This window comes from Bos taurus, chromosome 22, assembly GCF_002263795.3.
Source record: "Bos taurus isolate L1 Dominette 01449 registration number 42190680 breed Hereford chromosome 22, ARS-UCD2.0, whole genome shotgun sequence".
Classification (NCBI taxonomy): domain Eukaryota; kingdom Metazoa; phylum Chordata; class Mammalia; order Artiodactyla; family Bovidae; genus Bos; species Bos taurus.
This window is the reverse complement of record NC_037349.1, coordinates 13,215,245-13,276,192: the sequence shown is the minus strand read 5'-3', so window position 1 is coordinate 13,276,192 and position 60,948 is coordinate 13,215,245. Positions and strand designations below refer to the sequence as shown.

Genomic DNA, 60,948 nt, shown 5'->3' with positions numbered 1-60,948 from the left:
TTCTGTTTTTTCCAATTCACTTTTTCCTATTGATTTGTTTTGTTCTTTACCCTTATATTCCAGCTAATAGATGTCAGTTGGCAGGATATTAGATATATAAATCTGGAGTGAAGGAAAGAGGTCAGAGAATATGAAGTTTGTCTACCTTATTGTGACTATGTGACTATGAAATGATATAATGATATAATTTGTTTAGCACAAAGCCGGGAATATAATTAGAATTCAAATGTTAGATGTTACTTTTACTATTTAGTGATTGCATGCAGCACATGGGTGAACATAATTAATTTAACCATTCTTTTATTGTTATGAAGAACTAAAGTGTCTCTTCAGTTCAGTTCAGTTCAGTCACTCAGTCATGTCCAACCTTTGTGACCCCATGAATCGCAGCACGCCAGGCCTCCCTGTCCATCACCAGCTCCCGGAGTTCACCCAAACTCATGTCCATCGAGTCAGTGATGCCATCTAGCCATCTCATCCTCTGTCGTCCCCTTCTTCTCCTGCCCCCAATCCTTCCCAGCATCAGGGTCTTTTCCAATGAGTCAACTCTTTGCATGAGGTGGCCAAAGTACTGGAGTTTCAGCTTCAACATCAGTCCTTCCAATGAACACCCAGGACTGATCTCCTTCAGAATGGACTGGTTGGATCTCCTTGCAGTCCAAGGGACTCTCAAGAGTCTTCTCCAACACCACTGTTCAAAAGCATCAATTCTTCGGCGCTCAGCCTTCTTCACAGTCCAACTCTCAGATCCATACATGACCACTGGAAAAACCATAGCCTTGACTAGACGGACCTTTGTTGGCAAAGTAATGTCTCTGCTTTTTAATATGCTGTCTAGGTTGGTCATAACTTTCCTTCCAAGGAGTAAGTGTTTTTTAATTTCATGGCTACAGTCACCATCTGCAGTGATTTTGGAGCCCCCCCAAAATAAAGTCTGACACTGTTTCCAAAGTGTCTCTTAGTGAAAGTGAAAAAGGAGAGTGAAAAAGTTGGCTTAAAACTCAACATTCATAAAACTAAGATCATGGCATCCAGTCCCATCACTTCATGGCAAATAGATGGGGAAACAATGGAAACAGTGACAGACTTCATTTTCTTGGGCTCCAAAATCACTGCAGATGGTGACTGCAGCCATGAAATTAAAAGATGCTTACTCTTTGGAAGAAAAGTTATGACAAACCTAGATAGCATATTACTTTGCCAACAAAAGTCTGTCTAGTCAAAGCTTTGGTTTTTCCAGTAGTCATGTATGGATGTGAGAGTTAGACTGTAAAGAAAGCTGAGAGCTGAAGAATTGATGGTTTTGAACTGTGATGTTGGAGAAGACTCTTGAGAGTTCCTTGGGCAGCAAGGAGATCCAACCAGTCCATCCTAAAGGAAATCAGTCCCAAATATTCATTGGACAGACTGATGCTGAAGCTGAAACTCCAATACTTTGGCCACCTGATGTGAAGAACTGACTCATTTGAAAAGACCCTGATGCTGGGCAAGATTGAAGTCAGGAGGATAAGGGGATGACAGAGAATGAGATTGTTGGATGGCATTCCCGACTCAATGGACATGAGTCTGAGCAAGCTCTGGGAGATGGTGAAGGACAGGGAAGCCTGGCGTGCTTCAGTCCATGGGGTCACAAAGAGTCGGACACGACTGAGTGACTGAACTGATCTTACTGTTATAAGTACTGGACAATTTTTCTCACTTTTTACTATTGTATAAACAGGAATGAACACCTTCTTGAAAACAGCTTTATTCATATATTTAAAATATTTTTTAATGGAAAATTACAAAAGTAGAGAATGTGATATAATGAATTCCTATGTACCCATCAGATAAGATCAGATCAGTCGCTCAGTCGTGTCCGACTCTTTGCCACCCCATGAATCACAGCACGCCAGGCCTCCCTGTCCGTCACCAACTCCTGGAGTTCACTGAGACTCACGTCTATCGAGTCAGTGATGCCATCCAGCCATCTCATCCTCGGTCGTCCCCTTCTTCTCCTGCCCCCAATCCCTCCCAGCATCAGAGTCTTTTCCAGTGAGTCAACTCTTCGCACGAGGTGGCCAAAGTACTGGAGTTTCAGCTTTAGCATCATTCCTTCCAAATAAATCCCAGGGCTGATCTCCTTCAGAATGGACTGGTTGGATCTCCTTGCAGTCCAAGGGACTCTCAAGAGTCTTCTCCAACACCACAGCTCAAAAGCATCAATTCTTCGGCGCTCAGCCTTCTTCACAGTCCAACTCTCACATCCATACATGACCACAGGAAAAACCATAGCCTTGACTAGACGGACCTTTGTTGGCAAAGTAATGTCTCTGCTTTTTAATATGCTGTCTAGGTTGATCATAACTTTCCTTCCAAGGAGTAAGCATCTTTTAATTTCATGGCTGCAGTCACCATCTGTAGTAATTTTGGAGCCCAGAAAAATAAAGTCTGACACTGTTTCCACTGTTTCCCCGTCTATTTCCCATGAAGTGGTGGGACCGGATGCCATGATCTTTGTTTTCTGAATGTTGAGCTTTAAGCCAACTTTTTCACTCTCCACTTTCACTTTCATCAAGAGGCTTTTGAGTTCCTCTTCACTTTCTGCCATAAGGGTGGTGTCATCTGCATATCTGAGGTTATTGATATTTCTCCCGGCAATCTTGATTCCAGCTTGTGTTTCTTTCAGTCCAGCGTTTCTCATGATGTACTCTGCATAGAAGTTAAATAAACAGGGTGACAATATACAGCCTTGACGAACTCCTTTTCCTATTTGGAACCAGTCTGTTGTTCCATGTCCAGTTCTAACTGTTGCTTCCTGACCTGCATACAAATTTCTCAAGAGGCAGATCAGGTGGTCTGGTATTCCCATCTCTTGAAGAATTTTCCACAGTTTATTGTGATCCACACAGTCAAAGGCTTTGGCATAGTCAATAAAGCAGAAATAGATGTTTTTCTGGAACTCTCTTGCTTTTTCCATGATCCAGCAGATGTTGGCAATTTGATCTCTGGTTCCTCTGCCTTTTCTAAAACCAGCTTGAACATCAGGAAGTTCACGGTTCACATATTGCTGAAGCCTGGCTTGGAGAATTTTGAGCATTACTTTACTAGCGTGTTTTAATAATTACCCATTTATGGTCAATCATTCAAACATATTTATGTTTAATGCAAAATTTTGTTTTATTAATAGGAATACAGTCATCCCTTGGTATCCATGGAGGATTGGTTCCAGGATCTACATAGATACCAAAATCTGCAAAGGCTCAATACCTTATATAAAACGACTTACTGTTTACATGTAACCTACACACATCTTCCTGTATGTATACTTTAAGTTATCCCTAGATTACTCATAATACATAATACAATATAAAAGCTATATAAATAGTTATAAATACAGTTGACCTGGGTTTGAACTGCAAGCATCCATTTATATTCAGATTTTTTTAATAGTAAATACTGCAATACTACATGATCCATAGTTGGTTGAATCTATAACTGGTGACCTTGAATATAGAAGACTCATGGATATGGAGGGCCAGCTCTTTCTGTTTTTGCTGTTCAGAGAGTTGGGATCCCTAACCGTAGTGTTGTTGAAGGGCCAACTGGGTCAACTGCTCTAAATAGTTTATAGCATATGGCAAATTCAAGTTTTTTCCTTTTGGAACTTTCTAGAATTTTGTTTTCCCTGGATATTTTTGATCTGAGATTGGTTGAATCCGAAGAATGTGAAGCCTGCAGATATGTCGGACTGATGGTATATAGACTCTATACCAGTGCTGTCCAATAGAAACATAATGTAAACCACAAGTACTAATACAAGCCACCTTTATAATTAAAAATGTTACTTAAATGTGATTTAAACTTTTCTAGTCATCCATGTCACAAAGAGAAAAGAAATAGGTGAAATTAATTTTAATGATACATTTTCTTTTTTTCAATATATCCAAAATATTATTTTAATAGATGTCCCATATGCAAGTTATAATGACATATTTCACTTTTTCTTTTTGACATTAAGTCTTCAAAATCCAGTGTGTATTATACATTTACAGCACACTATAATGGGACTATGTACATAGTGGCTTTCATATGAGAAAATATAAATATACCCACTAAATATGATTATTCTGAAGCAAGTTTTAGACATTGTATCAGTATATTCATAAGCAGTTCAGTTTGTATTACTACTAATAGTATTCACATTAAAATTTTTCCTTAGTATAAATTTCTAGAAATTAGATTGTTGGATTGCTCATTTAAAATCTTGCAGCCTATTACCAATAATTTTCCAGAAAGTTGACACCAATTTACACACCATCAGGAGTGCTTGATGGGGCCCACATCACTCCATACAGTGTATTTTTATTCCTGACTAGGTTTCTGAAATCCAGAGAAAGGCAATGAGACTTTCATCCTGAAGAAAGGTCAAGTTCTAAGATGATTCGGAGGTGAGTTTTAGGCAGATAAGAACAAAGCAACAAAACCAGGGGCCTCTTGGAATATTACTTTGTTTTTCTTTTCTTTTTTTAAGGAAAGAATGGGGCAAAGGAAAAAAGATAGTGGGGAGGTAGAAATAAAACAGACAGACTCTGGGTAAAGATGTCTGATAGAACACCAACATCTAATTGTGTTCCTTCCTCACACTCCAGTAAAAGTACAATGAGGCTCTGCCTAGATACTTGGCAGTCCTTGTTTATCATCTCATTTTTGAGCGTGGGTGTTGGTGAATAGGATGAAAAGCTGATGTAAGTTCTAAGTTCTTGACTCAAGTTTCACTACAGAGTGATCTGACTGGGGAACTCCAAATGTCAGCACATTTTGTCCTTTTTCCTGGGCTGTTTGGGTTTCCCATAATGGAAAACTTTTCCAAAGTCCTGTCTAGAGGGAGAGTTACACAGAACCCGAGGGATGGACTTGAGATCTAAACAGTGTGTGTGCTCTGTCTGGTTCTCTAAATCCTGCTGTTCTGGGTATGATACCTCCAACTTCAGCTGTGACTTGTGCTGTCCAGTCCTCTGCCTGTGTTGGGGAGAGATAATCATTCTTTAGCAGAGTAGGAGAAGGGATTAGGGAGCTACATTCTTAAACAGCTTTAAACTGTTTTAATCTTGTAACCATCTTTATTTTATATCCACGAACTCAGCTTCCAGCTGTACATGATACCATGAACCCCTGAACTTTTTAAAGATGCTACTGTTTAAACAGGTTGATTCTCAATTTCCTCATTGAGTTAGGATTAGGCTTTCTTGGATAGCTAAGCCATTAACCCTGGTCCATCAGCTTTTCAGGTGCCAAAGCTGTTGTTGCCATTTTCTTTCCTCCTCTTTTCCATACTTGTGGATTTGTGCTGGTGCAATGTAGAGTTAACTCTCTCTGATGCATTCACTGCTCAGTTAATGGCAACTCCATATTTCTAGTTCCTTAGGCTAAAATTTTAGAATAATAATAATCCTAGACTCCTCCTCTCTCTCACCCCGCATATTAATAAATGCAACAGCAAATCTTGGTGCTCTGACTATTGCTCAGCGTCTCTAGCACTACCAGCCTGGTCCTCGCCACTAGCATTTTTTGTCTGTAGGTTTCTAACTGACTACCAGTTGATTTTCCTGTTTCTGCCCTTGCCCCTTTTGCTTTATTTTTATCACTGCAGCTAGAGAGCAAACCCTCTAAACCAGAAGCCAGATGCCCCTCCTTTGTTTAAAACCACCTAATGACTCTGTCTTGCACAGTCTGTTTCCTGTTAACTCTCTGACCCCATTTCCCACGTCTTCTAGTTATTTGTTCTCCTCCAATCACTCTAGCTTCTTTCTGGACCTTGAATGCCTCCTACTTGCATATGCTATTTCCTTTGCTTAGTGTGCTCTTCTACCAAATACTTTCAAATGGCTGACTCCTTCACTTCCTTCAAGTCTTTGTTCAAATGTCATCAGACAAGACTTTGCTGACTTGTGTGAAGTAGCAATCCCTGCACTCCCTATCCCGTTACTATGTCTCATTTTTCTCTGGATTAGTTGTAATCCCCTGAGCAATATGCACTTAATGTCTGTTTCCTCCAGTAATGTCAGTTCCATGAGAGCAGAGACTTTGTCTTTTTTTTTAATTGGTGTAGCCACAGCATCAAGAACAGGATCTGGTTCAAAACAACAAAATTCTATAAAGCAATTATCTTTCAATAAAAAAAAAAAAAAAAAGAACAGGATCTGGTTCAGAGGATACTCACAGTATTAGCTGAATGAATGGATGACTATATTAAAAGAAACTGAGGTATAGAGAGCACCTAAGAAGTGTAGACCAGGGTCACTCAGCAGCGAATAGAAGAACCGGGATTCAAACCAGGTTTGTGTGATGTCAGTGCCTGAATTATTAATCCTTTTGTTTGATATTTGGGAAGAATTTTTAATGAGGTATGAAAGTGCTAATGAAATAAGTAATGAAATGCTATAAAAGAAGTAGATATAAAGTTGTAACTCCAGTATGATCTTAACTATGTGAAAAAATGTAGAGAAAAATATCCAGAAATAAAAATACCAAATATAAAGCAGTGGGTTTCTGAGTGATTTAAAGTATATTTTAAAACTCTCTTATTGTAGAAAATTGTGAGATACACAAAGCAGACAGAACTATAGCAAACCTCCATGTACCCATCACCCAGCCTCAAGGACAATCAAACCACAGGCCAGTCCTATTCCGTCTGCATTCTCCCTTCTGTGTTGTTTTGAATCAGTTCACAAATGTGATGGTCAGTTTTACGTGTCACCGTGGCTAGGTTACAGTCCTGTGTTATTTATTAATCTAAAGTGACTAAAACCATAATCAGTTGTTTTTAAGTATGGGAAATTATCCTAGGTAATCTAGCTGAGGCTGTCCTGTGGGTTTCTGACTCTCCTCGATAACCCCTACAGTCACATCAGTTACTAACAAAAGCAATTTCTCGTGAAATTGAAATTGTATGTATCAGTGTATCTCCTACTTGTTCTATTTCATGGGTTAAATCCTAACTGCTATAATAGACGTATCAGTTCATCTTAAATGGTTTAAAAAGTTTCTAAATGGTGATTCTTTTTTCTTTCACTTTTTATTGGAATATAGCTGTTTTACAATGTTGTATTAGTTTCTGCTGTACACCAAAGTAAATCAGTTATATGTATACATATATTCTCTCTTTTTAAGATTTCCTTCCCATTTAGGTCACCACAGATTATTGAGTAGAGTTCCCTGTGCTATGGAGGTTCTCACTGGTTATCTATCGTGTACGTAGAAATGTATATATGTCAATCCCAATCTCCCAATTCCTCCAACTCCTCTTTCCCCTTGATAACTATAAGTTTGTTCTCTACATTGTGACTCTCTTTCTGCTTTGCAAATAAGTTTATCTGTATCATTTTTCTATATTCCACATATAAGTGATATTATAGGATATTTGTTTTTCTTTTTCCAACTTACTTCACTCTTTTTGACAATCTCTGTGTGCGTGCTAAGTCGTTTCAGTCATGTCTGATTCTGTGTGACCCTGTGGACTGTAGTTTGCCAAGCTCCTCTGTGGAGCTTGGGGATTGTCCAGGCAAGATTGTCCAGGAATGGGTTGCCATGCCCTCCTCCAGGGGATCTTCCCCACTTAGGGATCGAATCTGAGTCTCATGTCTCCTACATTGGCAGGCAGGAGCTAGCTTCACTAGCGCCACCTGCGAAGTCCATGACAATCTCTAGGTCCTTCCATATCTCTGCAAATGGCACTATTTCCTTCCTTTTTATGGCAGAGTAATATTCTATTCTATATGTGTACTGCGTCTTTATCCATTTGCCTCTGTCAGTGGACATTTAGGTTGCTTGACATGAGTCCTTGCTATTGTAAATCGTGCTGCAATGAACACTGGAGTACATGTGTCTCTTGAATTACAGTTTTCCCTGGGTATAGCCCAGGAGTGTGATTGCTGGGTCATATTTTTAATTGTTTAAGGAACCTCCATACTCTTTTCCATAGTGGCTTTATTAGTTTACCTTCCCATCAGTGTAAGAGGGTTCCCTTTTCTTCACACCCTCTCCAGCATTTATTGTTTGTAGATTTTTTCGATGATGGCCATTCTGACTGGTGTGAGGTGATACTTCACTGCAGTTTCTTTTTTCATTGTAGTTTTGATTTGCATTTTGGTAATAATTAATGATGTTGAGTCGGAGAAAGCAATGGCACCCCACTCCAGTACTCTTGCCTGGAAAATCCCATGGACGGAGGAGCCTGGTAGACCGCAGTCCATGGGGTCGCTAGGAGTTGGACATGACTGTGTAACTTTTAAGTAGACACCCTGAGCGACTTCACTTTCACTTTTCACTTTCATGCATTGGAAAAGGAAATGGCAAGCCACTCCAGTGTTCTTGCCTGGAGAATCCCAGGGACAGGGGAGCCTGGTGGGCTGCTGTCTCTGGGGTCGCACAGAGTCGGACACGACTGAAGCGACTTAGCAGCAGCAGCAGCAGCAGTGATGTTGAGTATCTTTTCATGTGTTTGTTGGCCATCTATATATCTTATTTGGTGAAATGTCTATTTAAGTCTTTTGCCCATTTTTTAATTGTGTTGTTTTTTTGATATTGAGCTGTCTGAGCTGTTTGTATATAAATCTGTTGTCAATTGTTTCATTAGCAAATATTTTATCCAATTCTTAGGGTTGTCTTTTCATTTGTTTATGGTTTCCTTTGCTGTGCAAAAGATTTTGAGTTTGATTAGGTCCCGTTTGTTTATTTTTATTTTCATAAGCGGTAGGCAAACAGTAAGGATTATTCTTGAAAAAGAAATCCACAATACCATTATTTCACCTAAACAAAAATTAACAGAAATTCCTTGATATTACCAAATGTTTAAATTTCCAATTATCTCATTATGTTATAAAATTAAAAATATTTTTAAACTCTAATTTTTTTTTTTCAGCATCTTTAATTAGGGAGGAAAAAAGTGCATAACCAGAAAGAGTTTTCTCCATAGCTCCAGTAGGGGGTGTTAGTGTCTCACATGTTTCAAGAGGAAAGTTGATTCTTTTCTCTTCCAACCTTAGTCTTCCAGCCCAGTGAGAGATTTAGCACCTGATAGACTTTTGGAAAATGTTAGTGCATTCGTGCTTAGTCATATCTGACTTTTTGCGACCCACTGGACTGTAGCCTGTCAGGCTTCTCTATCTGTGGGATTCTCCAGGCAAGAATACTGGAGTAAGTTGCCATTTTCTTCTCCAGGGGATTTTTCCGACCCACGTATCAAACTGATGTCTTCTGAGTCTCCTGCATCTCCTGCATTGGCAGGTGGATTCTTTTACCACTGAGTCACCTGGGAAGCCCTTGGTAAATGTATGATGAGTGAATAAATAAATGGGTGAAAGAAATACTTTTTTATACTTTTATTCATTGGCTATACTCTGTGCCAGGTACTAGCTGAGTGCTACATTTTCTCTTTTTAAAATTTGTAACAGGAGGCAGATATTATCTCCATCTTATACATGAGAAAATCTAATGGTCAAAGAGATTGAAAGACTGTATGAACATCATGGAGGTAGCAAATCCTGAGTTAGCCCAGATCTATAATTTTATTTTTCAGTCACGTAGGACATACAGTAAGTGTATGAATGGTTGAAAAAGGGAATACCTGTAACTACTACCCATTTGTAGAACCTCACTGTCAAACATGGAACAACAGACTGCTTCCAAATTGGGAAAGGAGTATGTCAAGGCTGCATATTGTCACCCTGCTTATTTAACTTATATGCAGAGTACATCATGTGAAATGCTGGCTTGGATGAAGCACAAGCTGGAATCAAGATTGCTGGGATAAATATCAATAACCTCAGATATGAAGATGACACCACCCTTATGGTAGAAAGCAAAGAAGAACTAAAGAGCCTCTTGATGAAAGTGAAAGAGGAGAGTGAAAAACCTGGCTTAAAACTCAACGTTCAGAAAACTAAGATCATGGCATCCGGTCCCATCACTTCATGGCAAATAGATGGGGAAACAATGGAAACAGTGAGAGACTTTAATTTTTAGGGCTCCAAAATCACTGTAGATGGTAACTGCAGCCATGAAATTAAAAGACGCTTGCTCCTTGGAAGAAAAGCTATGATCAACCTAGACAGCATATTAAAAAGCAGAGACGTTATTGTGCCAACAAAGGTCCGTCTGGTCAAGGCTATGGTTTTTCCAGTAGTCATGTATGGATGTGAGAGTTGGACTATAAAGAAAGCTGAGTGCCGAAGAACTGATGCTTTTGAACTGTGGTGTTGGAGAAGACTCTTGAGAGTCCCTTAGACTGCAAGGAGATCCAACCAGTTCATCCTAAAGGAAATCAGTCTTGAATATTCATTGGAAAGACTGATATTGAAGCTGAAATTCCAATTCTTTGGCCACAGGATGCGAAGAACTGACTCATTTGAAAAGATCCTGATGCTGAGCAAGATTGAAGGCAGGAGGAGAAGGGGATGACAGAGGCTGAGATGGTTGGGTAGCATCACTGACTCGACGGACATGAGTTTGAGCAGATGCTGGGAGTCGCTGATGGACAGGGAAGCCTGGCATGCTGCAGTCCATGGGGTCACAAAGAGTCAGACATGACTGAGTGACTGAACTGAACTGAACTGTCACTCCATAAGTCCTGTTTTTACGGACTGTCTGCTTGTGTGCCCCCAATAGTCATATGTAGAAACCATCATCCCCAGTGTGGTGGTGTTTGGGTATGGGACCTTTGGGAGGTAATTAAGGTTAGATGAGGTTATGAGGGGGGTTCACTAATCATAATGAGATGATTATAAAAAGAGAGAGCTCACCTTTTCTGCATAAGCACAGAGGAAAGGTCAGTGAAAGGGTAGCCATCTACAAAGCAGAGAGCTCTCACCACAGGCACTGAACTGACCAGCACCTTAATCTCAGACTTCTTAGCTTCCAGAAGAGTGAGAAAATAAACTTCTATTGTTTAAGCCACCCAGTCTGTGGTATTTTATTATGGCAGCCCTGCTACTGCTGCTGCTAAGTCACTTCAGTCATGTCTGACTCTGTGCGACCCCAAAGAGGGCAGCCCACCAGGCTCCACCGTCCCTGAGATTCTCCAGGCAAGAACACTGGAGTGAGTTGCCATTTCCTTCTCCAATGCATGAAAGTGAAAAGTGAAAGTGAAGTCGCTCAGTTGTGTCTGACTCTTCATGACCCCATGGACTGCAGCCTACCAGGCTCCTCCATCCATGGGGTTTTCCAGGAAGAGTACTGGAGTGGGATGCCATTGCTTTCTCCAGTGGCAGCCCTAGCAGACTGAAATACCTGTTTATCTCTTTCCATACAAAAGGTATCAATTTTACCTTCTTTGTTTAGTTTTACCTGTTTTTGAGCTTTATTTTAATGGAATTATTCTACCTACCTACTTAATGACTTGTTTTTTAACCTCAACATTATGTTTCTAAGATCCATCCATACTGAGTATATATGTGTAGTTCTTTTGTTTTAATGCTGTATGGTATTTTCTAGTACCAACATGTTACTATTTATTCTTCCATTTTATGAGATGGGAGTCTTGGTTGCTGGTAAGAACATTCCTAAACATGTATCCTGATATACATTAGAACACATATCTCAAAGATAAATACCTTGGCCTGGAATTTCCCGGCCATCTGGTATGCATGTCTTCAGCATTATTAGATAATAGCACAGGTTCTCAGAGTGGTTGCACTAACTTTCATTCCCACCATCAGTAAATGAGAATTCCATTTTTCTATACTTTCATTAACACTTGGTATTGTCAGACTTTTAAATCTGCCAGAATAATGGGTATATTGTGCTATCTTATAGTATTAATTTGTATTGCCCTGACCTGTTTAATGAAATTGAGCACCTTTTTATATTTATTGGACATTTAAATTTCTTCTTTTGTAAAACGTCTTTTCAAACCTTTTGCCCACTGAGAAAAACTGGGTCATCTGCCTTCTCACTGATTTGTGGTTCTTCATACAATTAATCAGCTATATACTTTGCAGATACCTCTTCCCATGCTATGGCTTATTTTTTCATTCTTAATGCTGTTTTTTGACCAGTAGATTAATCACATTAATCTAATGTGATCCATCATATCCAGTATTCTTTTATGGTTAATGCTTTTTGTGTAGTGTTTAAGAAACCCTTTCCTTATTTAAGATCTTTCATTTTCCACCCTACATTCTATTCTAAAACCTTTGTAGGTTTATCTTTCACACTTACTACCTGGGGATGATATTTTTAAATCCTTGTTTGTTTATTTGGCTGCATCAGGTCTTAGTTTGGCACACAGGATCTTCGTTGTATCATGCAGGATCTTTTGTTGAGGTTCACAGACTCACTGGTTGTGGGGCGTCAGTTACTTGCTGTGCAGCACGTGGCATCTCAGTTCCCCAACCAGGGATTGAACCCATGTTCCCTGCATTGCAAGGCGGAGTCTTACCCCCTGGACCACGAGGAAAGTCCCTGGGAATGATTTTTGAAAATGTGAGAGGAAGGGTTGAATTTCCTTTATTTCTCCATGTGGAAATCCAATTGTCCCACTTTTTTCACTACCGCTCTGATGAGATACCTCTGTCATAAATCACACAACTATATGAATGGGTATGTTGGACTACAAAATTCTAAAGTCAGATGCCCAACTGTCATGATGTTGACTTTGTGAAGGGAAATATGATGGACATAATGTGGTTTCCTTGTAGTCAAAGTGTGGAGTCCTAACCAATGGGAATCCAGGGAATTCCCCAATTTTTAAAAAAAAATTTGTTTTTTCCAAATGTATTTTAGACTTAACCAGACTCTCAACTCACAATCTCCATCTCCAAAAATGCTTACTAGCTGGTAATGCTGGTGTGTTATTTTACCTTTGAGCCCATGTTTTTCTTGCATGGTTATTAAAAGGAGTAGGCATAATTTGTGACACCTAATCATAGTTAGTGATTTATCATCAGTACATATTTCACATGTAAGCACTTGCCCTGTTTGGAGCTTAGGAGCTTGGAGTTCTGTAGTTGTGTTAATTTTTTATGGCTGTGTAACAAGTGGCCACAAACTCAGTGCCCTATTACAGCACCCATTTCTGACCTCACAATTCTGGAGGTCAGAAGTCTGGGTGGGTTCTCTGCTTAGAGACTCACAAGGCTGAAATGACTGGAGGCTCTGAGGAGATCTGCCTTCAAGTTCACTTAGGTTGGTGGCTGAGTTCAACTCCTTGCAGTTGTAGGACTGAGATCCTTCTTCCATGCTGGCTGTCAGCTAGGGGTTACTCTTAGTTCCTAGGGGCTGCCCTAGGGCCCTTTCTGCCCTAAGGAGGATATCTACACAAATCCTCCTAATGCTTTGAATATGACTTTCTTTCTTGGAGAAAATGAAAATGAAAGTGAAAGTCACTCACTTGTGTCCAACTCTTTGTGACCTTATAGACTATGCAGTCCATGGAATTCTCCAGGCTAGAATACTGGAGTGGGTAGCCTTTCCCTTCTCCAGGGGATCTTCCCAATCCAAGGATTGAACCCAGATCTCCTGCATTGCAGGAGGATTCTTTACCATTAGAGTCACCAGGAAAGCCCAGGAATAGTGGAGTGGGTAGCCTATCCCTTCTCCAGTGGATCTTCCCGACCCAGGAATTGAAGTGGGGTCTCCTGCATTGCAGGTGGATTTTTCATTAACTAAACTATCAGGGAAGCCTGGAGAGAACACTCTGCCTTTAAAGAAGTCATGGAAATTGTGAGTTGAGATTAGATTAGAATTTTGTAGTCCAGTTGCATGACTAGCAACAATATGAGAATTTGTGTAGTTTTTAAAAAGTAATCAAAAAAAAAAAAAAAAAGTAATCCAAGAGAGAGATCATGATGTGTGTGTGCACGCGTGCATGAGTGTGTGCAAGGAATGCTTTGTGAAAGAAGTAGAGCTGGGATTGAACCTTGAGAAATATGGTGGTTTGGATGAGTGGGAGGATGACCCACAGTCTAGGTAGGGAAAACTGTGAACAGTGGTGCACTTTGGGATGGGAGCAGCCATTCTGGTTGGGAATCAAGATGTGAGTGGCAGGTTGTAGCCTCACAGAAGCTTTGCAATGTCAGATAAGGTAAGGAAATGTTGGACTCAGTTATCTCAAGGAACTGAAGGTTTATTAAAGTGAAACACTTTGAGCTCTTTGGAATAAAGGTGATATTGATGTGTGACTTTCTTAATACACTAGGAAAGTTTGCTCAAACTTTTTTAGTTGTTTAGCTTCTTTTCATAGATGCCACCTTGGGTCCTGAAGAGAAAGAGTACTGTTTGCATGGTAACAAACACACACTGCAAGTCACAATAAAATAAGTCTCCTTTATTCTGTACTCAGTGAACAAGCTATAATCTGAGAGAATGTTGATTTTTACTTTGCAGCCATTGGACTTGCTAGAGTCCCTTCCCACTTTGGAGTTAAATATCCCTGCAGCTTCCTTTCTGCCCTCAAAGTCAGGAACTATGGCTACTGTGTGCAAAGGCCTACCATCTAGGAAAGTGATTGGTAAGCAAATCAGAGAAGAGGATGTCCTGTGACAGCATCAGGTGGCCCTGTGGGAATGGTGGGTGAAATATACACAGGGTGCTAATGATGGAAAGACAACCCTAAGCAAAAGCCTAGCAAAGACAAAATGATCTGGAGCATGATAGCCTTGCTAGGAATAGACAGTTCACAAGGGCACAGAGCAGTGGGAAGGGGAGGCAACGAGGATGATAACACACGCAGGTGGCGATCTAATGACCAGAGCCCTGAGAGGGAACCCTACTTCAGGAATGGCCTGTAGTGTTCTGGTGGATGTCCTGTGTGGCTCTGCCCTTCAGGTTCTGCCTGCATGACAGAAGCTTGGCTGTGGCCACTGTCCTTGGGGGTGAAGGAGGATTTTCCCCTAGACACAATATTCTGCCAAGCTGAGGGAGCTCAATGTTATTAATGGTTGTCAAGGAAATTCTTAGTTAAGGACCAATGAGAGGAAGCCATAAAATGAGATATTTGATTGGACCAGATGCTTACTAGACACCTGCCAATTTCCAATCCTACTGGGAGGACTATGGCATTTTTGAAGGAGGGAAAATGCAAACTGAGCCCTGAGGTCAACTCGTCCACATTTCATCTGTCATCTTCTCAACTTACTCTTCCTGTGGGACACTTGGAATAAGGAGGCTGACCTTGATGGCCTGTCTCTCCTCTGTTCCCCAATAGGTCAGCTAGTGGGTGGCGGGGTCTCTGGCAGAGGAATGTGCACAGAACAGTTGAGGGACTTCCCAAGAGGTGTTTTGACATAAATCAGTATCTGAGAGGCACAGGACCTAGGCATTGGACTTTAGCTGTGTTTCCCGAAGATGGACATTTTGCTTGCATTGTCTGGTGCCCCCCAAGCTGGTTATGGGCAGCTCTCAGGCTCTAGGAACCACTCTGTGAGGCTCACTCAGAGTCCACCATGTTGTCCAAGGCATGCTGGGAGCGCCTCTGATTCCTGGACAACACACACAAGTATACGAGATATGTCAGACACAGCAAGGCCACTGCTGCAAAGAAGGCGAGGGTGCCCACGAAGGCAGATGGCTTGATAGGCAGGCGGATGAGGGGGCTTTCGGCTGGGATCTGGTTGGTCAGGCTGAGCATGTAGCCAAGAGACCAGGCTATGCTGCTGTTCCCCACCTGTGGAGTAGAGGAGATGGCTCAGTTCTCAGGACTGGGCTTGAGGCACAGATTATATCCCCAGGACACACCACGGTCACCCTCCTGAGACACCCCCAGGAACTGTGGCCTAAGGAGGTCAACAGACTTGCCTAAGTTCAGAAACTGCAGAGACTGGTCTAGAACTCTGGTCATCATGACCACAAAGGCTTGAGTGCCAAACCTCCCACACTGCAGAGAACTAATCCTCACAGCCTCATCACAGCCGGCGTGAAGAGGGCACAGTTAACAGCAGTGGAAATTTTTCGATCACTGGGTACATTAGAGTCTACAGCTAAAGAAAGAGGTGATGCATGTTTTACCAAACCCAGGACCAGTTTCTAGGAAAAGAAGGTCAGTCTAAGTGGGAAGCAGACTGTGTCAGTTCCATCTGGTTGTTCCATCAATTTTTGCTTGCATGGTTTTAGGTCATTTTTGAGATGTATAAACGTTTCACATTTGTAATCTTCCATCCGCTCTCTCTCACTGCGGTGTCTTCTCTTGTTGCAGAGCACAGACTCGAAGGTGCACAGGCTCAGTAGTTGTGGTGCGTGGATTTAGTTGCTCCCTGGCATGTGGAATCTTCCCAGACCAGGGATTGAACCCATGTCCCCTGCAGTGGCAGGTGGATTCTCATCTACTGAGCCACCGAGGAAATCCCCCACATATTTGGGATATAAATCTTTGTTTGGCAAATCTCCTGAAGTCTTTTTATATCCTCACATTTGAATACTGATTTGACTGATATTAAATTCTTTATAAATAAAAGAAAGGAACTTGAAACCTAGAATTATGTATCCCCCCAAATTGGTATTTAATGGAAAATCATAATGTGCTTTTCTGGTAATTAGATTAATTAGAAACAAAGCTTGGAGAGTACATGCCACCAGCAGTCCTTATCTGTCTCCAGACATCCTTATTTTTTATGGCTGACTCAATTTTATCTATGTAAAACAGTCACAAGCCTAATACTGGATGTTGCTTGCTTTAATCTAATTACTGCTGAAGCTCATATTGTACAGACTGACTCCAGACATACTTCAGGCTTTACATCTGCTATTCCTGAAATGAGAAAACCCTCCAAGAACCTGGGGAACAGAGTGCTGGATCAACACAACAGCAAGGCTGAGTCCTGAAAGCAAAGTACAGAGGCGCCTCACCAGTTGGCTGTCATTCCAGAGTCAGACCATTCTGGACACTTGAAAGTGAATACAGTGACCTCAGACTCATTCCAAGATCAAATCCTTACTTAACGGCTGCTAACTTAATCCCTGTGCTCTAAAGAATAGATCTCCCTCTGACATCTGTGTAAAGTGGAGATCAGTTAGTTACTATCCTCTTAACAAAATTGTATTTGAAGCTTCTTGTCAGGATAAAAAGTTTCAGTTCCTTAACATATTTATGGATTCACGCAACAATATTTACCAAGAGCCTTCTATGTTCTCAGCCGTGTGTGAGTGCTAGGAATGTGAGGATGATCAAGCAAGTCCTGTCCCCACAGAGCTCAGAGTCCACAGTTCTTGACTTCCTCAGCTCACATAGAAGGTTTCTTCTATGTGAAAGCTACCCCCACAGAGCTCAGAGTCCACAGTTCTTGGCTTCCTCAGCTCACATAGAAGGTTTCACATAGAAGGAAGACCACTTCCTCTAAATTCTCCATTATCTCTTCTCATAAGCTCACCAGGGATCAAGCCTCATTGGCTCCCATTCAGCAAGTTTAAATCCCCAATTCCCACTTATCTCCTACATTTCTTTCACACACGTACAACCAAACATCTATTTTTGGGAGGAAGAAGAGGAAAACAATTTGTGCTTTGACTTACTTCCTTTTTAAAATGTATTTGGGGCCAGCTCTCCTCGGTGAATTTGTATCCACTTACAAGCAAATGGTAGATATAGTGGGCCGAGAAGCAGTAGGAGCGTGCATACTGCTCATCAAACTGAGGCAGCAGCAGTGGGAGCTGAAGGCAAGTTCAAAACAGGGAGGAGGCAGGTTTTAAAATGCGCATTTCAGAACAGCTTAGGTCACAGTTATATTTTAAAGAATCTTATCAGAGAATTTAATCATTAAAATTACTATAAAATAATACAATGACAAAAAATCTGTTTATTTGTTTCATTTTTTAGATTCCACATATACGTGATAAAGTACAGTATCTGTCTTCCTCCATCTGACTTATTTCACTAAGCATAATACCCTCCAGGTCCACTCATGTTGCTAAAAATGGCACAATTTCATTCTTCTTAATGGCTGAGTGATATTCCATTGTATATATACACCACATCTCCTATATTAAAAAAAAAATCCCTTTACAACATAACCGAGTGGTAAAGAATGCGCCTGCCAATGCAGGAGACATAACAGATGCAGGTTTGATCCCTGGGTTGGGAAGATCCCCTGGAGAAGGAAATGGCAACCCACTCCAGTATTCTTGCCTGGAGAATCCCATGGCTAGAGGAGCCTGGACAGTTCATAGGGTCACAAAGAGTTGGACTGAAGCGACTTAGCACGCATACAATATCATGGAACAGCAATCGTAAGTTTATAGAGTGCTTGTTACATGCCAGACACTGTTACAAACATTGTGCCCATGTACAGAACATTTAATCTAATTACTGCTGTAATCTAATCACAACACAGCTGTGAGCTGGGGTTCCTTATTAATCTTACAGATGTGGTGAAGGAGAACAGCATAAAAGTCAGATTCAGAACATACATACACACACGTACACACACACAGAGGCACAAATGAAATCTGCTCTGCTATACTGTTTTGTACCAATATGGGTCCTTTTTCTTTAAATACTGACCTGATTCCAATTCTTTGAGCAGAAATTCCAGGTGCTCAAGTTGAAGGCGTGCAGAGAAAAGCTACCTGAAAGGTTGAAAGCATTGGCTGTATAGTAGAATCCTGCAAAAGCCTGTAAGGAAGTTGTACAGAAGGAAATCATTTCTCAGAATGCGATATAATGAAGGTTTCAGGGCAGGGAATAAGAAAGCGGGAAACACCTCAGCAGAGGAAAGACAGGAAGGTGAGAAATAATCAGTAGGGGGAAAAGGAATCTCTGTTGTTTTGCTCTTACCACAAATGACCCTTTAACTCTTGGCTGATACACCCCATCAAAGGAACAAGCTTCGTGATCATGGCAAGCGCTGAAGTTGAATAGGGAAGCCACCTTTTCCCTACACAGTGATGGGTCCCCGGTTCCTTCAAAAGTGATGGTGTTGTTGGGATTATATCTTTCAGGTCTCAGGTCCTCTGTACACAGGCTGCCAAACACCTGTGCCTCAGTGAAGGTGGTGATGTAATTCTGAGGGTAACAAGGGTTGGTGAGCGTGGTTTCAGTGGTATAATCCTGTAGGTAAAGAGTAAGATGTTAGAAATCACTCTTGTGGAGGTCCAAGTACTTTCCTTTTGCAAGTCCTCACTGTTGTTCCCCTCCAGTGCCAAGAGAGAAATGGAAAAAAGGCCATTATACGTGCGGTGGAAGGGGAGTCCCAGGTTGCCTAAATAACTCTACTTGGGGAGGGGGGATTATCACCCTGCACCAGGCACAATACCAGGCTGTGCTCCAGCACTTAGCACAGCTGCATGAAGCAGGGTTTATGAACTACATTTGGATGAGAAAGCAAGATATGTTTAGGTTAATCGACCATTTTGAAGAGCATGTTATCTATCCATCTAAAAATAACAATTAAAAAGGTACAAATAAACGTATTGTGAAAATTAAGGCTCATTCCCACCCACTTTATCCACCCAGCTTCCCTCCCTGGAAGTAACCACTGTTGCCAGTTATAGTGCATTCTGACAGAGGTTCTGTGTATACTTCTTCTATGCATGTGTGATTACATTTTCTTTTCCCCTCGTTTTCTTTCTTTAAATTTTAAATCATAAATGGCAGTGCTCTATACACACTGTTCTGTCCCTTGCATTTCTTACTTAAGAATATATCTTTGATATTTTCCTTTCATTGTCCATGTACGAGTGACCTCTTCTTTTTACACTAGCTTCTTTCATGCTAGCTACCTAGAACTCCACTGTACAAATAAACTGTACTTTATTTAGGGAATCCCATCTAGAGGAAAATTTAGCTGGTTTCCAATCACGTGCCATTATAAAACAATGATGTAATAAATACCCTGTTACATAGAAATCTTCCATCTGTTTGTAATTTATTTGGTGTTAAGATTGTGGTAGGGATTTGATTTTACTTTCTCCAGATGATTATCTAGTCTTCTATCTATAGCGAAAAATGTTCCCTTTATTTAATGCTAAATTCCAAAATGTGTTTGGTTCAATTTATGGGCTCTCTTTTCCAAGGAATTGGATTTGAACTCTGTGTAATTTCAAAGCTACTAAAATGTATTTTAATCCTCTACAGTATAATCTTGGCTCAGAAAACACTTAGCTCAGCTCTCTTATTTTACTGCTGAGGAACCTGAGGTACACATCAAAATAATGTAATCATTTAATGAAAGGCAGTCGTAGGATTCTATGCAGAATCCTACAAAAGTCCAACACTCATCTGATATGAGTGTCCTACAGAAAGATCTTAATATGACGGTGGAGGCAGCAAATGGGCCCCTTCTGCTTCAGTGGTGTGAAAAAGTCTATGGTGTTCAAAAGTTGTTATGTCTCATTTGTAACATATCACGTCATGGTCACCCTATGGCTGAAATAATCATTGAAAGAAAAAAAAATAAAACCAACAACTAATCATTTAGTTTCCCCCTCCAAATCTGACTTATACTTTTTTAATAATTAAAATAAGTCATTTCTGGCCTGGCTTGGAGAAGAAGCAAAATAATGTAAATTATTTTTGGCTAGAAGAAGCTTGCTGCTGCTGCTGCTAAGTCGCTTCAGTCGTGTCTGACTCTGTGTGACCCCATAGACAGTGGCCCACCAGGCTCCCCCGTCCCTGGGATTCTCCAGGCAAGAACACTGGAGTGGGTTGCCATTTCCTTCTCCAATGCATGAAAGGGAAAAGTGAAAGTGAAGTCGCTCAGTCGTGTCCGACTCTTCACGACCCCATGGTCTGCAGCCTACCAGGCTCCTCCGTCCATGGGATTTTCCAGGCAAGAGTACTGGAGTGGGGTGCCATTGCCTTTTCCAAGAAGAAGCTTAGTAAAGATTAATTCAGTTCTCTTTTTGGATCATGAATTATTTGTTAGAGCATTCCTGAAATGTAACTTGCCAATGTGCCAAGTTACTTAGTCCCTCAACATTTAATAAATCTTCCCTGAATTTAGTCTTTGCAGGGCATTATCATGAAAGGGTCATGTACTTCCTTTGTAACTACACGACCAACATAGTTTTTCTTTTTAAATAATGTGTTTGGAATACTGCCTGTGCTTGTGCTCAGTTGCTCAGTCATGTTCGACCCTTTGCAACCCCCATGGACTGTAGCTGGCCTGGCTCCTCCATCCATGGGATTTTCCAGGCAAGAATACTGGAGTGGGTTGTCATTTCCTCCTCTAGAGGATCTTCCCAACCCAGAGATCAAACCTGTGTCTCTTACGTCTCTTGCATTGGCAGGCGGGTTCTTTACCACTAGCACCACTTGGCAAGCCCATATATATACCATATGAAGCCAAATTTGTAAATACACATATTCTTGCATTAAAAAGAACTGGAATAAAATGCAATAATATGTTGATGATGGTAATTCCAAGTTTTGTTGTTTATTATTTATATTCTTTATGTCTGTATTTTCTCTCCGCCCCGCCCCCCACCCCCCCACCGAATATGGGTTACTTTAAAACCAGAAGAAAAAAATCTTACTTAACAAGGAAGAGAAAGTGAATGCATGTCCCTAATGTCTAACATGCTATCAGAGTGAGACTTGAGCCTTGGGGTCACTGGAGACCCCTTAATTAAGAAAATAATTTGCAAAGTATATATTGGTAGCTCAGATGGTAAAGAATTTGCCTGCAATGCATGAGACCTGAGTTCGATTCCTGGATCAGAAAGACCCCCTGGAGTAGGAAATGGCAACCCATTCCAATATTCTTGCCAGGAGGATTCCATGGACAGAGGAGTCTTGCAGGCTACAGTCCATGGGGTTGCAAAGAGTTGGCCACAACTGATTGACACTTTGACTTTTCATGTATCTAGGTGTCACTCTCACCACACTCTGTAGCCCTTTATATTTCAGTCCAGGAACTGAGACCTGGACTGGAAGCAATTACTCAGGCAGCGTTCATGATGCAATAGGCTTTGGGAACCTTTAAGCTGAGGTTTGGCAACACGTCTTTGGAACATGAAAAATTGGCTAGGCAGGTCGGGACATGCATTTGTGGGTGATCCTCATCACACCTGGATCCTGCCCCACACATGAGTCAGAAGGCTTAGAGGGCAAAGCCACTCTCTCAGGCATCCACATGTTACCAGGCAAGTTGATGATGCCCCCTGTCCCTGTGAGTTGACTATATACAGTGAGAAGCAGGGGTGTCCCACCTCTGCCCCCAGACCTGGGCTCACACCTTGAGACCTGCATTCTCAAGTTCAAATGAGACCTCACCCAGGTGGAGTATTCACTTCTCTACTGTAGACTGTTAGGTACATAGACAGTCATTCTTTAATAAATCTCGTAGGAGTGTGCACAAATATACATACACACACCCTCATGGCCAGCCAAATTTAAGAGATTAGCTTCTCAAACCTAGATTCACCCTGGGAAAAGGGTGATTTCCCCTGCCTCCCTTCTCCCATCTGAAGTCCAGAGGAGCCCTGCCCTCCCTGACTCACCCTGCACCCCTTCTAGGGCCAGAGCTAGAGGAAGGGGCCTTAAGTATTGCTAGAAATAAAAGGAGAGAGAAAAGAGGAGCCCAGTTAGAGAGGGTTGACTAAGCTCCCTGCGGGGTTTGGTTTGGCCGAGTGGGGGTGTGTATTTAGGAGTCTGGCCTGGGCACCAAGTCTCCTGAGCCATGGAGAAGTAGCTCAGGGCTGCCTGCAGGGCCCCTGCTCTGTCTTCCCCAGGAGTGCCCAGCCCCTCCCCAAAATACATGTGGCATACATGTGTGCTGGGGCTCCAGCCTTTCCTGTGAGGCTGAAAGAGAAGTTTTGGGAAGAGGGCCAGACCTGGAGGGTGAATTCTCACAATCCACGCTGCATGAATACTCAGTAAATGCAGGGATCTGAAGATGTGAGTTCTACTGATGACTCTTTGTAAACCAATCCAATTTTTCTACAGCTAGTGGCTGGGAAATACTGCTTCCTTCCTCATGACAAGAGTAAGCTGCAGTGGTGGGGGTTAACCTACTGATGCTGTGTCCACTACATTCAGAGGCTGACTCAGCCCCTGTGCCCTGCCCCAGGTCCCCTCAGAAGTCAGGATCTGTGGCCTCCAGTTGGCCTCATGCCCTTCCAGGAGATCAAGATTCCTTCCCTTCATTCTCCTTTCATCTTCATCGTCCCTTTTCAGCCATGGTCGAGGTGGATGTCCCCTGAGCACTGGAGTTTGGGGCCCAGGGTCACATCCATGGTGCTAGTGCTCTCGCTGCCACAAACAGTACTCGTGTCAACTTTATATTAGTGACAGCCTAACTGATGTCTGAAGTAGCCATACCGTATAAATTACTGATCAATGTGATGGAGTTTGGTTGCTCTAAGATCCCACCATATAAAGCACATTAAAATCCGCCTAATACAGGCTCATCTAAAAGAAGCCTGAGCCTGGGGAGGTCCTCTACCCTCTCTGTTGTCAGCAAGCATTTCTCCTGTGACCAGGTTTATTATTTTGTCTGCACTCGGGGGAGTCTCTGCAATCTCCAGCTTCTTTAGCTACTAGTTTAAAGCAGTTTGTGTCCGTAAAGGGATCCCAAGTCCTGAATCATTTATAAAACCTCTGGGGCTCTGGAATTGCCCCGGACTTCTGACTCAAATACACTGGAAATGGTCAACGTATCAGAGAGAGAGAGAGAAAGAGAGAGAGAAAGAGAATGCTTGGACCCCTACAAGTTAACAGGAAAATGCTGCTGTTTCCATCCACCTTCTAATTGGAATGGAAAGGACAGACCCCAGAAGGCAAGGCATCTTCCCCTCAGCCAAGACCCCCGAGGGAACACCTGTCGCCCCGTGGCTCAGGTACCTGAAGGAGGGTTGCCAGAAACCTCTTCTCAGCCTCGTTCCGGCCATAGCACTGGAAGCTGTGTGTGTACAGCGTGTATTCGTAGCCATACAGGGTCACCTTCATGATGTCACTGGTGTTCAGCCCCACCTTCTCTTCTGCTGCGAAGGATATTTGGGTGGAGGCACCACCCAAATCCAGGGCCCCTGTGGTCTCCTTTCCACTCGGATGCACCCACATATGCCACAGGCTCTTCTACACAGTTGGAAAAAGAAACAAGAAAAAAGACCAAAGGTGCCATCTCTGATTGGCCAGGGTTCATCACCCAGGATCCATCTCCTATTGCTAAGAAGTATGACACGGGGTGCATTCAGGGCCAAATCTCTCCTTTGTTTCATGGGTGGTGAACTCAAATGCTTTCAGGGACTGGACAGGCAACATAAATGAGTGAGTAGATTAGGTGTACACAACCGGGAATGGTGAGGACTGTGGCCATCTGGGGAATGCATGAGATATAGACTCTGTTCCAGTTGGTTGTTGGCATGCAGGAATGTGAGTCTGCTGTGACCAGCTCTTCCAACTTTTGGGGAGTGAGGGAGTCCAGAAGAGGCTAGAATCATGGATATCTACGGGAATTTCCAAAATATTAACTAAATTAATTAACTAAAAATATATTCAAGGGAGAAGAAAACAGGTCTTAGGCTGGACATGGTAGGTACCCTCAGTTTATACCCTCTGTGACACGGTGATTATCTTTCTGAGTCAGCTTTCCTCTGCACCAAAGGAGCAGGGAGTGTGGAGACCGGAGTGTGAGACCTGAGGACACAGAGTGAGTAGGAAGAAGGCCGCGTGAGGGCTTTGTAAATTCCTGACGGCTACAGGGCTTCTTGGAAGTGTCATTCTCTAGTTGTATTTCAAAAGACTCATGGCCTACTGCAAGATTTAGATCCTCCCTCCCTCCTCAAATTTCTTGTTGGTTGGTAAAATGATATTCCCCTCCCCCATGCATTTGTCTTACTTAGTATCCAAGGCTTTGTCCCAGCTATACATGTCTTTTCTTGGCTATTGTATCACTGCTGTTTCCCTAAAGAAATGACGCAGGACAGATGGCCCTGTCAGCATGCACCTCTGCTTAAGCTACCAACCCCAGGGGACAGAATAAACAGCAAGATTAAAAACCATGCATTTGTTTTCACACACCTCCAGGAAATTTCCCATTAAATAGTTGGCTGTAATCCATCCATATATCCCTTCCTCTTGCCCAGAAATGATTTGAGCATCCCTAAAATCAAAGGGCTGAGACTTGAAGTAGTTTTCAATGCTCTCAAGGACTTCATTAGCTGCTGTTTCGTTTTGCAACCTATGCAAGGCACAGAACACAAAAGGCTGAGTGCCCAGACAACAATCTTAAAATAACCTCCCCACTCCCTCAGGCAGGGACCGTTTTCCAGATGTAGGTAAGATACAGGAACCCCCTCTGCAAATTGAAGCTTCCCAGGCGACCATGAAGGCAGGCTGCACTTGTTACCTGTCAAACTGCCAAGCAGGGAAATAGCTACCAGTAAAAATATCACTTGTCCTCTCCTCCCTTACCTGTTTCTATTCTGCTGTCTAGCAACCAGCTAAAGAGCCTCCTACTCAATCACTGTTGCTCTGTCTCAGATCAGCAGAAGAAAGGAGATTAGTGAAGGCATAGGAGTAGCGTAAGTATTCACTTGGGGCACTATACAAAGAAACCCTCATCAGGCCAGAAGGATGGGGAGCTTAGGAGGGAGGTGGAAAGGAAGAGGGGTTTTTCGCTGTCCCCGCTTTGCTTTTTGGGAGGGCTTTGGCATGAGGGGATATGATGGCCATCATGGCTGCCACGGAATTGAAATCCTTTAGTGTGCTGACCCATGGAGGAGTGGTGACGTAGCATTCATATCACCCGTGACATCGTGTATTTGTATCATTTATCTGTGCCATTTTATGGAAGAAGGCTCGCTTGGGATACTCTTTTCCCTTTCATCAGGGTTAAAGAAATTCGGGGGGCACTGGCTCACTCTCGGCTAAAGAAGAAGAAAGAGCAATGCTACAAGCTGAAGTCCATTCCAGTTCAGTAGCAATTTATCACTGCTTGGAAAATAATGAATAATTTTCTTAGTTTAATTAGTTCTCATCCCAGAGACTCAAATGATTGTTTTTTCTATATTTGACTTTTCTTGCAATTAAAATATCAACTAGTTCCTCAGAAGAAATGGATCACCATCAGGAAGTTGTGAAAGAGTTCACAAAGAAGTGTCAATATCTATTCAAATGTAACATTCACCTTCTGGCTAAGGGGAAGACTTTCTATTTCATGTTTCTTTTTTCATGGCTATAAATCACAGAGCCTTGAATGATTTCTCACTGAGAGGACTGGGAGAAGAAAGCAACCAAGACAAAGTTGACAAAGTTGAGTTCTTTGCTTCCATTAGAAAGAAAAGACAGAAGGAAGGGATTTCTATATCATTTCTATTTCAGGGAAACACAGCAATCTTGAAAACACACTGCAGAATCCAAGAGTAAGGAAAGAAACCTGACTTCCTTCCACATTCTACTTGATCAACCAGGACATAGGAATAGAAAAAAACGAGAGAAAAACTACAGGGAAAAGGCTCAATCCAACTGAAAGTGCTTCATGATCTTTTTGATTTATCATCTGAAAGCGACTCTGTTTGTTCCCTTGAAGTTTCTGCATGTGGTGAAGAAAATACATGTAATTTTACATTCCTAGGATCATAGACAAAGTGACTTTGCAACCAAATGAGTGTCATCATTTGGGGAGAAAGCCTTATTTTCAAAGTTTAGGGCAGCATCTGCCCTTTAATTTCGGTAGTTTTAAGTTTGATGGGTTTTTAAAAAACTGTTTTTCTTTTATTTCAAGGTCAAGGAAATATTATCATGGAGAAAAAAAATGAGAAAGGACATTCAAAAACAATACAATGGGGCTAAAAGTCATGGCTGAAAATTTAGAAGGAACTGCTTAATTGAATGAAATGTTTATTTTTTATAGTAACTCCAAAGGCCTTGGGGCGAGGAGCAGAATTCCCATTATTTGAAAGCAGATATTTTGGTGACATTTTGTATGTGGATAGAAGCTAAATAGCTTAGTAGTATAGTGGCTTACATTTAGTGGAACTGGTTGTGCACAGGTATTAAAATTGTTATTTAGTCGCTCAGTTGTGTTCTACTCTTTTATGACCCAATGGACTGTAGCCTGCCATGCTCCTCTGTCTGTGGAATTTCCCAGGCAAGAACACTGGAGGGGGTTACTATGCCCTTCTCCAGGGGACCTCCCCAGATCAGGGATCAAACCTGAGTCTCCCCACTGGCAGGCCGATTCTTTACCACTGAGCCACCAGGGAAATCCCTGATGGTCAAAAACAGTTTCTACTTTTCAAGAAAACTAGAGGTACATCCCATGACTAGATTTCATGTTACTTTCCTTTTTTTTCAGAGTTCTCAATAAAATCACCATGGGGAAGGGAATCAAATATAGAATTGTTTCTTTCTGAGTATTAAGACTAAAAGTTTCCCAACTTTTAAAGCCTAAATTTATGGCAGAATATGGGATTATTTCCCAGAAATACAGTTATATTCTTGGAAAGGTTCAACACATTCCTGGCTGTGTTGGTCCAACGGGCTCCTCTGTGCCATTCGAGCTCTCACCTCAGTAATCGCATCCCAGCTGTGGCCCCCAGGTAAACGCAGGTGGATCCATGGAGACTGACTGGAATGTGCCCCTTGACTTTTTGCATGCAATCCTCAAAGGCTTTGGGGGCATCTTGGGGGTTTTCCGCATAGTTGGAGATCCCAGAGCCTGAAGAGCAAGCATTCATCACTTCTTAGCATTCCCAGGAACCAACAAGAGCCATACAACTTTTAAATAATGCAAATCAGCTCTGGAAATTAATGGGTTTTTGTAGGGGATTGAAAACAGTGTATGTGCTAAGTTCCACGTGGCCACATAGATGAGTCAATTCCCAAAATGTAGAAGGAAAGAATTACAAAGGTGAAAAAAAATGAGCTGAGACCTGCTTTGAAAAAAGGTTCTCATTACGGAAATTTCAAATATAAATAAAAGTAGAGAGAAGAGTACAACAAACCCATGCACCCATCTTCCAGTTTTAACAGTGATCAATCTTGCCCCATCTGCACTCTCCCAGTCTCTCCTCATGAAGCAAACTGCAGACATGGTATCATTTCATTCTATAAATATTTCAGTATATATCATTAAAAGATAAGACGTCTTTTAAAGAAACATAACCATAGTCTCATTAGTCTATCTAAAAGTTTAAAAAATAATCACTTAATATAATTAAATATCTAATTAAGATTCACATTTCCTCCATATTCACATTTTTTCTCTCCCTCTACCTCTCTCTAATTTGTTTGAATTAGGGCCCCAATAAATTCCATCCATTATAATTGGTTGCCATGTCATTTAAGTCTCCTTTAATATATAGATTCTGCCCTCTCTTTCTAATTTTTCTTTGTAATTAAACACTTTTTCCCTTGCAATTTCATTTGTCCTATAGTTTCCTAAAGTCTAGAATTTGCTAACCGCATCTCCATGGTTCATTTAATATGTTATTTGGTTTCAGTGTTTTCTATAAATTGGTAACTGAACACAGAGGCTTAATCAGATTCAGGTCTGAACTTTTTCAGAAAGAGTAATTTGTAGGGATGTGCATTTCCAATAAGAGGCACAAGCATCTGGTTGTTTCTCTCTGTGCTGTTAATAGGCATCAATGATCATTGCTTAGATCCATTAGCCTATTAGGGTTTGTGAAATGGTGATATTTTATTTCCATCATTCTTGTTTCACTTTTTATCTAAAATGCTTTTAAGAGAAGAAAACTTCCCCATCATTAACTGCTTGGTTACCCTATAATACAGTTTGTACAGGGAAGGCTGGATAGATATGTGCTTGATTCTTTCCCTTTATTTACCAGCATAAAAAATATTGATTGTAGACTTCCCTGGCAGTCCAGTGGTTGACTCCACACTTCCAACGTAGGTGGCAGAGGTTCAATCCCTGGTTGGGGAGCTAATATCCCACATGCCACGTGACCAAATAAATTTTAAAAATTTATATATATGCCATATATATATATATATATATATATATATAGTATATTGCACCTCCAGTATCTTCTTAACTTAACCAATGAGGGATTTTACTTGTTTGTTTAATATCTTTAAGGGCTTATGAATCTACAGATATGTTTGATATGTAATATTGCAGTTATTATTCTTATTGATGGCCCATCTTTATCCAGTGGTGCTTTCTTCAGTTTGGCAGCTGCGTCCTTTTGACATGATCCCAGAAACCTTTAAGAACTTCTTTGCTTTATGATATGATGAGATGTATCAATGACCTATATACTTCCTGCCCCAGATCTGGAATCTGCCTTTTCTCCAAGAAATCCTGATTTCTTTTATTGAGTAATGGTATCTAGTATCCAAAATTTAGAAGTTAGGGTGCTCATTTCAAGCCTTTTCAGAAGACAGACCTAGAGAAAACTTTATTTCAAGAGAAAAGATGTCATGAATTCTTAGTGGTATTTCTAATTCAAAACTTCAATTTTTCTCTTGAATTCACTAATCTTGTATCTTTATCTTCCTTTTCCTATGCTAAAAATCCTGTTCCCTAGACCCTCCAACTTAATAACTCATTTGCTTTATGAGTCTCAGTATGAGACTCATAAAGCAAATGAATATGAGTATATTCAATGGCAGTACCAGCACTACCACCAGTTGTAGGATTATTGAAAACAGTTTAAATTTTTTTGAAGTTCTTTTTGTCCTTAGGGTATATCCTGTTAGGCATATACAAGTGTCCATAAACCAAGTCTTCTTGAAATACATACATACTAATTTGTCTCCAGATGGTCTATGGCTGCTTTCATGCTAAAGTAGGAGAGTTAAATGGTTGGAACAGAGATCACGTGGCCAACAAATGAAAAATATTTATCCTCTAGCTCTTTACAGAAAAAGTTTGCTTTTTCTGAACGTATGCTGAAAAGTCCCCTGACTTAGATGCTTTATTGGCACCTCCAACTTAATATATTCAAAACCAGATTCCTTAATCCATGCCACAGCCCCAAGCCCCAGTGTTGCCCCCTCTCAGGAGACAGTACTGTCATGCACACAGTCACTCAGGTCAGAACTGATGGTCAGGTACCATCAGCCAGGATGCCGTACATTAAAATGATCGTAAAATGTTGGCTCTACTTCCAAAATATGGCTCCAATCTCAGCACTTCTCACTCCTTCCCCAGAACCATTGTCAATCAGCGTTTCTCAGCCTCCGCGCTACTGACTTTTTGGGCTGGATCTTTCTTTGTTGTGGGGACTGTTCTGCAAGTCATGCAATGGTTAGCAGCATCCTTGTTCTCTACCACTAGACGCCAGCAGCACCACAAACCCCAGCTGTGAAAACTAAAAATGTCCCCACAGGGACTTCCCTGGTGGTCCAGTGGCTAAAACTCCATGCTCCCAACGCAGGGGGCCTGGGTTCGATCCCTAGTCAGGGAACTAAGATTCCCATATGCACAACTAAGACCTGGTGCAGCCAAATAAATTCATTAAATAAATAAAAATAATTAAAAAATAATGTCCCCAGATATCAACAAATGTTCCCTGGGGGGCAAAATTGCCCCACGTTGAGAAGCACATGTCTAGGCTAGACCACCCAAACATCACCTCCCACTTGCACTGCTCTAGTAACCCTGGTTTCCCTGCCTCTAATCTTAGTCTCTTGACTACATGTTCTACATTGACAGAGTGATCTGTTAAAGTGATGTCATCTCATGTTAGCTCCCTGGTCAGAATCTCCTAATGGGTTCCCAATATACTTTGAACAAAACTCATTTGAGTAGAAGTCAAAGCCCTTACTGCATCTCAAGGTCCTCCCTGAGCTGGCCTCTGCGACAGCTCCAGCCTCATTTCCCACTTGAATCTCTTCCTCGTTCTGCTCCAGTCACACTGGCCCCTTTGCTTTTCCTAGAAAATGCTGAGCCGCTGCCACCCGTGGTCTTTTCTCTTGCCATGCCCTCTGCTAGCACGTTCTTCCCTCAAACATATGCATGGCTCACCCCTCATCTCACTTTGGTCTCTGCTTAGCTGTCACCTTCTTTGCTGTCCCATGAAATCGCATGATTACTCTCTATCCACCTAGCTGGCTTACTTTCTCTTCACAGCATTTCTGATTGACATCGATACCCATTTATTTGCTGTCTCTCCTTCATTAGACTGTAAGTTCTGTAACAGTAGAGACTTTGTACATTTTGGTTATTTTAGAATTCCCAGTGTCAAGAACAGTTATTGGCAAATAGCAAGTACCCAAATAAATACTTATTAAGTATATGAATCAATCAATCAGTGAGATTTTCAGATCAGCCCACCACACTAGAGGAAGGGGATTGTGTAGTTCAGTCTGGACCAAACGAAATATATTTCTGCAAGAGCTGATCTCTGGACAGGAACTGGTTAGGAGCCTTGCTAGAATGTTGAAATGTGGGGTATTTGAGCATATCCCTCAGGGACCTATTTTCATAAGGTTCCCTTAAGCTTCCCAGAGGGAAAAGGAGATTGGGTTCACAGGCTCATGGAATACTGGGACACTCCAACGAAAGAGCTAAAACTGCTATTCCAATCTGAGAAGAGAGGGTTGGACAGCTGGCATAAGACTTACTTGAGGTGGGACAGGAGCAAAAGATATGTTCTGAGCAAAAGATTGTTTTCAACACTATAGTGACCTGGTCCCTAGAGCAACTTTTTAAGGTATTTCAATGGAGATGGTTAAGTCTAGTCTCAGTGGAGTTGAAAATTTTTTAACTGCTGGTGTAAAGGGAAAACATGACTGTCACCTCTGAAAGAAGGGCGCAGGAAGCCTGAGCAGTGCATCCTACACAAGAGATGAGGGACAGGCAAGGGACCAGTGACCCTCAGAGAATGGCTTTAACATAAGCAGCCAGAGCAACAGACCCCAGCATGGCGCCCAGGAGCTAAGGCAGCACCCACTGAGCTCACAGGAAACAGCAGCGCCGGAGGGCGGACGCCCACCAAGAATGCCCTGAGAAAGGTATTTCTAAGGCCCTGGGCATTCAGGAAATACTGCTAGGCAAGCAAACATTCACCACTCCCTCACACTGGCCGAGGCAGGGAAGTCCTGGGGAAATCTGCAACCGAGAAACTAGAAACCCAAATTATGCTTGGCGAAGCCACTTATCTTCCAGTGGATGACACTTGCCAAACTTCAGCTCTGTTATTTGAGCTGTAGTTTGTGGTCTTCTGGTCATTCCAAGTATATATGGATCCCTGAGGCTACTGTGATCAAAGAGAGAAGATCCATTTATGGATGTGGTGTGGGCTCCATGACCCTGCCCCTCCCCTAAATCACATCCAGGGTGGGCCAAGGGCCCCTGCCCCTGAGAGACTGCCTGGGTCCCTCCCCACGAAAGTGCCACCTCTTCCTGCAGTTTGAGGCCATCACAACTGACTTGGCTGAACTGCCCTCCCGGGGCTAGAGGCAGATCTTACAACTATGTTAGAACAGCCTTTTAGCAAGAATATCCACTGGGAATTCTAAAGTGTGGTGCCACATAATTAATAGCTAACAATTATTGAGTGCCTACTGTATGCCAGGTCTTTGCTACCTGCTTTATATGTGCTGGTGCTTAGTTGCTGAGTTGTGTCTGACTCTTTGTGACCTCATGGACTGTAGCCCGCCAGGCTCTCGGGAAGATCCCCTGAAGGAAGAAATGGCAACCCACTCCAGTATTCTTGCCTGAAAAACCCCATGGACCTGCTTTATACATATTATGTCATTTAATCCAAATCATTCCTGTGGGGTGGGTATTACTGTTACTATGCTTTTTATTTTAGAGGTGAGGGAGTCAAGATGCAGAGAGCTCAGATGAGTTTCCAGAGCTTTCACAGTAGGGATGAGGGTGAAGTCTTAATCACTGTCCTACATTATCATCTGTGCTTGGAGTGGCTGGTCTGTCTTTCCTAAAAAAGCATCCTGTTGCATGCTTCAGAGTGAAGAAATAGCTCAGAAATTAGGAGAACAGAGATGGGATCTCTGGCTGAAGTTTCAGAAAGGCTGCTGCTGCTGGTGAGCTGCAGGTAATGATGCAAGCAGTGCTCAGACGACATGGAAGTCCCCTATTGTGAGGAGCCCAGAGAAGTGCCACACAGATGCCCCTTCAAATAAAGGCTTAGTGTCCAGATGTTAGTTCCTTCGGGGTTTTCTTTAGCTGCAGAAAACTGCCTTGGTCAATACTTTCTTCCCAAGCTGGCAACATCCAATAACTGACAGTGACAGGAGGAATCACATCCAGTCATTTCCGACCATTTATACCCAGTGCAGGACACCTCTAATCGGCTGGAGCTCTGCAACGCCTGAGTTGCAATCTGACTTCTCTTTCTGTGCAATCCTCCTCTTTCTGCCTCCTTTCCACGGATGTGGATCACTCATCACTCCCTTGCACCCCAGCCTCTGTCTGCGCATCTGCTTCTTAAGACCCTAAGTGACACCTATGTCCTGGGGTCAGCAAGCTCCTGGCTGCCCTCCATGGAAGGGCAGATGATCAGAATGCACCCTGGTTATCCAGAGACAACTCCTGGTCTCTCTACGGGAAAGGCTAATTCTGCTTCCCAACATTTTCTATACCACGATCTGCAAGAAAGTATTCTATTTGAGCAGCTTATTGAGGGAAATGAAGGAAGTTGCTTGGGGTGACTGGCCCAGAGTCTAACTCATCCTCTAGGCTGAGGGTATCCCTACAGGTTACAACCTATCCTGTACACTTGTTGGGAAGATCCAGGGCAAGTCACATATCATAGTGCTCTAAAGAGGGTGGCACATACATATACATTCACTAACTGGGTTTGATTATGTGGCCTAAAGACTTAATTGTAAAAGGCAAATTTATAAAACTTTTTTGTTTTGATTGTGCCACATGGCCTAAACCCGTGACCCCTGCAGTGGAAGCGTGGAGCCTTAACCACTGGACTGCCAGGGGAGTCCCAAACTTTTGATAGAAAAATATCTTTATGACTTCAAGTTAGGGAAGGATTTCTTAAATAAAACATACAAAAGAGCAAATGAAAAGGGAGAAGACTGATAACTGTACCTTCGTAAAAATTGAGAACTTTTATTTGTCAAAGGGCATCATGAAAAACTAAAAAGATAAACCATAAACTGTGAGAGAGATTAGCAACAATATAATAATAATATAGCAAAGCATTCATATTCGGAATAAAGACAAAGGATTCCACAACTCAATAGGAAAATGTCAAGCAATTCAGTAGAAAAATGAGCAAAAGACATGAACAGGCATTTCACAGAAACAGAAATAGTCATAAATATATAAAAAGAAACTTAACCTTATTAGTAACCAGGGAAATACAAATATCCCTCAACAGGGAAAAATGAACCAGGTACTCATAGCAACAGAGATGGATTTTAAAAACCAAGTGGTAGTGAACAAAGCAAATTACAGAATAAATGTTTGCTTCCAATTGTATAAATATACGCTTGATTCCTTTTCCAAAACCAGGAAAAACTAAATGCATAAGGACAAAACTATAAAAAAGAACAAGTAAATAGTCAACATAACATTCAGGATATATTGTGGAGGAAGCAGGAAGCGCATGGAGGGTCATTAAAGACACTGATAACGTTCTGTTTCAGAGTTGGCAGCTCCCTAGCCATATACAGTTTGCCACCTTCTTTTATACAGTCTATGAACTGAGATATTTGTGCATTATTTTTAGATGGTGTTGAACATTTTTTTAAATAATATTTTGTGACATTTGAGAATTATTTTAAATTCAGAATTTCAGGGTCCATAAAGAAAGCTTTACTGGAACAGAGCCACACAAGCCTGTTTGTTTACAGATGGTCCATCTCTCTCTCTCTTTTTACCCTCCCCTCCCACCATACACAGACAACTGGAATATAATTTTCCTGCTGCTGCTGCTGCTAAGTCGCTTCAGTCATGTCTGACTCTGTGCGACCCCATAGACGGCAGCCCACCAGGCTCCCCCGTCCCTGGGATTCTCCAGGCAAGAACACTGGAGTGGGTTGCCATTTCCTTCTCCAATGCATGGAAGTGAAAAGTGAAAGTGAAGTCGCTCAGTCGTGTCCGAGTCTTAGCGACCCCATGGACTACAGCCCACCAGGCCCTCCGTCCATGGGATTTTCCAGGCAAGAGTACTGGAGTGGGGTGCCATTGCTTTCATGAGTTTCTCACGTTTCTGTATGTCTTATGAGCAGAGGCACTCACTGCTGTTGTTCTGGACTATCTGTTCAGGGATATTTGCATAATGAACAGGCTAAGAAGATACACATAGTGTTTCCCTCCAGAGCAGGGCAGGTGCCCATTATAAATCTTTCAGGTTCTCTAATCTCAGGGTTCCTTTTTGGTAATACAACCCACAGTGCAAGCAGGTACCATCTGGCACTCTCTACACATCACCCTGTGCAAATTGGAGCTCAGAGAACCAGGACAAGAAAACGCTGATCCTCGGGCGTTTGTGTGAGCAATAAACTCTCCTGTGTTTCTCACAGGAGTTTTGGGTCTTTCACCAGCATCCGTATCACACCAGTCACAGTTCTTGACACCCCACTTCCCGTTTTACAGATGAGAAATCTGAAATCCAGAGAAGGGAAGGGGCTAGCCTAAGGTCACTGTACTGAAGAGTAGCAGCGCTAACAAGAGGCCTCATATTTCCCTGACACCCAGCCCAGTGCTCACTCCTCGCCTCCAGGCAGTATTTCAGGACCCCTGCAGGCCTCTAAGGACATTAGGACTCTCCCTTCTTCCCTTGGGTCTTACCTTTCACGTTGCATTTGAAGCTTTGACTGACCACTCCAGTATTATTCGCCTTCTCTGCTGGCCATTGATACACGTAGATTGTGGTTCTGGAAGACCCGGCATCAAGTACAATTCCATACTGAATAAAAGGGGGGATGGAGAGTTAATTACAGGCTCAGCCTCTCTGAGGACCCCTTTTCCCAGAGAACCACTGAGAACCCTGAGTCATCCCAAGAGTTTAACCCACACTGCTTCCTTTATATAGAACCTGACCAAGAAGAAAAAACTATTTTCTCCAAACCAACTTTGTTTCTGTAGACTGGAGGGAGGGGTGGGGCGGAGGTGGGTCAGGTGTTCTAGGCCACAGTTCTCAGCCTTGGTTCACAGTGGAATCACTTAGGGAGCTTTTGAAGCTCGCAATGCCAAGGCTATACCCGAGACTCATTAAATCAGAATCTTTGTCAGTCGACCCAGGCACAAACAGTTCTTAAAGCTCCCGTGGTGATTCCGATATGCAGCCAAGGTTAAAGATGAGTACCCCAAAGATTGTGCATGCAAAGACAATCTCCTGATTTCTCTTCATCCAGATTCTGCAGGGTGGAGGTGGGGGAGGTCAGAAGCCACCTGGGTCTCAGGAGGAAAATGAATCGTCAGTCACCTTGCTACCGTTTCTTGTCCAAATTTCCAGGACTATCTGCCTGGGAATAAGCAATCAATAGGAAACCATGGTAGGAAGTACTTAAAGAGGAGAAAAACAAAATATGAAAGATTATTGATATATCACCTCACTTTGGTGACTCATGTGTGGAAGAATGGACAGGAGGGTATTGCCAGCCATCTCACCCAGCTTGAGGCAGTTACCAGAAAGCTTTGCTTGAAGGTGAGGCCCAGCCCAGGCCCTGGACCAGACCTGCCCAGAACACAGCATGCAGTAGCAGCCAAGGGGCACAGGAACGAGTTATGCTGACCTAGGTCAGTATCTGGTTGGGCTGGAGTCAGCCCAGGGCATCAGAGACTTCTGGGTGGCAGCTTTTCCCCAATTCCTCTGCCACTGAGTTAGCCTAGCCTGTCTCAGAGAGGAAGATGACGTTGGGTTCTGGAGGCAGGTCAAATCGGATGGATTCCTACTTTTCCGATGTTGTGTAAGAGACCTAACCTCTCTGGATTCCATCATTTTCAGACAACTTCCTTTCGGAAGTAAATAGGAGACCATCTGGCTGATGCTTACTGGCTGTTCAATAAGTACAAGCTACATAGAAAACCCAGTAAGCAAAATAAATAAAATTACAAAGCAAGAAAAAAAGGAAGGAAAAGTGAGTAACACTCCTCAAACCCAACTACTGTTTTAACACCTTGTTATATATCTTTTCCAATGGTCTTCTGTGCATACAACTACATATACACCTATGCTTCATAATTTTTAAAATCAACACAGGATTATACTACACAGAAGCTTCTCCAATGCTCTTTTCTTACTAAAACAGTATATCAAGAACATCTCTCCCTATCAGTAAAAATACTGACATCATGATTTTTAAGACAGTCATCACATTGACTGTGAGACATACAGTAATTCATTTAACCAGTCCCCTGATTCTAAACTCTGCCATGAACACTTGCTTCATTTGAAATAGGAGCAAACAAAAAAGTGTTACTCCAGCTCCTCCGTTCTATGAAGATTGAGAACACCCTGTGTACACTGGTATTTGAACTTGAACAGCCTCTTCAACTGGGCTCTTCAGTCTGATGACGCGTGTTGCTTGGGATCCTGACATAATGGCAAACAAGGGAGGCATTGTTCACAATCTGTTCCAGGCAGAGGCTCCCCATGAGATTAAAGCACAGGTTGAAATGGAAGGAAATCAGGCACTCCAGAGGTCTGAGCCTCTGTGTCAGTGCTTGCTTTCCTTCCCTCTGCTGCCAACCTGCTCCCTACCCCTCCACCGGCCCCTCCAGGCCAGGTACTGATAGGAGCGCGAGCATAAGAAGGCAGCCACTCAAGAGGATACCACACTGTCTACCCCCAAAGCTTCTTTATTCCAACCCTTCATGAAGAACGCTTAGGGTTCCTGGGCCAAGATCAGAAAGAAAGAAGAATGTCCATTTTCATTTGTAACTCCAGAAAAATGGGATTTAGTTTTCACCACAGTGGGTGCCGCCAGAGACTTTGCTCTGAGATTTGCAGGAGAAATGGCAGCCCCTTGGGTACCTGCTGATGTACTGACAGCAGCCTTGAGGCCCAGGGCTACTTCTCACTAACACAATCCACCCCCACCCCACCATCTTTCACTGGCATTTTCAAAAGTGCAAAAATTGGTCTTTAACCAGTTTTCAGAGTTCATCTGCCTAGATCAGTGCAACTCAATGTGGTTCCATGGAGGAAGGTGTAAGAGGAGAATGAATTTCATTCAGTTCAATGAAGTGGGTGATGTTTGGGTGAAAAGCAGCAAGTCACCCTCTGTTTAATGCACTGTCAGAAAAAAAAACATGGCCTGATGCAGAACTGAAGACACACTCAGTGGGTCAACCGAAAAGAAACAGTCTTCCATATTAACCCATGGTCATGGACTGTGTGAGCTTCTAGGAAAAGCAAAAGCAAAGATCACATGATCAGCTTTCTTAGATGTGTTTATCATCATCATCATCATCATTACTCTTACTATAATAATAAGAATAGGGATAGTAATAAACATTTGCTGAACCCTTATAATATGTCAGGCAGTGCAGAAAGGGCCTTAGTGTCGCATTTATAAGGCAGGTGTTATCATCATCCCCACTTGACAGATGGGAAAACTGAGGCTCACAGAGGTAAATAATTAGCCAAGGTCACAGACTTGGGATCAAGCTGGGGTCTGACTCTCAAACCTGTACCCATAGCCCCTGTACTTTCCCTGAGTTCCAAGAAAAACAAGTCCTTTTTAAAATGTATTTCTAATTGAAGGATAATTGCTTTACAGTATTGTATTGGTTTCTGCCATACATCAGCATGAATCACCCATAGGTATATATATATATATATGTCCTATCCCTCTTGAACCTCCTTCCCACCTCCCACCCCATCCCACCTCTAGGTTGTCACAGAGCCCCAGTTGAGTTCCCTGAGTCATATAGCCAATTCCGGCTGGCTATCTACTTTACCTATGGTAATGTGTATGTTTCCATGCTGCTCTCTCCATTTGTCCCACCCTCTCCTTCCCACTCTGTGCTCACAAATCTGTTCTTTGGGTCTGCATCTCCATTGCTGCCCTGCAAATAGGTTCATCAGTACCGTTTTTCTAGATTTCATAGAGATGCATTAATATATGATATTTGTTGAAGAAAAGCAAGTCTTAACAGGGTGACTGATTAGTAAGAAGGTGCCTGGTATGGTATGGCAGACTTTGTTCAGACAAAAGACCCTTGAAAGCAAACTCTTAGTTAAGTGGTGTGCAGATCTGGGTGGAGAGGAGAATGACCAATGTGAATAAGGAGCCAGGGCTTTCTAGAAAGGAAGAAACCAATTACCCAACTCTTGTTTTCCAAGAGGTAAACCAGGGTGGGCCACAGGGCATCTGATACCCAGGCTGACGACTGAGAATGGATGAGGGTTAGAAGGAAATGGTTTTAACACAGCCCGGTCCAGTTGTTGTGCTTTGGAGAGTTGTGTGACCCAACCTGGGCTCTGATGTGACCTGAGCAGGTCATGGCAGAAAAGCAGTGTCCCTGAAACCTGGGACTCTGCATGCCCTTCTTCAACAGTGACACCATGTGGGTGCAAGCGGCAGTGGCAGTGGCACTGGGATATTGATCAGATGGGACTGAGAGGCTTCAGGGCTTCTAAGCAACTGTGACAGGGTTGGGAGGGGAAAGCCTCAAGAGGCAGATATCAGACTTAATGATAATAAAGTGGCAGGGTAGGTGAAAAACAAAGGCAACATTGTCATGTCTCTTCCTCAAGCGGATAGAGCAGGTCAAACCAGTAACAATGATAAAGGGACTGGGGATATTTCCCTCACTGCCTAATTTAATAGTTCCACTGTATGAGATCAGTCCTGAGTGTTCATTGGAAGGACTGATGTTGAAGCTGAAACTCCAGTACTTTGGCCACCTGATGCGAAGAGATGACTCATTTGAAAAGACCCTGATGCTGGGAAAGATTGAAGGCAGGAGGAGAAGGGGACGACAGAGGAAGAGATGGTTGGATGGCATCACCGACTCAATGGACATGAGTTTGGGTGAACTCTGGGAGTTAGTGATAGACAGGGAGGCCTGGCGTGCTGCAGTCCATGGGGTCGCAGAGTTGGACATGACTGAGCAACTGAACTGAACTGAATGGAACACTTAGATAAAACGAGGTCAGGTGGGCCAACATTGGATTTAATAGCCAGATATCTTGACCCCTCATATGGGTCTTGAGGAACATTCCAGGGCCCCCTATATAGGCAGACCACCTGGAGCTGGCCCCTCAGAACCACCAGCTGCACACAAAAGCAAGATAAGGCAAGGTATGAAAACATAGACAATGAAAAATTTATATATTTTTTTCATTTTTTGTTTTATATTCACTGCCTCCACCTCCACACTGCCCTTCCCACCTCCAGCACACATTGCACAACAGAAGGACAGGTCTCTGGACAGCCTGAGAAAAGCTGCATGTGAAGGGCCCCCTTCCAACCTGTCATTCCACTCGACTTCAGCTGGCCCACAACATCTGTCTTTTCTCACACCTAACTCTCTCAGTGAAACAGGATGAGCCCCTGAGCCAATATTCCGATGTCATACAAGTCATTCTCCTACAGCCGGGGCTGAAGAAATTAAAAATCCCCTCTCTGAACTGTGTCTGCTAATAAGGATATACATACCGATCCTTCCAAACTCTTGCCTAAGGCCTTTGTTCTCTGCTTTTTCCTTCCTTCTATGCCAATTATGTTACTTCTAATCTGTGTAATCGCAGGAAGCTATTTGCCCTTTCTGTTCCTCTGTTTTCTCGTTTTCAAAGTTGGAATGAAAATAATTTACCTACGGGGTGACAGTCACTGAGGGTTCCCTCACCCCTGTGATGTCCACTTATGTATGCACTTTCTACCTGCCTGAAGGCTGTCTCCTTGGCCCAGCCTACCTAAGCTCACACTATGCCAGAAATACTAGAGAGCTTATGTCCCCCAGGGAGCAGCCTGCAACCGATGACTAATGGAAGCTGGTGTGGAAATACGCCCTGGACTCGGATGACCGAGGCAGGTGTTCTGCATGCCTGGGACAGATTTCATCCCTGAGGTGAGTTCTGCACTGGCTCCCAGGGCAGTCCCAGCTGCCCACAGTGGTAAACTGCTGGGTATCAGCCCCTCCATTGGGACAGAAGCCCCTTCCCTTCTGTCTCACTTCTACCCCCAACAGTGCTTCCTGGGGTCACCCCCAGATAACTGTCTTGCACAGGCATCTTTGACTAGGGAAACCCCTCTGAACAGTGGAACTAAACATGGTCTCCTTCAACAGCACCCTCCACACTGCTCGGGGGCCCACTTTTCTCTACCCAGTTTACTCTTCAGGTCTTCTAACTCCTCCATGTCCCTCCAGTTTGAACTTACCTCTCATCTCCCCAAACAACTGTCTTAACCAGCCTATCCCTCGCATTTGAAGGGCCCAAGGGACACTTTTTTATGAAGGAAGACTTCTGCCCTGTCCTGCCCCCCGGCGGCCCCACCTGTCTTCTTCTCATCCACAGGCAAATCCACAGTGTGAACAGCCTCATGCACCTGTATGTTGACTGTAGAAGGTGGGCTAGCTCAGACTGTACACTATACCCATGCTCTGTCTACTCTCCCTGCAAGCAGCTGCCCCTTTGCCACCCCTCAGATCAGTGGCGAGGTCTGCTCTCAGGGGAAGGCCCACACAGACCCTGGGTTCTGGGGTCCCCAGCATGTTCTAGAAGGGGAAGCATGGCCCTTGGTGGGCACATTCCCTTGTCCCATAGAGAGGTGTACCTGGAGTGCAGCTAGGGCTGGTTCCTTTGATTTATGGGGTCTAGGGGCGGTACTGGGCTTCCCAGGTGGCATTAGTGGTAAAGAACCTGCCTGCCAATGCAGGAGATGTGAGAGACATGGGTTCAGTCTCTGGGTTGGGAAGATCCCCTGAAGGAGGAAATGGAACCCCTCTCCAGTATTCTTGCCTGGGAAATCCCATGGACAGAGGAGCCTGGCAGGGTATGGCCCATAGGGTGGCAGGGTCAGACACGACTAAAGCGACTGAGCACACACGCTCAGGGTGGCACTAGGGTCTAAGAATGGTTCCTTGCCCCCCAAGTCACTCCTGCAATTCAGCACCTTCCTGTCTCTGTGCCCATCCTCCCTTCCTGTGCAAAGGAGGACATGTTTTCCTATCAGAGGCCAGCATCTCCTCCTGGGCTCCCTGTTCAGAACCTAGGATCAAGGAACAGTTGGAAGTAAATGAAGAGAGCCCTGGCGGTGGCAAAGGAGTGTTCAGGTTTCAGTTCTGGTCCCACCATCCACTGAGCAAAATGGTGGTGACAGGGTTTGTCCATCTTCCATAGCTGGCACAAGATTTCAGTGAGATAATTCAGGGGAAAATGCTCACTCAACTGACTAGCAATTTACAAAGAGTAAGGAGATGGTATTTCCTCTAGTTGCACTCCTGATTTTATACAGTTTATAGAAGAAGGCAGTGCCTGGAGCTTGGGAAAACAGCTTCTCTAGGCCTTAGCTAATGTCTTTGGACAGCCAGATAATTTGTTTTCCTCTCACCACTGGACAGCTGCATGAGGCTTTTCTTTTTCTTTTTTATTCATGTTATTCATGGGAGGCTGAGATTCTTAAGTAAAATATAAAAGAACAAAGTTCCATTATCTAGAAAAGATTTTAGGAAATTCTCTGGCAGTCCAGTGGTTAGGACTCAGCATTCTTACTGCTGGGACCCTGGGTTGGAGCCCTAGCTGGGGAATTAAGATCCCACAAGCTTCTTTTTGCAGCCAGAAAAAATTTAATTAATTAATTTAAAGGCAGACAGAAAGAAAGAAACAGATTTTCCTCTATTCCTTTAGCAAAGTGGACTCTGGATGGTAGATCAAACTCAACCACAGAGTCAAGGCAAAAACGGTTCTTTTTATCTTTTAAAAACCTCTATATCAAATATAGCCTATGAACAGTCCCTAACAGCAGGAAGATATAGAAAAGACCCAAGGTCAAAGATAAATACTAAATGAGATTCAAATAACATGGTTCCTATGGCCCTCCATCTAAGAGTGGTTTTCATAGCTTTAAAGAGTCATAAGAAGAGAAAAAGAAAAGAAGCTATGCAATAGAGACTATAAATGGTTCTCAAAACCTGAAATATGTACTGTCTGGCTCTTTGTGGAGGAAGTTTGCTGACTTCTACTCAAAATAATTGAAGGACTCACTGATTCTCTTCACCTTTCACTTGACAGTCCCTCAGGGGATCACCTCCTGTCACCCTGACAGCCAAGGCAGAGGGCTACATACAATTCTGTCTACCAGATGGTTTTTATCAAGGGCTGACAGAGGTCTCTGGAACTTAGCATAAGGTCCTGAGTAATTTCGGTTGGGGGAGGAGTCAGAGGGACCACGGCATACTTCTAGACTCAAGAGAGGTAGCACAGCACAGATCAAGGAGACTTTCCAGGTCCTTGATTTTGTTTACCCAGGCTAGGCCAGAAGAAGAGCCTGAGTTTCCTGGTCTCCGCTCATGAGCAGGGTTGGGTCATCTGGGGAGACTGACAAGCTGGTAAATCTTTGGTAGCCATCCATAATTCTTGGCAACAAAGTCTGGCTTTGGTTCCAACAGTCAGGAGTCAAAGCAAGACCACATCATCCTAGGAGAAGGTGTCACCACTATCAATCTGTCACCTCAGACACCACAAACCTAGCATGTCCAGTCTTTCTCCCTGGGCCTTACCCCACCTTTCCCTGGCTCCAGCTGGAGGTGAGGAAGGGCAAGAATTTCCTTCTAACTCATAGCTTGAGAATCACTGATGTCAGAGCCCATTTCTTCCCTTCAGTGCCAACCCCTTCACACCTACCTTTGGTCCTGGAAAAAGGACCTCTTTCTGGTGTGTCTGGATGAGTGTGATAGCCATAAGTACCACAATGCTCAAAAACAAGACCACCAAGGCGATGATGGCTGGAGTTCGGGAGAGGACCTTGAGGCCTAAAATGAGGAAACCCAGAAGACACATGAGGGGGAATCAGGAACAGGGCCCTGCCCTTCTTCGTAGAATCTGTGAATTGGGTGCTTAACTGGGTGCTTAGCTGCATGCATAAGTCACTTCCTCTGGCTTTTTTTGAGACCCAAACATTTAGAACTACAACTGGGCTCAAATACCCATTTGAGTATCTTTCCTCCAAAGAGTGGAATAAAACAGCATTTGCAAGGAGAGTGTGCATAGTCTGCTACTGCTAAGTCACTTCAGTCATGTCCGACTCTGTGCGACCCCATAGACGGCAGCCTACCAGGCTTCTCCATCCCTGGGATTCTCCAGGCAAGAACACTGGAGTGGGTTGCCATTTCCTTCTCTAATGCATGAAAGTGGAAAGTGAAAGTGAAGTTGCTCAGTCGTGTCCGACTCTTCGCGACCCCATGGACTGCAGCCCACCAGGCTCCTCCGTCCATGGGATTTTCCAGGCAAGAATACTGGAGTGGGGTGCCATTGCCTTCTCCGGTGCATAGTCTAGCTCTCTGGTATTTCCCAAAGTGTGTTATGCATGTTACTGGTTGTCCCTGAGATGATTTCCAATAACATTTATTTCAATGTATATTTGAAAATTATGAGTTTTCTATTAAAGCAGGTGATATAATATTTCAATTAAAAATAATCTAAGATAAATAAGAAGACATTCCTATTGTATTTCAAATACAGTCAATGATTATAAAGTTTAGTACGTGGTGACACTGTCAAACAAATGGTAATGTGTCTGAATTCCTAAGATGTGTGAGTGCCCAGTAAGAATTCAATCTCAGTCATTTTCCCTGTGTCTATAGTAAAGACATAGACATCTTTACAAATGAAGAGTGACTAGACCCCAATCCACATGTTCCCTCCCAAAGGGGTCATGTAATCTCTGGTATTTATATTTTATATTTTAATCATAACATGTAAATGCAAAAGAAAAAAAAATGTAGCATATGAATTGTCTTCAACTAAATATATAGCCTCTAAGTAAAGATAATTATATAATTATATGCATTATATGATAATATATAATGTATCATAATGGCTTATTTCTACTTATTAAATTTAAGCTAATATTTCCTAATTAGATGATTATGAGCAAATATTTACTTGGGCCTAACATACCAGTGCAGGCTAATGAAAATTTCATAAATAAAGTAGCAAATATATTTATTTTAAAAAAAAGAAAAGAAGGAAAGAAACTTTCTGAAATGATTGCATTTATGTTAAGCTCTAAAACAGGCGGGTGATAGAATTCAGAACAGTAATTGCACAGGGGTTTGGGGCAGGCACTTTCTAGGGAAATGAAAATGCTCTTATATCTAAATAGGATTGTGGGGTATATGTGTTTATTCATTTTTCAAAATTTATCAAACTTTCCCAAGTCCTTTGGAAAAAAACTGAAAATCACAGCAAACCAGCTCCTTTAGATACAATTTCCCTTAAAAAATATTCTTATAAATTGTCCATTTTCTAAAAACATAATCCTTCCAGAAGGCGAGAATACCAAATTTAGGGACACAACTTAAGATCTATCCATTTCACTATATATGAAGGAAGTGAAAGTCACTCAGTCGTGTCAGACCCAGGTCTCCCACATTGCAGGCAGCTTCTTTACCGTCTGAGCCACAAGGGAAGCCCAAGAATACTGGTGTGGGTAACCTATCCCTTTTCCAGGGGATTTTCCTGACCCAGGAATCGAACGTGGGTCTCCTGCATTTACCAGCATAAAGAATCCACCTGCAAAGTAGGAGACCCGAGTTCAATCCCTGGGTCGCAAGATCCCCTGGAAGAGGGCATGGCAACCCACCCCAGTATTCTTGCCTGGGAAATCCCATGGACAGAGGAGCCTGGTGGGCTACAGTCCATGGGGTTGCAAAGAGTAGGACACGACTGAGCGACTAAACCACCACCACCATCACTACCTATCACTATATATAACTTATATCTAAATTTTTAAAGATAAAAAGACATTAAAGTAAAATATTGACTAAATAATAGTCTTGGTAGAACTATTATAGCATAAACCTAAGTGGTGACACTCAAATGGCTGAACTATGATAAATACTAGCGTAACAGGAAGATCACTGAATTCTGAGAATCCAAATATGTCTCACCAGTCGAGTATTTAAATTAACTAAAAGTAAATGAAATTTAAAAATTCAGTTTCTCAGTTGCACTAGCCACTTTCTGCTGCTGCTGCTGCTGCTAAGTCACGTCAGTCGTGTCCGACTCTGTGTGACCCTATAGACGGCAGCCCACTGGGCTCTTTCTAAGTGTTCAATAATCAAAAGTGGCTACCATATTGGACAGTGTAATTACAGAACATTTCTATCATCACAGAAAGTTCTATTGAACAGCAGTAGGGTAGAACCTGTCCTATTCTAGAACATCTACCTTTAGATCATCATAAGCTATTCTTTACATTATTTCTAGGAGATTATTTTCTTGGAAGAAAAAAAAAGAGCATGTATTTACTACCATATAGAGTTAGATTCAGCCTCAATATCCAGTCACATCACAGTGCTCATTACTTGGGGAGGTCAGTCATGCAGTGGGTCTCAATATCTCAGAAGAGCCAACTCTTAACTACCTCACCTGATTCCCCTGCAGTATAAATACTGCCACACACACATCCTGATGTCCAAGGTGCCTTAATTTTCCTACCTTGTCACTGGGAGTGAACTGGAGGGGAATTTGTCAGCATGTACCAAAATTGCAAGTGTGAAAAAAAAAATTGCAAGTGTGTATACCATCTGCCTCCCAATCCCACTTCTGGCAATTTATTCCACAGAACTGGTCCCAAGTGTGTTAAATGACTTGTCCACCAAGTTACTCACTGCAGAATCGTTTGTCATAGCACCTGAAAGGAGGCCAGCCACTGTGGAGTTAACCTTCAGGGCCTCTGAAGGGGTCTTGGCTCACTTTTCTGTGATTCCAGATCAAAGGATATGACCCAGACAGAAACCGTTTTATCCACAGAGGCAAATTTTTGCATCAACTGTTAAACAGTGCATATGCCAGGTCAGTTATATACAAGACAAGGTAGAAGTTTAATCTGCCAAGTTAAACTTGTCCTTTGGAAGGAATGTAACAAGTTAGTTTGCATGTGTGATGTAACAGTATATGTGTTAAACTATCAAAGTGTTTTGAATACCAGTTTAGGGGCACCACTAAAGAACATCTGTCCATGGGGCGGAACTGGGGGTGATACGTAAGCAGTCTCCTGACCACAGCCACGAGCCTAGCCTCCTAAGTCTTCTGTGCTTCAGCAGTTTTCAGGTAAAAAGCTGTGATTACTTTAAGCAAACCCTTGCTCCAGCAGAAAAGCCTATCGTAGACCAAAATGGACTAGACCAGGTCTCATTCATTTAGGGAACTGCAGCCTAGAGCTGTGCTGTCATTAGGGCTGGACAAACACTGTAATTACCAGGTACCTCCCAAGAGTGGAAAGGCCAGACCCTTCTAGGCTTCCACACAGAGCAACTGCAAAATGTGCTCCAGAGGCAGGCAGGACAAGCTCAGAAGTGTGTGTGTATGTGTGTGTGCATATGTGTGCAAATTCTACCCATGTGCCTGCAGTAAAAGGTGGTAACAACGCTGACCACGGGGGCGGGGGTTGGGCGCGGGGCGGGGGGAGGGGGCGAGCGCAGGGGGAAGGGATGCAGTAGGCGCGAGGCCAGCAGTAACTTGGATGGAGAGAGAGGCAAGCTCCAAGTACTTTACAGGTCATCACAAAATCAACAATATTCTAAAGCAGACCTTACACACAGCTGGGTAAGGGAAACCACAAGGGCCAAATTAATGGATTATGCAAACCGGAAAAACCATTTAAGCGAAACAAGCATGCTAGTCCTGGTTTTGTGTCGCTTTGACGAAAAGAATTACTTTTATCTGTGGAATGCCGGTGGTGAAAGCCCGGTGGAGACTAAGTCTCCCACCAAAGAAGTTAAACCGTCATTTGCTGGGGGACGTGGATGAAAGAGCCTGTGGGCTGAAGCTGGGATTCTTGGGTGATGTGACAAAATCATACTCGCTGCCTGCTGAGTGATACTGACCTGCTTGCTCACAAGGTTGGCGGGTCAGCACCGTGAACATCTCTCCTTCCAGCTGCAGGTGAGAGAACATAGAATGACGGCGCGAACTTGGTCCCTGACTTAAGTTCCGAAAACTTGCACCGCGTTAAAGCACAAACCCACTTCACTTTTTCCAAAGGAAAGCCTTCTGAGGGCCAGATGAACCTAGAACTTCCCAGGCAGACCCAAAGCTGGGCTTATATTCTAGAGTTATCTCTCGCCAACCCCCACCTCCCTCCATGCAAAAAGGAAGAACGGACTTGCTGAAATTTTAAATTAAAATATTTTTCTAAGAAGTCGAGCTTCTCCTGCAGATTTTTCCACCTGTACACACCTCCTGGGGCAGAACAAATCTTCAACCTATTATCAACATTCACAGTCTGAGGCAGGGCTGTTTTTCAAAGCACGCCAGCAAGGGAGGTTTCTTTGTGTGTTCGCGGCTTGCGAGCCCGAGGTCGCCCTTTCAAGATCCAGGACGAGTATCTGTCGCTGCTGGCTGGCGACCATTGCAAGAGGATGTCGGGCCCCCGGCATCCAGCGCCCCAGGATCTAGGAGGCCCCACTCTGGACTGAATCCCCACAAGAGTCAAGGCATCCAAGCTCCCGGCGCTCCTTTGGACCCGAAGAAGCGCTCGGTTAAAGACGCATCCACCTCTCCGGGGGCCGCATGGATCACCTCCCCACGGCCCGAGGACGTGGGGCTCGCGTACTTCTGTCCCTCCCTCCGGCCCCCTGAGGAATTCGATTCCGTTTCCTTCCCTCCCAGATTTCAGCCCCACGAAGCTTCCCACTCCTTCTGCAGCGGCTCAGACGCGGGGTCCTCTCCTCACCTGTGCGCAGACGACCGGAGGAAGGCTACTGGCGCTGCCGCAGTGCTAGCCGGCAGACAGAGCGCCAGGGGCTCCTGCGGAGGCGGGGCTGGGGCGGGGCGGGGCGGGGCTTCCGTGTCCTGGGCCCGCCCCCTGGTCCTGGCCAAGCACCTCTTCACCTTCCCTCTTACAGTTCACTATCATGCGGAATGGGGGCGGGGAGGTTTGGGAACCGCAGCGGGGCCTTGGCTCTTCACTAGCGATCCCGCCAGGGCCTACCTGGGGAAAGTGGGGCGGGGGTGATGTCTTCTACATGCTGCCCTCTTTGATGTCAAAGCCAAGAGCCTTTTGACTTATCTGTTAGTTTCCTTCACTGTTACCCCAAGCCTCAGTAGAGGGGAAGTGGGGTCAGGGCAGGGTAGAGACTAGGCACTCTGTGGGTGTGCTCCATCTTTCCGTGACGTCGAGGACACCTGTAAACACCTGTAATGTTGGGGGTGAGACAGGTAAGCAGACTGGTCCCTGGGTCACTTGGACCAGGAGAGCAAAGTAGTACAGAATCCTTCCCTCTTGAGTCCTTCCCTCTTGAGTGAGTGAGTGAAGTCGCTCAGTCGTGTCCGACTCTTTGCGACCCCATGGACTGTAGCCTACCAGGCTCCTCTCTGCACATGGGATTTTCCAGGCAATAGTACTGGAATGGATTGCCATTGCCTTCTCCAGGGGATCTTCCCAACCCAGGGATCGAACCTGGGTCTCCCGCATTGTAGACAGACGCTTTACCGTCGGAGCCACCAGGGAAGTCCCTCTTAGCTTAGCAGAACTGCCTTCACTATGCCCAGGGACATTCTCACTAGTTACTGAGCAATGCTCTCCTTCACTGCATTTTTATAGGCCAAAATTCAGTCCAAGCACTTCTTAGAAGAGGCCAAATAGGAAAAGTGACAAAGATGCAGCCATTCACATGCCCCAGGAGTCTGTTTTTAATGCACCAGCAGGCCGCCTTGTGGCCCCTCTGAGTGACCCCAAGGACTCTTGGAATGATCCCAGCAAGATGCATAATAAGCAGGCTTCTGTTGAATCATCCCTCTTTGTGGCTCCTGAATTTTTGAAAGGAGTTGCTGAGACCTCGACTATGTCCTTGGGAGCTAGGCCTGTATGCCACTGGTTTTCTGTCCTGTGCAGGTAGGGCCAAACCCTTCACGAGACAAAAGGGCCTTCAGAGAACAGTGCCCTTGTTTTTTGAGACTTTTGAGCCCAAAGAGGAGGGTCCCAAGCTGGGTGTGTGTATGTGGGTGCGCACACACACAAGCATGCAAGGGCACCAGTCATTCACCCTAAGTCTGATGGACATGGACTGTTGAACAGGATTTGTACAGAGTCTAGAGTGGGGCATTCAGTAAATACTTGCTGAATTGCAAGGCTTCTTTTCATTGAAAGCGGTGCGTCGATGAAACTCAAGGCTTAGGACTGAAAGATGAAGGACTCTCTGCACCCAGGGGGTCATAAACCCACAAACAGCTGCTGACGCTGCCCCTAGACCTGGGGTCAACACTGGCTCGAAGGGATGAATAACTGACCTTAACATCCCCTAGGGTTTCCCAGCAGCTGAGAAGAGTTTCCTGGGCCTAAAACTTTGATATCTTTAAATTGGACTTTTTAAACCAAGCAATAGCAAAGCTAAAACTATCTGTGAATGACTATTGTCAAAAAGAGCACAAAAACAAATGTTGGTGAGGATGTGGAGAAAGGGGAGCCCTCATACATTGTTGATAGGAAGGTAAACTGGTAAAGCTACTGTGGAAAACAGTATGGAGATTCTTCAAAAAAGCTAAACATAAAGCTACCATAAGATGCAGCAGTTCCCCTAAGCTGGAAAGGATACATGCAGCCCAATGTTCATAGCAGCACTACTTATAATAACCAAGATATGGAAGCTACCTCAGTGTCCATCGGCAGATGAATGGTTAAGGAAACTGTGATGTGTATGTGTGTGTGTATAATATTACCCATAAAAAGAACAAAATTTTGCCATTTGCAGCAACATGGATGGACTTGGAGAGCATTGTGGTTAGTGAAATAAGTCAGAGAGAAACAAAGCACTGTTTGATATCACTTATATATGAAATCTAAACATACAACAAACTAGTGACTATAACACCACCATCAAAAAAGATCTATGATACTCCATGTTGGAGAAGCTGTGGGGGAAACAGGCCTTTCTGAAGCTTCTGGGATGTGACATGCCCTGGTTTGTTCCCACCTCCTCAAAGCTTTTTGCTAGTTTGTGCTCTTCTCCCAGGAGTTTCTCAACAAGTAGTCCTGGGCCCTCTTTTCTCCTCGCTCTGTCCTCTCTTCTTAGGTAATCTCATCCATGCCCACACCTTCTATTCACAAAAGCCCCTCCAAAACATGTCTCCTGCTCAGGATTCCCCCCTTGAGCTGTAAACTTAGAGAACTGGAGGTTTGACTTCTTTGGATGTCTTAAAAGGCATCTCAGTTTATGAGGCTTCAAGCTGAATTCCTTATCTTCCCCCACCAGATCATCACCGCCTCCAAAATTTTCTCATTTCAGTGGATGCCCCTGCTCATCCACTTGGGCAAGCCAGCAACCTGAGGGTTATCTTAGATAATCTTTGCCTCATTCCTCATAATCAGCCACTAATTACTGTGGATATTAACCTCTTAATTATCTCTGCAATATGTACTCTATCTTCACCACCACCACAGTCTGAGCAAGGGTTTCGTGGTCTTTGGCGCTATTTGTATTTCAGGCCAGATAATCCTTTGTTGTGGGGTCAGTTCTGTGTATCATAATTTAGTAACATCCCTGATCTTCACCCACTAAATGCCAGTGACATCCCTCCACACATAGTGGAACCACCAAAAATGTCTCCAGACATTGCCAAGTGTTTTCTAAGGGGTGAAATTTCTCAGTTTGAGAACCACTGGTCTAAGCTACCCTTGTCTCTCTCCTGGACGTGGGCAGTGGTCTCACTTTCTTCCTTTCTGATCCATTTTCCCATCGCTGCCACCCTCCTCTTTTCAAAAGACAAATCTCACTGTGTCAGCCCTGTCCTTAACAGACACTTCTGTGCCAGCCATTTCTCAACCGATACAGACTCAAATCCTCAGTATAACCTAGAAGGTCCTGCTCTGTCTGGTCCCAATCATCCTTTCTCTGACTCTTTTAGTCTCATCCTTCTTCTTACTTTATGCCCCGAGGGCACGCCAGCTTTCTTTGAATTTTTAAAATTTGTTAATTTGGCTGTGCAGGGTCTTAGTTGTGGCATATGAGATCTTTAGTTGCGGTGTGCAAATGTTTAGTTGTGGCATGTGGGATCTAGTTCCCTGCCCAGGGATTGAACCTGGACCCGCTGCATTGGGAATGTGGAGTTTTAGCCATTGGCCCACCAGGGAAGTCTCCAGTTTTTCAAATATATTTCCTCCTGCCATAGGCCAGTTGCACATAATTTCCTTTGCCTTTGCCTAAGGGACAGGGTAGTGTCTGCCTCTTCTTTTATTTTTCCCTAACTAACTCTGGTTTATACTTTCATTCTCAGCTCAGTCACATCCACCCTTCAGTTACATGCTCCCTCAGTGGGCTTTTCTTTCCTTCCGCTGTGGTTTCATTATGGTAGTTGTGGAGCAAGTGACACGTATTGCCTCCCACCAGGAGCAGCAGTACCAGGGTGTCAACCCACCACATGGTTTGCAGGTGTCAGGGTCACCAAGAAAGAGGGAACTTACACAGGCTCTGGATGGAACAACGCTTTCCCCCCCATAAAGAGACAGAGCAAGAGCAGCTTCAACAGCCAGCATCCATCCCCTGTGGTCAGCGGGTCTCACTCCACAGCCCAGAGTAAGACAGGGAGATGGTGCATGAACCCCTTTTCTGCTGCAGGTGAAGGACACCCCTTCCCGCATATGGGTTTGAAATTCAAAAAGGTGGGGACATGCCTGAGCCACATGCTCAAGCAGAACAAAAAAAGTACACATCAAACCTGGAACAGGGGAAGATGTTCCAAAACAAAGAAGTATGGCTGGTACAGGCTGTAGGGCTTTTTCTCTTTTTGTAAGGAAGTGTTCCAGGCCCAGGGCAACCCTTCCAGGCAGGAGGCAGGAAGCTGCGTGTGACTGCCTTTCCCAACAATGATTTCTGATGAGTCTGTCTCTGCCTACTAGATGGTAAATCCCATGCAAGTAAAAACCATGCCATTTTTACTCACCATGATATTCTTAGTGTCTACCACAGTCAAGCAGCTAGTAAGATTTCAATAAATATAAGTCAAATGGACAGGATGGTGTCTCACAAATGGAGGATATTAACCCTTTTACTATCTTATGTGACACATACTTTCTCCCAGTTTTCCATTTAAGACTCAGCATTTTTATAAGCTACTGCTGTCTTTCTGACTGCATGTTGCAGCTTGAAGTCTTCGAGTTGAACAAAGCATATCTAATTGGAGATAGTTCATAGCTGCTCATAGACCAGAGGGACAACTGGGTTATCCAAAGGAGTGTTAAACTAATATTTAGGAAACCCGACTTCTCAGTCTCAGCTCTAATTACCAGCAGGTAGATGGCCCTGAACACATCTCTAGACTTTCTGGATCCTCAGGTTGTTGGTGTTTTGTTTGTTTGTTTTTTTTTTTTACCTGTGAAATGGAGACAGTAGTTAGCATCTGTCTATGATTCCATTATTTTTGAAAGCTTGAGGCTAGAGATATATACATCATTAGTGGATGGGAATGGTTGGAGTTTGGACAGAGACTAGAGATGACCAGGAGTAATGGAGCCTCAAGATGGAAGCCAAATTGCCAGAGGTCATGAAGAGTGGTTAAGGAGGAAGTGGAGCAGGTGTGTGTGTGTGTGTGTGTGTGTGTGTGTGTGTGTGAGCATATGCCCCAGATGACCTTAATTCCTGCTCTCTTCTAAAGCAGTCCTCACCTTCACTGTTAGAACCAAACTTAAATCCCACTGTAATTCATCACCTCATGTTTCTTAATGTTCTTTTGCTGCTCTAATGAATTAAGTAAAGCAAAAGAAACAGTTTTCTCTGAACTTATGGTATGTAACATTTTTATGTGGATGATTTAGAGCATATATATATATATATATATATAAATATATAAATATACATATATATATGGAGTTGGAGTTATTGTGAGGAATTGGCTCATGTGGTTATGAAGGCTGAGAAGTCCCAGGATCTGCTGTTTTTGACAAACTAGAAACCCAGGAGAACCAATGCTGTACTTCTAGTCTGAGGCTGAAGGCCTGAGAACCAGGAGAGCTGATGGTATAATTTCAATGTTTCAGTTTGAGTCCATGTCTGAAGATAGGAGAAGACTAATGTCCCAGCTCTAAAACAGTCAGGCAGAAAGTACACTGTCCCCATTCTGCCAGTATTTGTTTAACCAGCTGAGCATTTGAAGATCCAGTCAAGCTAACACACAAAATTAACCATTATGAAATCCAATTGCCTCTTCTTGAATTTTATGATTCTGGTCCCAGATCCAAGACTTGCCTGGGTGGTATCATATAGGGCAAGTCGTGCCTTGCATTAAGTGTTCTGGGCTTGAAAAACCTCGTTCTAACATGCTTTTGTGGAAGACATTCAGGAAGATTGACAAATGTGCTTTGGGACAATGGCTCTAGAGTCTCATATATAAAGGAGAAAAGCAATTTAGAACCAGATGGGTGACATTAAAACCCTAGATCAAAAAAAACCAAAAAACAAAAAAACCCTAGATCAGTGCATGATTCCAGGTGATGTGGAGGCTCAGAAGATGAATAAATCCTTCCCCTGTGGTAGCTCACTGCGAGTCTCCAACCTCCTGCACCTACTCCAGTGCCAGACCTCACTGAATGCCCCAGCTTTCATGCAGCACCTTCCACCCCTTTGACCCTTCTTTCTTTCTAGACTCATAAGCCCACTCAGTGGACCAGCCCAGTATATTCCACCTCACAATTGCCTCCACCCCACTTCCATTTTCCATTCACTTAAAAAATCTGACTTAGTGGTCTCGTGTTCCAAACCACGTGTTCTAGGTTCCGGGTCTGGGCAGGAAATGAGTGACACCTGGGGGATTGAGTTCACTCCTGTCCTTCACCCTCTCATTCCAGCTCTCTGATCACTGGTTCAGACTTTTTCCCAGCCTCCAAGGATCTGCCCCACCTTCCCCTCTTAGCCATCTTACTTAGTTTTCACTTTTTTTTTTTTCAATCATGGACCCTTTCTGCAGTCTGGTGAACTGATGGACATTCTCAGAATCTTTTTTTTTTTTTAATGTATAAATTAAAAAATTGCAAAGAAATCTTTATGTTGAAATGCATTTTAAAAATGTTTTAAAAATCAGATTTGTGTTGTATGTATTTCTTTATTAACTCATTAAGTCATGAGGTCCAGTAGCAGCTCTAATGCCTGGTTTAATTTCAAAGTGTGATGAGGTAATGTGACATGAAAATATCTGTGATTTCTCTTGGTGACAAAATCACAGGTCTTGCCAATACCATTATGCTTTGTTGACTATATTCATAATTGAAGGAAGCACTTTTTATCTTTCCTGAAGATAAAAAAGTATACCCCCCTGCCCCATGCAAGGACGTAAGCCCCTCTGAGTTTTGTCTGTGGACTCCAGTTTAAGAACCTGCTGAATGATTCTTATAGCACAACTGTGGGTTTCTGGCTCAAAATCTTTTGACGACTCATTCATTCAACAATCAATTCTCACTGCCTACTGAAATGTCTATCATCCTGGCATTCAAAGATCTGCTTCTGCCAATTAATTTCTTTTCTGCCTTAAAAAATTTACTGATATTGTGTATACTATTCTTTTGCCACTTGCCTTTTTCATTCAAAAGTTTTTCCCCCCTGAGATTTATCCATGTTGTTATCTATTTTGTTGCTGTTGTTTATGGATAAGTCATGTCTGACTCTTTGTGACCCCGTACACTGTAGCACGCCAGGCTCCTTTGTTCTCCACTATCTCCTGGGGTTTGCTCAAATTTATATCCATTGAGTATAACCATGGTAGTTAAAACCCCTGAAAAATAAAACCTCTCTGGGGTCTGAGGAACGTGTGTTCTAGGCCAATTCTACCTGAGTCATAGACTGACATGTACTAAACCTCCCTTAGACTTGGGCCCTGTCCATGCAGGGACCGGGCAGGCATGCGCAGCCCAGTCAAAGCCTTTCAGGCGGGGTAAGATTTACAAACAGGTGCCTCACTTGTCCCTTTGGGCACCAATTTCGATTGCAATCTCCTTCCATTTGTTATCACCTGATTTAGGGGGATGGAATTCTACACTCCTTGTTGGAATATGCCTAACTTCCTTCTTCGCTTGACTGGCTTTAAATTATCTTTTTTTCTGCCTGATCGGCTCCTACATTATTCTCATAGTTTTCTTGTTTGGCTATAGCCACAGCTCTATTGTTAGTTTATTAACAGTCTTCTCTACAAGGTGACTTTGTTTATAATTACAGCTAATTTTTAAAAACGAATTCCTCCTTTCTACTTAAAAATTTTTGTTGTCCTTTTTAACTTCTTGAGCAAAATGGTTAGCTTATTATCTTGTAAAATTCCTGTCTTCTATATATATATATATATACCTGAGATTACATTCCAAGGCTACACTCTTTACTTCAAATGCCACTTCAGCTACGTTCCACAAGTTTTCATAAAGAACATTTTTGTTATAATTCAGCTCTAAATATTTTGTGATTTATATTATGATATTCTTTGACCCACTGATTTTTTTAAAATGTCTTTTCTTAGTTTCCAAAAGTATGAGGTTTGGGAACAAAATTTTTCTTTTTTTAAACTTTTTATTTTGTTTTGGGGTATAGCAGCTTAACAATGCTGTGATAGTTTCAGGTGAAGAGCAAAGGGACTCAGCCATACATATACATGTATCCCTTCTCCCCCAAATTCCCTGGGAGCAAAATTTTTATAATTGCTTTAGAGTTATATTATACTACAGTTAGTGAATTTAGTGTGTATGATAGTTTTAATATTGCCTTTGTGGTCATGTACTTTGTCAAAAGTGTAGATAATTTATTGGACTCCCAATGGCACTAGTGTAAGGAACCTGCCTGCCAATGCAGGAGACATCAGAGACGCAGGTTTGATCCCTGGGTCAGGTGGATCCCCTGGAACAGAGCATGGCAATCCACTCCAGTGTTCTTGCTTGGAGAGTTCCATGGACAGAGGAGCCTGGCAGACTACAGTCCATAGGGTTGCAAAGAGTCAGACGTGACTGAAGCAACTAAGCATGAATAGACTAATGCTTTTAGGATTCAGCTGGAAAATGTTTATATGCATAACGTTCCTGGTGTTGGAGTATAGTTTTTAAGTTTCAGCAAATGAGCAGAGTCCAGTGACTGCCTACCACAATAGAGCCAAAACCATTCTAGCAACCTCTACTGCTCTTTTGTAGTCAACCTCTTCCCTCACCGCCAAAGCACATAATCTGTTTTCTGCTCCTTTCATTTTGCTTTCTCTAGAATGTCATGTAAATAAAACCATAAACTATGTGACTTGTTAAGTCCGACTACTTTTATTTAGCATAATGCATTTGAAGTTCATCCACATGGTTGCATGTGTCAATAATTCATTCATCTTTATTGCCGGATTGTATTTCATTGTATGGATATACCACAGTCTGTCTATCCATTCACCAGCTGAAGGACATTTGTAAGATTTTAAATAACACTGTATGTTTTAAATTACTGGGAGTAGAAGATGATATACATCCATTATATGAAGCTTTTTGTGTTGTTCAAATTCTCTATAGACTTAGAAAAATGTCATCTGTTGGGTCTATCACTTTCTGGGAGAGATATTTTAAAACCTCCCACCATGAAAGTATATTTGCTGTTGTCTCCTTATAACCCCTGTGGTGTTTTATTTTTATATGAGAAGCCTATGCTGTTAGTTTCATACAGGTACAGGATTGTTATATCTTCCAGGTGACGTGTTCCTGTTACCATTAAGCAAAATTCCTCTTTATTCCTAATAATGTTTACTAGGAATGTTTATTCCTAATAATCTTTATGAAGATTGCCATGCCATTTGCCCCGACCCCAGATACATTCCCCGCCTTCTCTTCCCTGCTCTGGCCCACAGACTGCATCAGCCAAGCTCTCTTGCCAGCTGCCTTGTAGTTAGGTCGCCAGTGGGAGGCAGGAGTTGTAGAATGGAGGAGAAAGAGGTCAAGTATTTCTTGTTCCGCCCTCCTCCATCTAAGCTACATTATCTGGTGGAAGCCATGTTCCTCCATGGCTGATGGAGATCTCTCCTCGGGGTTCAAGCATACTCTGAGGTCTGACAAAGCTTATTCCTCCTGTCATTTCCAGCCTGAGAGTAGCAACAGCTTGTCTCTCTGTTTTTCTTGCCTATTTATTTCCTGAATTCCACCTCCCTACGTGGTTTGTCCCTAAGCCATCTTATCTGGATTCTGCTGGGATGCAGGTTTTATGTACTTTTTTAAAACCACTCCATGTTTAAGGTAAATTTGTAACTGCTGATACATGTTTATTTATTTTCTATCATCTTATTTAGTGATCTTCATTTTCTGTGCTTTATCTCTGTCTTTGCTTCTTTTTCCCCTCTTTCCTGCCTTTCCAAATTGAGTTTTCTTTATTCCCTTATTTTCCATTCACCAGTTTTGAATATATACATTATATTTTTATTCATTTGTTGGTTACTGTGATGTAGTAAGAAATATATACTTGGTCCCTGCTCTTGGTTCCTGACACAGAGTTCCTAAATCCATTGGAAGTTCCTAGGTGATAGAAACATCTTTTGTTCTAATGAGACAAGTCTTGCTAGACTCATGGATGGCTGGTCACCACGAAAGTCAAACTTGACTAGAAGCTTGGAACTTTCAGCCCCTGCCATCCTCCTGGGAGGAGAGGGACTGCAGATTGAGTTAATCATCAATCATAGGGACTTCTCTGGTGGCTCATTGGTAAAGAATCCACCTGCCACTGCAGGAGACACAGGTTTGATCCCTGGTCCAGGATCCGGGACATTGCAACTAGAATAGCCCCAACTTGCCATAACTAGAGAAAAGCCCACACAGCAGTGAAGACCTAGCACAGCCAAAATTAATTAATTAAAAAAGGAGTGAGTTGGGAAACATATCCATGTGCCAAGAGGGTGGCTCATCCCAATTCCACTGCCCCTGCAACATTTCTGGTTCTCATCTTATGTACTTATTTATCCAACTGATCATCTGTATCCACTATTATATCCTTCATAATAAATTGATAAATGTGTTTCCCTATAGCAAATTATTAAACCTGAGAAGGTTGTGGGAACCCCCAATTAGTAGCCAAGCAAATCAGAGAGCTTTGGGTGACAACCTGAGACTGTGATTGGCATCTGAAGCAGAGGCAGTCTTGTAGAACTGAGCCCTTAATCTATGTAGTCTGCACTAACTCCAGGTAGTTAGTATCATAATTGAATTCTGGGGCATCCAGACAATACCGAGAATTAGTGTGGAGAAAAAACTTGCACACATTTGGGGTCAGAAGTGTTGAGATCAGAGGAAAAATGTTCTTTCCTTCCTTTCAGCTACTCTTTTGTCTTTAACATGTATGCTCTGCTATGTAAAATATATGCTTGATGAAGATAATCTGTGTCTTTATTTTACTCCCAAAGAGTACACAATCTATAAAATGCAGTCACTCTGATCCCCTCTCCCATCCACCACTTTTGTTGCGATTTATCCGTTGTATTAGTTTACTCAGGTTACCATAACAAAACAGGACACATTGGATGGCTTGTTGTCATGCTTAATCACTCAGTCGTGTCTGACTCTGCGACTCCATGGACTGTGGTCTGCCAGCCTCCTCTGTCCATGGGATTCTCCAGGCAAGAATACCAGAGTGGGTAGCCATTTCCTTCTACAGGCGATCCTCCTGAACCATGGATCAAACCTAAGCACATTCTTTTTTTTTTTTTTGGCTACACGGCATGTGGGATCTTAGTTCCCCAACCAGGGAATGAACTCGTGACTCTTGCAATGGAAGCATGGAGTCTTAACCACTGGACCACCGGGAAAGCCCCAAATTCAGTGGTTTAAACAATAGGAATTTATTTTCTCACAGTTTTGGAGGCAAGAAGTCCAAGATCAAGGTGCCGTCAGGGTTAGTTTCTGGTGAGAACCTGCTTCCTGGCTTACAGATGGTCACCTTCTCTCTGTGTCCTCTCATGGCCTTCCCTGCATGGATGAGAGAGAGAAAGAGAGAGAGCGAGAGAGAAGGGGGGGGTCTGGTGTCTCTTCCTCTTCTTATAATATACATTTGGATAGTTTATCACTTGGTAAATGAATTTTTTAAGGCAACTGAGAGGTGACTGAAATGAACATTTCTATGGAGAGATCTGGTCTCACTTGATTTCATGAAATAGTCCCCAAATAATAATAACCATGAAATGTATACACACATATACTCTAGCACATGCACTTTAAAAATACAAAAGCAGAACCTGTCAAGGAAGAATTTTCCCCGTTAGCCGCATATCCACATATTCCCGAGAAGCTATTAGTCCAGTTTTCCCAGGGTGAGTCTGGGATCCATGTGGAGGTTTATGAAAATGTGAAATGCTGGGCTGGGTGAAGCACAAGCTGGAATCAAGATTGCTGGGAGAAATATCAATAACCTCAGATATGCAAATGACACCACCCGTATGGCAAAAAGCAAAGAACTAAAGAGCCTCTTGATGAAAGTGAAAGAGGAGAGTGAAAAAGTTGGCTTAAAACTCAACATTCAGAAAACTAAGATCATGGCATCCAGTCCCATCACTTCATGGTAAATAGATAGGGAAACAATGGAAACAGTGAGAGACTTTATTTTTGGGTCTCCAAAATCACTGCAGATGGTGACTACAGCAATGAAATTAAAAGACACTTGCTCCTTGGAAGAAAAGGTATGACAAACCTAGACAGTATATTAAAAAGCAGAGAAATTACTTTACCAACAAAGGTCCATCTAGTCAAGGCTATTGTTTTTCTAGTAGTCATGTATGGATGTGAGAGTTGGACCATAAAGAAAGCTGAGCACTGAAGAATTGATGCTTTTGAACTGTGGTGTTGGAGAAGACCTTGAGAGTCCCTTGGACTGCAAGGAGATCCAACCAGTCCATCCTAAAGGAAATCAGTCCTGAATATTCACTGAAAGGACTGATGCTGAAGCTGAAACTCCAATACTTTGGCCACCTGATTCGAAGAACCAACTCATTGGAAAAGACCCTGATGCTGGGAAAGATTGAAGGCAGGAGGAGAAGGGGACGACA

General features: G+C 43.0%; 1 protein-coding gene across 2 annotated transcripts; it reads right to left on the bottom strand.

The window, feature by feature from the left end:
* Positions 1-14,284: 14,284 nt before the first annotated feature.
* On the bottom strand, positions 14,285-48,747 carry ENTPD3 (ectonucleoside triphosphate diphosphohydrolase 3). Of its 2 annotated transcripts, XM_005222394.5 has the most exons (11): positions 48,668-48,747; positions 47,820-47,871; positions 43,612-43,739; positions 35,604-35,721; positions 27,422-27,572; positions 24,932-25,091; positions 23,753-23,986; positions 18,746-19,018; positions 18,473-18,583; positions 17,485-17,622; positions 14,285-15,643 (listed from the first exon to the last, which is right to left on the bottom strand). In XM_005222394.5, exons 2-11 carry the CDS (start codon positions 47,857-47,859, stop codon positions 15,407-15,409), a joined length of 1,590 nt encoding a protein of 529 aa, XP_005222451.2. In that variant the 5' UTR covers positions 47,860-47,871; positions 48,668-48,747; the 3' UTR covers positions 14,285-15,406. The 2 variants fall into 2 exon arrangements, with proteins under 2 accessions (XP_005222451.2, NP_001017935.1); NM_001017935.1 differs by lacking the exons at positions 14,285-15,643; positions 17,485-17,622 and adding an exon at positions 17,747-17,949 and having other exon boundaries at positions 48,668-48,684.
* Positions 48,748-60,948: the final 12,201 nt, after the last annotated feature.

Bases quoted from the DNA above. Each gene is read 5' to 3' on its own strand.
- ENTPD3 (XM_005222394.5), bottom strand. From the start codon at position 47,859: ATGTTCACGGTGCTGACCCGCCAACCTTGTGAGCAAGCAG. The intron at 35,722-43,611 runs GTAGGTGTGAAG...CCTTTTATTCAG, and splicing joins TCCTTTTTCCAGGACCAAAG to TATGGAATTGTACTTGATGC. The intron at 25,092-27,421 runs GTGAGAGCTCGA...TGCCTTGCATAG, and splicing joins GCTGGGATGCGATTACTGAG to GTTGCAAAACGAAACAGCAG.